This window comes from Pempheris klunzingeri, chromosome 15, assembly GCF_042242105.1.
Source record: "Pempheris klunzingeri isolate RE-2024b chromosome 15, fPemKlu1.hap1, whole genome shotgun sequence".
Classification (NCBI taxonomy): Eukaryota; Metazoa; Chordata; class Actinopteri; order Acropomatiformes; family Pempheridae; genus Pempheris; species Pempheris klunzingeri.
In genome coordinates, this window is record NC_092026.1 from 23,266,656 (window position 1) to 23,338,472 (window position 71,817).

Below are 71,817 nucleotides of genomic sequence, written 5' to 3' on the forward strand. Positions count from 1 at the left end.
GAGAAAATCTGAGCAAACTCAAATAGTTTACTTAGAAATAGGAATGTAAACAGGATATGATGAATAAAATTTAGTTCACATTTAGAAACATATAAAATCACGACTGGGAAATCATGTCTGACAAAGTTTAGATATGTGACAGATGATCCTTTCCCAACCTTACTCAAACTATGACTGACCGGCTGCAAATCCCAGAGGTCCAATTTAGAGCTTTTAAGGTGGCGACTTCAGAAGTTACAGGATGTGCTAAAAAGTTCCAACTTCTGTTCACCACCATAAATTCGACTACGAACAAGTTAGCTGCTAGCAATCAATCTCAAAATGACACAAGGAGACGTACCAATCTGTTGGCCTTCTTAAACATCAAACACTTACACTACAGTCTGTCTTTTAGCATCAAAGTTAAAAACAGCTGAGTAAATTCACCAGTGACTGTTGTCAAGATCGACTCTGTAATTCTTTCACTTCACAGAACTTATTGAAAATTAGCTATATAGCCCAATTAATCATCATATTGCATCATCTGTATATTGTTTTATTTATTATTTAGCCAAGTATTCCTTAGTGTGGACTAGTACAATGAGATTGCCCTTAGCCACATACATTAATAAACCACTTACACATAAAACTGGTGGAATTTTGCTGCTCTATAGTGGCACAATACTTATGGTTTTAGCAAATACGAATTATAAGATACAACACAAAAGTAAAACCTAAATTTAAATTTCTTAGAAATATCCTCTCCATTATTAAACACATGTTGAGCAATGGAGACTGTATAAGACTGTATAAAGGGCCATTTCTACATGACTTTACCTCAGGCACTGTGCACTAAACTCATTATTAAGCTAGTTGAGCTGCAATATTAGTCAACAATTGCTCCCTTCTCTTGATCAGCCAATGTTTCCCATGTCTATTCAGATTTTGAATTGAAATTTGCGAAAACAAGAAATATCTGTTTCAAGAAATCCTTAATATGATGACGTGGCTTGTTCTCTCTACAACTTTACAACACTACAACTATTCACATCAGCTACTGCCTGTTCTCTCCAATCTTCTAAAGCTAAAATTAATCATGACAGCAACAAAACAAAAGTATAGAACATGCTAAACTAGATCACTGGTCACCACAAGAATACACATGGAGACCTTTTCATCAATTGTTAGGTAGAAAAGAAAAAAAAGTCTACACACCCCAACACATTTTAAGAAGTTGAGTAGCAATTAAATAGCATATGTCACATTCAACCATATACTATTGATACTATATATCCGCTTGTTTAACTAAAAGACTCCCCCTAGAATATACAGTAAGTCCTCTTCACTCCACTCCACTACTGCGTATTCCATTAAAAACACATTAGCACATCAGCAGATCTTCATGATCTCGAGCAACATCATCACCACAATCTTCATCATGGCCCTGCGGCTCGAATGCAATAAGAAAAGAGATATCTGACCAGATGAGGCAGATAACAAAAATTATATAGATGTACACAGCTATAAATATCCAACGTGTTCTGTCATTTTGACACTGCACAAGCTGCAGTAATTGTGCTTTCTCAAATTCTACATGATCTCAACATGAGGATCAATGTGTTTCCACGCAAATTTCCATCAAAACACTGACTTCTGATAGTTATTGCAGTCTTACACACACAGTATATGTGACCAGCCCGCAGCCACATGACGTTTCTTTGATGGCACTTGGGCACTAAATTAAACAATGAATGTAAACACTGGGCTAAGAAAATAATAAGTAATGTCCGTTGAATTCTCCAAATGATGTATATTGTCAGGTAATCAGTAAACATTTAAAAAGTATGTCTGCTATGACTTCAACCACACGTGCAAAATACCAAAGCAACTGAGAAATAGGTCTAGAAATAAAGTTGTATTTTTACAAGAATAAAAAGATTTTAAAAAATCATAATCTTTTTCGAGGATGCAATAGTAAAATTATTTTTTGTGTTTTTATATTAAAATTCTGTAGTAGTAAACCAGTGGGACCAGCCTGTCAGTCTACATCTCAAACTGAGAGCTGTTAAGGATCAAAGTTATAGGTTTCAAAAATATATTATCATAGATTTTAGGATGCATCACGTCTTCTGGAAAAATAGCAACAATATGGACAGCAATGGTATGGGCAATGCTAAAACATGCAGACACACAACATAAAGTTTTTTGTTGTTTTTGAAATAAAACAACATTGTAGTATTTCTTGAAATACTGATTCTCATAATAAAATTAAGTAAAATTATATTGCAGTGCATTATGACTCCGTATGAAAGTATTCTGTAACTACGACTTTTTCCTCATAATTATGACTATTTTCAATTTCATTTTTTTGCGATATGGCACTTTATTGTAAAACTATGCTTTATTCTAGTATTATGTCTTTGTCTTCTCAAAATGACTAACTTTCTTTGCATATCATCATGACTTTATTGTAAAATTACATTTTATTATTGTAATATTTAGCATTTTTCTTGTAAAATAGTGACTGTTATACATACTATTACCTTTTTTCGTGTAGAACTACAACTTTATCTCGTAACATTTCAACCTTTTTCTCAAAGTATCACTTTATTCCCAAAGATTTCTTTTTGTCAAACAGTTGCCCTAAAACTCAATAACTCATAATTTTGCCCATGCGGTAATGCTGGGAGATGTGTTAATATAAGTTAACAAAGTTAATAAGTTAAGAAAATTTAACAAACAAAGAAAACAAAATACTTAAATTTAGTCTTTGGACTTTTGTATGGTCAAAGTTTGTTCAGATGATTCACATGCTGTATGTGAACTGGCACATATTACACAGTAAGGATAATTCATATACTGCACATCATTAAAACACAGCATTTAAAAGTAGAGCACTTGTTTTCCTATATTTTAACACAATGTATGCCCCATAATATTGTTCTTATCCAACAATAACACAATGCCGCCATGAACCAAGAGATAGTTATTGCCCAAAAGGGACTCCTTGTGGCTCAGACACAAGACCGTGGGTTTAATTTCCACTATGGCCAACTACAATCATCTGTACAAACATAGCATGGTTATGGGCTCTGAATGCAAGTTTCTATCTAATGTAATATGGTTACATTAAGTTTATATTTCAATATTGTTACCTGTGTTTGACAACAGGATGAAAGCTGAGAATATACTGTACATATAAATGTTGTAACAAGAATGTTATCCCATTTACAGTCAGAGGAAAGAGGAGCAGAGTCATTACGCTGAATCCATCCTTGCTGGGAGTTATGGGACATACGGAGGAGACTGAAGCCTCTCCATCTATGAGTCAAACATTGAGCAGTTTATTTAGACCATTATTCTTGCGCCTATGAAGCAAGTGTACTCAATTTAACATTTACAAAAATCACTTGTGTATTGAACACAAAACCAGGAGAAATGTTGACTCAAACTAACCCCTCATATGTTGGGCCCTGGCTATAGGTTTTTCTTATTGGCCAGTTGGAAATTGTGTTTGTACTCTCTATGGCTTGTGACCCAAAATGGATCGTGAACCTATTGCTAGCAGGTTTTAATAAGCACATAGTACGTCTCCCAGTAGACACACCAATTATCCAATCGGTTACTAAACTGGCTGGGATGCTGGGGGGACACAACTGGCCATTTACATTGCGCATTAATTGGCCACAAAGAGAGGTTGCGGGTGGGACGAACAAGTTTGAGACCATCACCCTAGTTTGTTTGTAGGACATATTTTTATCACACAGGTGTAGCTGGGTGAACTTAACACTGAGCGTGTCATTCTTTATAGGCCAAGCCCAGAGTAGGAGGTGGAGTGTGAGTCAGGATGGGGCGAGGTAAAGTAGGGGGAGGGGTTGGGCCGGGACGACCAAACATCCCCTGCAACTGCCTTTGGGGATGATTGGGGTGGTTTGGGTGGATGGGGTTTTCTTGAAAACTTCGAAGGTTTTCCTGGAAACGATTGCTGCTTTCGTTATCAAAGCGGTTACTGTCATGGTTGTTGTGTAGGTCAGGGGTGGGCCCACGTTCAGGGACATGGACAATGTGGGAACCACTCTTCCTCCTCAAGGTGGACTCGCGGCTAGACGAGGCAACCGACTGGCAGTCTGAGCCGCCATCGCTGCTGGCGGCCGTTCCTTCCACTGGGGTGACCCTGATGGTGGTGATGGCTTGAGGGTGGGGGTGGAACGGAGGAGCAAAAGTGGAAGTGGGGGCGAACGGAATGTTGGAGTTAGTAGAGTTGGGGTTAAAATTAAAGTGAGCGTTATTAAAATTGGGATTACAGGGATTGTTGGGGTTCAAATTGGGGTACTGGAGATTGTTGGGGTTATTGGGATGTAAGGGATGTAAAGGGTGTACAACATGTGGATGGTTTGTATATATCCCTCCTCCTCCTATTCCTGCTCCACTTCCGTCTCCTCCACCTTCGCTTTCTGTCTCGGTTCCTGTCATGCTCCTTCGCCCATCCACTGATCCTCCATCCCTCAGCGAATCACAGCTGTCTGTGTGCCTGTTCAGGTCATTGAGGGTGAAAGCTGATTGTCGGAGTGAAGCTCGTTCTGGTGGTTTCCATCTCCAGGAGCCACTTCCATCAGTGCTCGGAGGTCTTACCACAGGTTTATTTGATCTGGACTCTGGGTGGGCTTCAACACGGACTATACTGCCACTTCTTTCCAAACCTCCGCCTAAAACAACAACACAAACAAGTGGCTCAATTATTATGTTCAACTACTAACAATGGCAACCCTAATCTTCAATGTTTAAATCCATAAATCTCAAAAGCACAATGCTAATACTGCTTTGACTTTGAGGTGTTTTCAACAGTTTTCAACAATGGAGCCCTGTATGTATAATTTATACTGTATGTAGTGTTTCACCAGTCATAATTTTATTGTACAGTTCTCAAACATTCCAAAAAAAGTCCATTATTATTATTATTATCATTATTATGCCACTTTTTTTACTCTTAATTCTTCCATTCTCTAGTTTATTTCCATGCATAAGATACTTGTTACAACTACTGAAATAAAGAGTAAAAACTCTAATAAGTCATATATTTACATTATATAATATTTAATACAATTGCTAAAGTGACCTGAAAATGAGACTGTGGTGGAGATCATTGGTGGCTGAGATTAAGTATCTGAAAACCACTTCTGATCAGACTTCTCTGGACAGCAGATGGTGTACCCGGGTCCCACTTGTTTCTGCTGGTTCTGAGCTGACGACACTGTTGGACATCTTCTGATGTAGAAGGGAAGTGAGCATAATGTGTTTTTCAACTGCTGTTTCCTTAGCCGACCACTGCATCTACGAAGTGTGCTGTGTGTAAGTGTACCTCGCAGAAATTATTATGTTTGGGAGGCAAAGGGAAGTCATAAGTTTGGACACACCTTCTGATTCTATCTGTTTTTTCTTTACTTTTATTATCTTCAACATTGTAGATTAATATTGAAGACATCAGAACTATGAAGGAACACGTGGAATAATGTAGTAAACAAAAAAGTGTTAAACAAACCAGAATATATTTTAGATTTTTGAGTCTTCAAAGTAACCACCTTTTGCTTTGATGACAGCTTTGTACACTTCACGAGGTACTCACGTCGAATGGTCTTGAAAAAGTTCCCAGAGAGTACTTCTTGGCTGCTTTGTTATCACTCCAACTCATCCCAAACCATCTCTGTTGGGTTTAAGTCAGGTAATTGTGGAGGACAGGTAATTTGACGCAGCACTCCATCAATCTACTTCTTGGTCTAATAGCTGTTATATAGCCTGGAGGTGTTTGGGGTCATCGTCTTGTCAAAAACAACTGGCAAAGTGCAAAGCAGATGGTCCCACTAAGCGCAAACCAGATGTTGCTGCAGATACTGTGGTAGCCATGTTTTAGCCAAATGGCAAGTGTTCCTTAGATATTGAATAAATCACCAACAGTGTCACCAGCAAACCACACCTATACCATCACACTTCGTCCACAAGCCACACAGACCAAGTTACAGATTTCCACTGGTCTAACGTCCATTCCTCGTGTTTCTTGGCTCAAGCAATTCTCATCTTTGTTTGATGGCTTTTTTCCAACATCAAAGTTCTTGGAATCTTCCAGATTGACTGACCTTCATGTCTTAAAGTAATGATGATGATTCTTGTCATAATATGGATTAGAGCAGTAGTCGAATATGGCTATTCATGAATTAACTCTTGACAAGGCACACGTTAATCGAAAACCATTCCAGGTGATGACCTCATGAAGCTGATTTAGAGAACGGCAAGAGTGTGCAAAGCCGTCATCAAAGCAAAAGGTGGCTACTTTGAAGAATCTAAAATATAAAACATATTCATAATTCCATATCTGTTCCTTTATAGTTTTGATGTCTTCAATCTCAATCTACAATGTAGAAAATAATAAAGAAAAACCTTTGAATGACAAAGTGTATCCAAATGTTTGACTGGGACTGCACATAAAAGAAATTTGCCTCCACACCGTCCTGACTCAGGGTTGGTGGTGTGTCTTCCTCAATCTCAGGTCCTCTACCAGAGGCCTGGGAGTTTAAGGGTTCTGCGCAGCATCTTAACTGTTCCTATAATTGCACTCTTCTGGACAAAGACCTCAGATGTTGTGCCTGGAATCTGCTGAAGCCACTCTCCCAGTTTGTTGTAAGTCCATCGAGAGGGGCTGCATGCAAAGGTTGTGGGATCGTTAGATACTTCAAAACCCAACATCTCAGCTAACCAAGACACAACTTTTAGTTCAGGGTTCCAACATCTGCAAACGAGGATTGCTATCACAACTAGAGATTTATGAGGTACAACAAACATACTACAGCAAGGGGGAGCCAGGACGACCGGTCAGAGGGGGGATATCATCATCATCCCCACTCTCTGAGACTGCCCCAACAACTTACACGAGACATTGCATCACCACAAAGGCGACTGACCTCAGATGGAAGATCATTAGTAAGCTGAATATCTGGCAACCCCACTTCCAGTTACCAAAACGAAGTAATAAAGTACCCTCTAAAAGTCTGATAGAAGATGTGAATGCAGCGCTACAGACTATCCCTCCTAGGACCATAACTAATAATAATACATTTTATTTATAATGCATCTTACATTTGGAAAACAAATCTCAAAGTGCTACAGATAAAAGAAAACACAAGACGTTTAAAGGTAACAACATTTAAGAACACAGCCTAAAAACTAGCATAAAGCAGAGTACAGTTTCCAGTGAAACAGTTCAATTAGGGGTAAGCCCTCTTAAAGAGATGTGTTTTTAAGTTTCTTTTAAAAGAGTCCACCGTCTGAGGCGTCCTCAGGTGGTCTGGGAGGGCATTCCACAGATGTGGAGTTGCAGACTGGAAGGCCCGGTCACCCAATGTGCAGAGTTTAGTCCTGGCAGCAGACCGGAGGTTTCTGGTGGAAGTTTGGAGTGTAAGGAGTTCCTTGAGATAGTCCGGGGCGTTAAGATGAATGCAGTGGTGAGTGAGAAGGGAGATGTTGGATTCGGTTCTGAGGTGGATGGGAAGCCAGTGAAGTGAGTGAAGGATGGGTGTGATATGGTCATATTTCTGCACCCTAGTCAGGATCCTGGCAGCGCTATTTTGGACATATTGGAGCTTTTGAAGGCTCTTGCCAGGGATCCCGATGAGGAGTGCGTTGCAGTAATCCAGCCTGGAGGAGACAAAGGCATGGACAACAAAGAGCATTACCCCCCATGGAAAAGGAACAGATTTAAAAATCAAGGCGGCACGGAGAGTCAAGTCTCAGAGCTACGGGAAGGTGTGGGGAGGAAAGAGGTGCCTAGGAAGTACATGAAACTGTTCATAACTGAGGCACTGGAGATTACCAAGCAAAGGCTCACAGCCGTGGCTACTGGGCTGAAGAGATACACAGGAGAAGCAGAAGCCAGGAGAAGAAATAGGATGTTAAAGACCAAACCATCCAAACTGTGCTCTCAGTGGGAATGTAACGGCACAAGAACAAATCTACCCAGGTCTGGGACCAAATAGTGTTGGAAGCAACCCTAACCCTGAGCAAGGCCCAGAGAGGAATTGGTAGCAGTACCAGCTACTGGTAGATAGAGCAGTTACCTGAGACTGCAAAACCAGGAAAACCAACCTGTACACCGCCTGGATTGACTACAAGAAAGCCTACAACTCAATGCCACACACATAGATACTGGAATGCTTGGAAATGTGCAACATGAACAAGACCCAATGGGAACCATGAGGAGGCTGCAAGGAAGTCAGCCACAGCCAAATACCCACACAGAGTAAGGCAAGTCCTGAAAAGTCAGCTAAATGAGAAGAACAAGGTCCAAGTCATCAACCAAATACATCAGGAAGATGGCTCCCAGAGATGAGCTGCTCAGAGAATACCTCAGGCAACAGAAACCTGATAATGCAGCAGAGGAGAATGAACCCTCCTGGAGGACACATCATGTGCCACCTACAAATAGAAGAAGTGACTGATATCAAGAAATCCTACCAGTGGCTGGAAAAGACTGGGTTAAAAGACAGCACAGAAGCACTAATCATGGCAGCACAACAACAGGCACTTAATACAGAATCAATAGAGACTGGGGTCAACCACACCAGACAGGAACCCATGGGCGAAAACAGCAGGGTGTAAGATGCAAGCAGGAGCAGTGTACATGGGACGCCATAACCAAGTGGCTGGCATAGTGTACAGGAACATCTGCACTGATCTGCACCCACAGTCAGAATGGAGGACACCTCCCAAAGTGGTTGAGAATGACCAGCATGACCTGACATCGTGCTAACTTACACACAGCTGAAGAAGGCAGTGGTGATAGACAGCTTGAGAAGCTTGAAAGACACCAAGGGCTGAAAGAGGAGCTTGAAAAGATATGAGGAGTATAAGCAACAGTGATGCCAGTGAGCAGAGCACTGGGGGCTGTGACCCGCAAACTGGGAAAGTGGCTCCAGCAGATTCCAGGTACAACATCTGAGGTCTCTGTCCAGAAGAGCGCAATCATAGGAACCCCTATGGAAATGAGACTGTGGCTGAGGACAGACACGCACATATATGTATATATATCAGCGGTACAGACCTCCTCCCACTGCTCCGGTGGTGGAGGCGGGTGGTGATGGGTCCTGGTCCGTCAGAGCTCGGTACCGAATAGATCCAGTGCAGCTGACAGTGCTGCCACCATCCTCTGACCGAGGAGAGTGAAGCAGACCCTGCTGTTTGGATAAGGCTATCACCTGGAATACAACAATGGTAGTAAAATATGAGCTATTCCAACTTTTGCTGCTGGGATGCTCATTATCATCTAATCTGCTCTTCTTGTAGGTGGAGTGCTACTGCTACAACAAGCCTTTTAATAAACATGCTATGACTGCAGCTGTGCCTGTATTGAAATCATATGATTTTAGAGTGACAACAATACATTTCTGATTTTATCACAATAACACATTGTTGAATAAGCTTTGGAGGCACATTTATTGTTCAAGGGTCTCTGTGACATATTTCAACACTTAAAGCTCTTTGTTTTCTTGTACCACTTCCTTTGGGAACAAGAGTCCTTTAGAAAAAAGAACCATTAGCCCCTCTTCCACCGCAGGAACTTTTTTCTATGAAGAACTCTCTAAATGTTTCAAAAGCTCTTCCAGTAAAGCGTATCTATTTTATTTATAATCAATTTATTTATTGTAAAGATTTTTGACCTTTTGTATTCTAACCTTTTAGTGGACAGCTGGTGGGGGGAGAAAGAGAGACATGGCATGTAACAAGGATCACTTGCTAAACTGAGTCAGTTGCAGATGCAGTTATGTGGTATATATATCCTAACTATCCCTGCTACCGAGGCAGGGAAAGAGAAAGAATGACTAACCTGCATAAGACGAGGCTGTCCTCCCGCACTGAGCGGCCTACATGGGATGGTGGTCTTCTCAGTCACTCTCAGCCACTTTTCCCTCACTGACCCGCCCCCATCCATAATGCTGTCCTCTGATTCACTCTCCTGATCCCTGCTGGTGAGGTTTTCTTCCTCTGGAATGTGAACCAGCTGGGAGGATCCAGGCCGGGATTGGATAGACACTCTGGCCCCACCAGCCAATCCGGTGCTGCCATTATGGGCCAGATGATTGTGATTGGCCATAGGGACAGAGCTTGCTGCTAATTTCATGTACTGAGCTGGGATGTGGGCCCCAGCACGCAGCTCTGATTCCTGACCAGGTAGGTGTGTCCCACTGCGGAGCTCTGCCTCCAGGCCCATGGTAGAAGGTTCAGAAGAGCAACGCAGCTCCATGTTTCTCTGAGGAGATGAGGAAGAGGATGGTCTTATTCCATCCATGACCTGCAGGGACAGCTTCCTGTTGTCATTCTTATTCTTCCATTGGCTAAGCAGCTGTTTGGATCGGGTGGAATCCATCGAGGTGTGGATGGAGGCATGACGTCGTGGAATGCGGCCCTCTTCCAATGAGGAGCCACCATGCGACCTGTAGGAAGGTCGAGAGTAACTTAATGAGCAATAAGAAAGACAACTGTGACAAAAGTACTTCTGTATATTACTGAAGAGAGCTCATGTTCTCATTTGACAACATTCTGTGGCCTTTCCTTAAACATACTGCATGTCAAAACGTGAACAATAGTGTTGTCATCACTCCTGTGTATAGACATGTGTGAAGAAATGCTGTAAAGAAAGAATGCTTTCAAATATCTAAAAATTAATTGTTTATTTTCATCAATTAACAAAATGCAAAGTGAGGGAACAGAAAAAACATCTAAATCAATCAATATTTGTTGTGACCACCCTTTGCTTTCATACAGCATACACTCTTCCAGGTACACTTACACAGTTTTTGATGGAACTCAGCAAGTAGGTTGTTCCAAACATCTTGGAGAACTAACCACAGATCTTCTGTAGAAGTCGGCTTTTTGAACCAAACTAAACATAATGTGGTTCCATCTGCTGTTTCCTTGGCCAACCACTGCGTCTTCAGTCCTAAACGATGCCCATTTCTTTGTGCTTTTTCAAAAGACCCTGAACAGCACGTCCTGAAACACCAGTCTGCTTTGAGATCTTTACCTGGGGGAGACCTTGCTGATGCAGTATAACTACCTTGTGTCTTGCTGCTGTGCTCAGTCTTCCCATGGTATATAACCTGTGACATGAATTTGTCTTCCACAACCTCACCTTGGTGGCAGTGTTTGGCTGTTCCTCCCCCAGTTTTCAGCCTCCTACAGCTTTTTCTGCTTCAGTTAATGACTGCATTTCAACCTACATATGAAATCGATGGTCATTAGCACCTATTTGATATAATTTGTTAATCATACACCTGACTATGATCCTACAAAATCCCTGACATGCTGTACCGAAGTGTACCGAAGGCAAAGGATGGTCACACCAAATATTTGATTTAGATTTTTCTTCTATTCGCTCACTTTGCATTTTGGAAATCGATAAAAATAATGAAATTCTATATTTTCTAGGCATTCTGACTTTACAACATTTCTTCACTCCTGCTTAAGACTTTTGACAGACAGGCTGAGCTAACTTGTTTTAACATACTTTGATTTGGCTGATAATGAACGAGCAAAGACGCTGAACCTAGAACAGACTGTTGAGTACTCCACAAGGCTCCCAAAACGGGTTGGATGTAGCTAACTCACTCTATCAACAACAGGTTGTTCAAATGTATCAGTAAGTTAAATTCAAGGCTTTTTAACATTCCATTTATCATGGGTAAGCAAAGTTCTCTATTCCAAATCTGTGCATAAAGAGTCCACTAAAGATATTTACCTTGGCAGTGTGCTGCTGCTGAAGGTCATCATGTTGTCATGGTTGCCCAGGGGACTTGATGGAGTTATCACCTCCACCTCAGCACTGGCTCTCTTTAGATTGGACAGAGACGGCTCTCGGTAGGAGGAACTTCGCGTCAGAATGGGCTCTGGTTGACTGGGGGACAAGGTGTGGGAAGAGGTCCGTGTGATGATGGGCTCTGGTTGGCTGGGGGCCAGGGTGTGGTGACCTGTAAGTGAACAGGTCAGATTGCTAATGTCAAGGGAAAGAAGGAGATGATCTGAAGTTACTGTAATCAGTGGAAGTCATTATCAAAAATATATCAAGTAAATTATAAAATACATAAATTAAAAATGTTAAGACTATTTGGTTTTGAAAACAACAAACTGACCACTTAAGGCTCATCTGCTTGAATTCTGAAAAGGTGGGTTTCCATCCAAGTATTTTAAAGTGTGTCTTATGAGCTTGGGGTGTGGAGTTTTGAATTGCATAGTGGGAAGTGTTGGATAAACTAGTTTTACTTGAGTCATAAGAGGGGCTAACAGGATGTCTTGGCATCTACTGTTTCATTGAGACCCGGGGGTCACTGGCTGTTTTGCCAGGTTGATCAAGCACTGGCTTGTGTCCCAGTAACAGTTATTATACATTCCATTGCTCTCTCAGATTTATTCACAGCCATAGACATCTTCATGTCACCTCAGTGGAGCTCCTGATGGCTTGTTTTAATATCCTTTGTCATTCTCAGGAGACTGAATGCTTTGCTTAGGGGCCTGCCTGTAAAGTCCTTACATCCCACTTCCACAGGACAGCACCAGGCACTTCTCCCCTGGCAATGACACTCCTCCACCAGGTCTTAATACTTGACCCCTCTACTTCTCATTGGTTTCTTCCATCTGGTCTTCCCAGAGAATAGTAAGCTCCAGGTCTGAGGGTGGTATCATTATACATCTGTGGAAAATGGTTTCTGACGGTGGACACTCATTTTCCAGTCTTGAGGGATCCAAAAGGAGAGATCTGTGGCTGAGGGTGCTCTCCTATCCTGATAATTGTGATTGGACTCTTTGCTGGGTGGAGGTCTTTGCTAGTGGTAATAGTTTGGTGAATTGCTCCCTCTACTTCCTTCAGCACCTGGTGATGGTTCCAATGATAAGTACCTTCTCCAAGGGTTTTAGGGCAGCAGCTGAGGATGCACTGTAACATCCCTCTCTATAGTTAATGGGAGTTCATATTTCATCAAAGGCCAGAGGATCTGTGGAAGGATGACATGCTGGTAAATCTGAGCCTTGAACTTGACAGGTAAACTGATTTGTTCACAGATATTATCCAGGAATCCAGACTCCACTTACAGGAGTTGTATCTTTAGCAAGTCCCAAGTTTATGGAAATTAAATACCTTGCTGAGGTACAATTTCAATTAATCAAAATAAATTTTTTTAAAGAAGAATTCATTAAAATTGCTCCCTTGAGGAATTCCACCAATCTTGAACTTTTAACCAATAATTTCCAATGAAACACACGCAGGTGGTCTGTTGTACTGACAATAAGCATGACTAAGTGAGAAAATACTTCGGCAAGCCTGCCCAGTTACAACAGCGATCCCCGATAAGTTCGCCCTCGAACCAGTGGGTAGAAGAGGCAAGTGAGCCTCTTCTACCCACTGGTCTCCACTGGCCCGCCCAGACCCCCTCAGGCACCCCTAATCCACCGAGTGAGGGTGAGCCTCAGGTCCTGCCCGACTCACATCCGTCCCCACACTAAAGGTGTCTGTTCTATGGAAAGTCTCCAAGATCTGGAAATAACCGATTTCATGACAGGAAACACCAGAAGATTCATGGAAGATTCAACTCTTCAACCCTCAGCCGACATACAGCATGATCTGAGTTTCTGAACAGAGAGGGTCTATGGTGGCCTCTTGCCCTTTTCTCATTTTGTCCTCTTGGCTTTGCCCTCTTGAAGTTGTGTTGTGTTGAGATAATTCCCTCTGACATCTGTGTATGAAGATAATGCCTCCATATATTGTCACAGTATATAAATGTTAAATCCATCACTATTTTGAGTAAAAACTGTCCTTTGTTTTTATGGTATTTCACCTTGTTCAGAGTGAGCAAAGCTGAACTACAAGATCCTACGTTGATATCATAATAATAAGGGTTATGTGTAGCATTTCTTTGGTAAATATATTCTAGTAACTGTCATACCATGGTGATATGATCTGTAATGCTGGCAGACATGGTTTTACCTTGGTGGCTGTTGCTAATCGCTGATTGGCTGACATTGGGTAGGGAGGAGAGTGGGGGCTCTCGCAAAGTGGGGGGAGGTGGTCGACTTCTGGACCGATCCTCACTGGGCTGGAAATTCCCTACTGCATACACACCCTGCATTCAAACACATACACACATAGTGAGACACAGAGGAGCATGTGGTCAAGACATGAGCATAAACAGCAACATTTTCAGGTGGCAGCAACGTCTGTTTTTGGTCACTGGAAAAAAAATCCATCATAAACTCAAAGCATATCATAATTCAAGTGGTCTGAGAGAAAACTGGACTTGTGCATCTCCCCCTTGTCTCATCAAGTTCGCTCAGTTTAGTTCATGTGTTTTCTGCTATTTCCTGTGTTGTTGTGGTGTTTTCCCTCTCCTCTCCTTTCAGGTCCCTTGACTTCCTGCTCTTGTGTGTTTCCTGTGATTGCCTGCCCCGCCCTGATAGTTTCCACCTGTGGTCCCTTCCCTCTTGCATATATTGTCTGTGTTTTCCCGTCCTGTGCCAGATCGTATATTACTAACTTGGTATCTTCCCTGCAGCTTTGTGCTTTCTCATCTCTCACTTCCATGTATCACTGGGACTTGGTGTAAATTCTGCCAATTTAACTGATTCAGTCTCATAAAACGCTAAACTATCAATTTGGTGTTATGATTAATAATTAACTTCATAACAAAAACAAAAAGTACCATATCGACAGCTAGTTGAAGCGTGTGTGTGTGTGTGTGTATACACATGTGATTAGACCAAATGGTGACCCCCCACAAAATGGCCACCAGACCCCCAGACAAAGGAAAACTAAGTGCTGTAGCTGTTCGCTTAGCTTGGTCTCTCAGTCGAGGCCTATTGTAACACTGTATGTGTGAGTGTGTAGATAAAGGTTCCAGGTTAGGAGAGGATGGTTAGTCTGTAGACTCTGTGTCTGTGTGATCAACCCAACTTTATGGCTGCACAGTAAACTACAACACACCAGTTAGACACCATATGGGTAAAGCTCTGCACCTCCGATACCTTCTTGATCACTCTTTAAACCTCTCATGAATTAAGTCTTTCCGGGTTGAATTACCAGATAAACAGCAATGGCAGCTCCCAGTAACCATCCACAGTAGACGTCGACAGGATGGTTTCTGAACTGGATGATCCTGGTTAACCCAGCCAGGATGGCCAGCATGACGAAAGAGAAAACCAGGAGAGGCTTCAGCAGCTTGGCTGAGTCTGTCAGCACCGTGTTGAAGTACATCTGAAACACACAATTTCACATGAGCCAATCAGTGTCTCTTAATGTTGATATAAAACAGTGATAGCAAACACCATACTAAATTCACACCTGAAATTAATTTATCATTTATTTTGATAGATGAATTAACTAAAATGGCAGTAAAAATACATACTCAATGTTTTTCTGCTCATATTCATAAAATAAATCATTTGTCTTGACTTTACACACCAAAAACACATTATTACAACTAGTTGAACATGAAACTGCAGCAATATTATGTGCTGTTATCAACTTTCTATCTTCTTGTACACATGAAATAAAAATTGGTGAGAATAACACTCAGTTTTAATGAGTGAACTTTTGATGGTGTCAACACTAATGCTTGTAAGAAATAGGTGAGAACACCCAAATACAATGGGTTTGTTTTGATGATTCACCTAAGTGGGAGTGGGAGTAGTTGTATTGACGAGACAGCGGTTTGTACACTTTACTGAATAGAATTTAGGTTCAAACCACAAATCTGTTTTGTTTTTGTTAAACTGTGTACAAATAAAATATTAAGTATATAAAGACGGAAGTCTGGAATTTGTTTCTACCAAAACAATGTTACTATTAATGTCAATATTACGGTTACTATTACTTTTACTATTAGTTACTATTATTGTTACTGTTTTACTTGAGTAAAAGTAAATTTCTTCTGATTTTACCAGTCTACTACAAGTATCTCAACTTCTCCGGTAAAGAAAGTGTGTACTTTTACCACCTCTGACACTAACATCATGAAATACATTTGTTGAGAGGCAGCTAGTTAAAGTTACTTGTGTTTTCTTTGCCTTTTCAGTGGACATGGAAAACACAGTAAAATCAGTTCATAGAAACAGATCTGACAATTCAGCACTTCTGGACATTCAGTGGAATCAATTGTTGAAGACAAGCAAGGAAAGGAGAAAGGACATATTCCTTTGTTTCTCTCTGGCACATGTAGGTCAAATAATCCTTTCACATGCTGAAATCTAACGTGTTTAGCTAGCTACAAGCATTTTGTTAGCATTTCAATGCTCGGTTACAAAATGTGGTGCCAATTGTTTTCCCCTCTGGGTGTTTTTCAGTATGATGCATTGCTTTCTTTCTCTGTAATCACAGCTCGTTTCATAATGAGAAACTGTTGGCTTCACTATTTTTCACATGTTCAGTCATGTGGATTAACTGAGTTATCTGCAGTCAAAATACATCATCACTTATTTCACCATAATTGGATGAATAGGGACCCATTTGGCTGCTGACTTTAGTGCAGTCCATTCATTTAAAAAAATATTGAGATTGTGGTGTGCATGGTTTAAAGTAAAGGTTTCAGCGCCTTGAGCAGACACGGCAGAAGCATTAGTTGACTGTACACAAAAGAACTTTGGTTTGTCACATCATTGTATTTGTATCGAAAAACCAATATGGATCACTTCTGCAATACGTCATCCAAAGTAGGCTTTCATCACCACCTTGTGGAGGAAAACAACCCCTTGTCTCCCATAGGTAACAGCGTCAATGCCCAAACAAGCCAATTTAAAGTGATTACAATATGCCAAAGAGATTCTGTAGACTTGGTTGTGCACCAGGATTAAAGTCCACATCACTGATCTTTTGATTTGTTCCCCTGCCATGTCCTGAAAAAGATCCTGATAGAAGGGTTATATGGCTCCAAGCTACATGTTAACACTATATGCTCGTGTATTACCCACTGCTGTGTGTGGCAAGTCACCAGCTTAGCTCATTTTAGGGGCGCAAAACCAAACCAATTTTACTATTGCAAATGTAATGTTCCCAGCTGTAGACCAATGATACTAGCACAGGTGTTTTCAGCTTCAGCACATACAGAAGCAGGACAGCGCTCATCCTCTTTGCAGAATCAAGGCAGCTAATAAAATGCATGAAAATTCATAGCCTGTTAAAGAATAGCTTGTAATTGGACTTGTGTTCTTTATAAGCTCTTTTCTGTGTGTCTTGCGCTCGATGTCACACAGAGTGGAAGTATGTTTGCCTGACATGTTGCCTTCAGGTCATTTATAAAGTAGTTTCATTTAGATGGATTTCTAATAGCGTCGTATTGTATCACTATTATGCATTAAAGTCTACCGAGTGTCTTTTTTTTAATGAAGTTATGACACATCATGTTGTTTGTGTGTAATAAAAATAAACTGTCAGTAAGGAAGCTGGAAATTTAAGGTTTAAGATTATATATACCTTGGTAATATGACAGAATTCAACGCTTAAAAAGCACAAATTTTAATGTGTGCCTAACATTTCTGTTAAGGTGACATGTGACAGTTATTTCATGTCAGATGTACTCATAACCTCCATGTCACACGCAGCCCGCCCGTTTCATTTATTTATATATTTAAACATGTGTAAATACAACTAAAACTGAAAACTACTGCCAACAACTCTAGTTTCAGTGTCAATACTTCAGTGATATATGAGTGCATACATAAACCACTTACTGAGATGTAGACAGCAGCAAAGGCGGCCAGAGTTGCATGCTGGGAAGGGAAAGATTTCCTATGAAGAAAAAAGACAGAGTGTTCTTTCTACTAATTATCATGTTCGGACAGCTAAGGACAAAGTGGAATATTCATTCAATTCATATCAATATTCAGGGAAGTGACTTCCAAAGAAACTTGAATGTGTATGTGTGTGTGTGTATTTGGTGGTAACTCTGCCCCAGCAGGTGTTTAATAAGTTTATGCAGTGTATGAAGGCCACAGGGAGGCCAACATTTGGTAAGTAATTGCACCTTAAATGTACCTCAATATTCAGCATTGCTAGAAGTTCATAAAAATGCCATCACTAAAAAGATAGCAAGATTTATATGTAAGGATAAATGGTCCATTGGTATTGTTTCAGAAGAGAGGTTTGGGGATCTTATAATGTCTTAAAAGTCTGAAAAACATCCAACAGCAGTCTGAGTCTGGCCAGTGCTATGTGTTGTAGAGACGGTGGTGCAACATGTGTTGAACAAATAACATACATCATTATTATTCATTATTATTCTGATGCGTTAAAAAGGTTTAACATTCGATTGCTAGAAGAAAGTGATCTTGTAACATGTAAAGTGTAATGTAAAGTTAATAATGGGGCATGGGGCTGTGGGGGTGTGCCATGGCCATGATGCAGCACATGATGCACAGTGTCCTACTATGTACCTTGTATTTTCAGTGTTTCAGTACTTGGCCTGAGAGCAAATTGGTAACCATAACAACAGCAGAGAACTAGTCTAGGACTGAAAGCTACAAGATGATTATAGGATGTGCATGTGTTAGTGTGTATCTGTGTGTAAGTGTGCTGGAACTAAGCATTACAAATGACTCTGGAAACACATACAAACACCCACACACATCCTTTGACACACTCACTAGTCACTCCCACACTCTCCCACACTTACCTCCCAGCATTGATGAGCCCGATGTCTTGTCCGGAACAGATATCATCCAGAATAAAAGCTTCTTCACAGGTGGACATGTTAATGTGGGTTAAGTTGGGTTTACACACATCCAACCAGTAGGGCGTGTGTTGACCAGTGGACAGCTGGAGAATATCAGTTATCAGTGCTGTCACACACAGGCCAAAGATATGGACACCTGTGAAAAACAACATGTTTTACAACAGCAAACACCAGATCAGTGGAATATCATGAATACGTAACTTTGCACTGTAAAATTCATATTCTATTGCGTATTAATTCCATATCCACCAATATTATGACAGTTGTTTCAAAGTTATGTAAATGTTCCTGTGTTTTTTTAATGAGTGAAAACATGCATAGAATCTAGGGGCGCAACAATCTGACTTTTTCAGTCCCAATACCGATTCCAATACGTGGGTTTTGTGTATTGGCTGATACCAAGTACCAATTCGACACCAGTGTTTAAATAATTAGCTGTATGCCTCACTGTATGGAAGAGACTGGGATAATTCTTTTATAGATTAAATTTGCTCACTTTTTAATCTATTATAATAATGTAATAAATAATAAATTTTAGTAATTAATTATCAAAATAATAAGAAATTGCTGGCTGTTGTTTGTCTGTTCAAGTGTCATCAGCATCAGGAGCTGTTCTCCCTGTTTCTACCACGAAGGTATGCTCCTGAAGTAGGAGGGCTGTGTTAGCTGCCATGTGTTTGGGAGCTGTAAGGTTCCCTGATGGCTTTGGTGGCCGAGGAGGGAATTTACCAGTGTCTATATTTAAAAGTGTTAGTTGACATAAAGCCAATCTATCTAACTTGTAAGTATCTACAGAGGGACTGTCACTAGACAAGGTTTCTGTTTGATCAAGCTGTTAAATGTTCTCATATGCACTCATGTCAGATGCACTCATAACCTTCATGTCACTGTTGTGTACCATAGCCTGTATTATCTATTCATTTATTTATATATTTAACCATGTGTAAATACAACTAAAACTGAAAACTACTGCCAACAACTCTAGTTTCAGTGTCAATATTTCGGTGATATTGTCAGCTACAAGTCTTATTCAGGATCAGCATTATTATCGCCGATCCCCAATTCAGCTATTTGAGTCAGTATTGGCCCGATATCCAATACCAGCATTGGTATCGGTGCATTCCTAATGTAATCACTTGTGGGTTTAATGCATATGTTCTCCCACCTATGAAGCGTACAGCCCTGCGGATGTAGGAGTTGAAATTACAGCCTGCAGCGTTGATGTTCGCCTCAGTCTGTGAGGTTGATGACCTCCTGGATAGATAGCAATACAGAATGGCCTCTCCGATCAGAATCTACACACAGACAAAGATAAAGAAAAGACTGTTGGCAATGCAGATCAGCTTAAAACATTAAATACTGAATTAGTACAGAGTTTATGTTAGAGGTTTGTTCATTCATTTTAGGGCTGCTCTCTAATTAGTCAACCAAATGCCAGTCTATAAGAAGAGCCTCAGTTGACTAAGTTTTCATTTTCACATTTCTCGAGAGTCCGGATGAGGAACACTTGCCTATTAATCAACCCTAGACCTGAATCTTATTACAACTCATTTGAAACCTTTTGTTCTTAGTCTTTGACACCCAAGCTGAAAAACTTCCTCCTGACCAATACTCTGAATTGTTAAGTTTTTATCCAATGTAGTCTCTTAGTAGAGATAAATTAATCATATTGGGTGACTTGAATGTTCATATGGGTGTTGATAATGGTGGCCTTAGAACTGAGTTCATCTCTTTATTGGACTCAATTGGCTTCTGTCAGAGTGTAAATAAATCCACTCAATGTTGGACCATTACATAATAACATTTGAATTCCTTCTCCTTGACTACAAGCTATTAGACAAACATGTCTTCTCTAGATGGCTGATATCTGATAGTATTGTACTGAATACAAGGGAGTCATTCCGTCAGCATTTAATTCAATGTCAACAGAGAACCCTTATGCTAACTAAGCTAACTAACTTTTCAAACTGATACTATGTTGATAGTGCTGCAGGCTCACTGCAAATGACTCTCGACCCCTCTGTCCCTTTAAAAAGGTTAATAACAAAACACAAGAAATTAGTTAATTAGTTACAGAGTTTGGTCTTAACCTGCTCTATATGAAAAGTGTCTTGAGATAATGTTTGTTATTAATTGGCTTTCTTTAATCTCTTTGTTAATAAAGATTGATTGACTGATTGAGAATCATAATTGCTTTTCCCTGTGCCATTAACAAATGCAAACAAAGTGCAAATTCATATTTCAAAGGCTCTTTATTACTGCTGTGTATTTTTCTGTGCAATGACTAGTCGATTAATGTTTTGAACTAACGACTACTAATTGACCATGAAACCCTTTGACTGTGAGCAGTCCTGGTTTAGTTTTCACACAATGAATAAACTGTAAAAATGTAACCAAAAAATTGAGAGGTTTCAGTCGCAGATAAAGAAAACCACAATATTTGGATGAGAGCTCTGGAAAAATTTAGTAGTAAGATTTTTTTTAAACAACCTCCTGCTTCCCAAGGTTAAGATAACTTGGCCATGCAGGCGGACACATCTGCCAAAATTACCTTACTGCAGATACTGTATACCAGATATACATGAATGTACACTGATAAGTTCTGCTTTCAACTGTACAGTGTTCTGTGCAGTACAAACTGTATCTCTGTCACATTTCTCTCAAAAATACAATTAAGAGATCTTTTTGAGACTGTGAATATCCTTGTTGCATGGAAACAGCTTAGTGCTTTGACTTGAACTTGTCTTAGTATGGTCAGACTACCACAGCATCATAGTATATACAAGGTGTAGGAGACCATCTCTAGCTTTCCCATTGAAACATCACTTATTTGTCTATTTTAATGTTAACAATCAGCTACCTGCACTTACTATTTTTATTAGCAAGTCAGATGAGGAATATTCAGTCACCTGGTTTATTTATGGTTTATTCATGGTCACAGTGTAACAGTAGTTCATAGAAACAGCTTAAACACCTTTACCTTAGCATGAGTCACTACACGTGTATAATCACAGTCCATTAGACCAATCAGTGAAGCTACATGTAGATATTACTGTAAGGTCAAGAGTGGAGACAGAAGAGGTGGAGCTTTACTTACAGTGGCAGTGGGAGCAGCGAAAGCCAAGCTGAAGAGCAAAGGCAGAGGGCAAACTTCCTGTCTGGGCAGGATGTAGGGCAGGGATAGACTGCGGTCATTACAACTGTACCCAGAATGCACCGGCTGGAAAATATCCGTCAGCTCCAGGAAATAAAGACTGACAACAGAGGAGGCTAGGATAGGAAGCTGCAGTAAGGAAGCAACAACATAAAAGAATTAAGAAAATTGTTTGAAAAATGGTTGGGTATTGTTTCCTAATTTATCAATACCAGTTTCACTACCGATACCAAGACATGACTTTTTGTAGTACCTTATTATTAGAAATGTAAACACGCTTTCTCAAAAATGTAGGTTTTTTTCCATTTGACAACATCTTCAAAATGTATCTAAAGTGATGTTACCTACAACAAGTAGCTAAGCAAAAACTTCTAAAATTCTAAGTCTAAAATTACAGTTCAAAATGAAATATTTCAATTTCATCAAGTGTCAAAAGAACAAAGAACAAGTAAAAACAGTACAAATCTGATCTAATATTCCATGGCAGCTTGACAGTCTTCAATACTTCATGTTATGGACATGTTTTGGACAAGACTCAAAGAGTATTGAGGCCCTACCCAGACTGATGACACTGGCAAAAGCCAGAAATACTTTTTGAATTGGAAAAGTGTGCAACAAAAATAGTAAATACTGAGGTATCTCAGCTAACAAAGCATTAGTTAGAAAGCTTCTTTATTTGACTGTTACCCCATCTGATGGGGAAACAGACTTTGACAAGACACCTGTTAACACCAGTTCACTTCCAGTCTAAGTGGCAACTAAGATAATAGAAAATGTGATTTCATGTTGTATCATACGTTACAAATAGACAGACTGAATCAGTTCAATCTTTTTCCTCGTTTATTGAGGTGGTGCCCCAATTGAGGTTTACTTTACCCTAATCAGTCCCACTAATCAATATACTTATTAATTATCTTTAACAATTTCTAATTATTTCCAATAGCCAAATTGCCCCAGGAATGGTGTAAACCCCAACATTTATTGGTGCCCCAGAGTACTGAGCACGAACACATTCCAACAGATCCATATCCTCATCTCTTGTCCACCTATGCTTTGTAGGTAGCCCATTTCTCATGTTGCCTTGGTCCCACAACACCTAATGCGGACCTTGTTGACCAGGGAGTCGTTCGAGCCGGTATGACTCTTGTATTTGTGGTTTCACTCATCCTTTAGGTAGGCTCATAGCGCCAAGGACCTTACCTAAGGGTCCACACTAGATATAGGTGTATATAGTATTGTAAACAGTAATTATCAACCTGAGTTAACTCTATGGCCAAACACACAAAAAGACACCTTAAGGAATAACCAGCGATATATAGTGGCTTGCTCACTTTTGGGTTTTTTTCCATCTTTTTATACTGGTATGGACTAATGGGTTATGTTACATTTTCATCACTTTTTACTTTATGTAGTGTTTGTGTTGTGAAATGCCCTCAGCAGATACTTGAAGTTTAGAAGATACTGAAATTTAGAAACTTGACATGAAAACATCAGCTTGCTGTGGGTGTCCACGGTTTGCCAAGCAAATGCACTAGTACTCATTTAGATTTGAAGCCGGGAACACCAACAAATGTCAAATATGTCACCTTTGTTATTAGGTAGCTGGTTAAAGTAATCAATCTCTGAAAGATAATTGAGAAAACATTAAAAATGCCGCAGTCAGCCATGTTTTTTTGTTTATTTCACGAGTTGTGCACCTGGAACATCTGGAGGTGGAAAATGGGAGATTTCACCTTTCAGTGAAGCAAAAAGACATACTGTATCCTGCTTTTAAACTTTTCAATTTAAAAATATTTAAATATTCATATATTCTAATTTTCATTGGGGTTCAATGGGAATTTTTAACTTGGTAACTTTGTATGTAGTTGATAGGATATGTCTGAAGGGGATCTTTAAGTTACTGCAAACTGAACATTTCCTACGTCTACTTCTTCACACTGAAGTGGCAAATGGCAACCAACAGCATGGCTTGTCACCACAAATCATGAGGCAGGCAAGCTAAAGCTGTCCAAACAGGCAAACAAACCCAATAAGGGGAAGGCTCAAAATCATACGATAAGGGCCGAAACAGGCAGAGAACAGGTTTCAGATAAACAGAATAAAGAGGCTAGAAAATGAGGGTATGAAGCACATAGTAACATCAGACAGTCTGGCAGAAAACAAGAGAAGCAACGTAGTGGTGAGTGGCTGATGAGGGAATGAGACACAGGTTAGGAAGTGGGCAGGGAAGGCTAGGCAACTGAAGGACATATAGGGAAAGAGGGAGCGTGTGCAAATGTTTGGGGAAGCCAGGTAAAAGGGAGAAAGTCCAAGGGCATCTGGACAGATCAAGAATGGCAAGTCTGGGAGGAGGAGCAAAGGATAAGTGAGCAGGGGCTGGAGAGAGGGGCAGAGAGTAATGCACAGTGCTGGGATTCAGAGTGAGGCTAAAGGACTGAGGCAGACTTTGTGACAACTAATGAGTCAATACAAAACGAGGTCAACACGTCACCAAGATAACGTCATTTACTGTAACATGCTGTTGTGTGGAGAACTACTCGTGCCGTGCACACAGCATGATATCAGGCATTTTGCTATTCAGCTCTTTCTGTCTGGTTTGGATTGTCTGGGTGAAATATTACATATGCATGTTCATGTTTCATCAAAAAACACACTGTTGCCATTTCACATGAATCAATAAATACAGTGGTTGTTTGCTGGATCATTAACTGCTGGCATGTCTGCTTGATTATTAGCAAACTCTGCATTACGACAGTCCTGAATATTATGCTATGATCACTTTATTGGTCTGTACTAGTAAGATGTAACATATGATGAAATATTATAAATTAAATTGTGTATTTTACTTATAAACGTAAATATATATATATATACACTATTAAATCATAAATAAATCATCAACTAAAGAACAGGGCTAATTAAGGTACGGTTATGGAGCTGGAGGAAAACCAATGAACCAACCCAATTCTTTTTTGGTTTTATCAACTGTATTAAAACAGAAAGCGCTTGATGTAAATCAAGGAAAACAGCAAAAATAATAAATTGAACGAGAAAATGTACAAAACATAAAACCTTGCAAGGAATTAAATTACACAATCAATAAGTAAGTAAAAATAAATAAGTTCCAACAGCAAAAAACAATAATGTCCCTTTAAAGTCCTTCTCAATCTCAAGGAGAGGAAAACTTGAAGAAGGGGGAAAAAGAAGTTCTTTGGCACAGTATGCTACCATCACAGCAGTCCTAATACCACCAGGTTTGAGCCAGCACCCAAGCAGGCTTGAGGCCTACTCCAGACCAGGCTGGAGGCCCACACCAAACACCAGGCTTGAAGCTTACTCCAGACCAGGCTGGAGGCCTACACCAAACACCAGGCTTGAAGCTTACTCCAGACCAGGCTGGAGGCCTACACCAAACACCAGGCTTGAAGCTTACTCCAGACCAGGCTTGAGGCCTACACCAAACACCAGGCTTGAAGCTTACTCCAGACCAGGCTGGAGGCCTACACCAAACACCAGGCTTGAAGCCTACTCCAGACCAGGGAGGTTTGTTCAGTGGTTCTTCTCTAGCTCGCCATCATGTCCACCAGGTCCACCAAAAAAGCCTGACCTGTTTAGGTGAACAGGTAAAGACATTAAACTTTGGTTTAATGTGAAATGAATCTGCAGGGTTTGGTTGGTGTATGAGATGACAGGGTTCACTCACCACTTCGGTTGGTATTTGCACATGGATTCCAGTTCAAGGTGCAATTCTTTGCTGAGGATGCTAGTGTGTGTTCTTCCAGGGCTTTCATGTCTGAGTGCATGCATGCTTGGATTCACCTGCTGCACAGGTGTAGGGCGGGGCCAAAGGGGCGCCTCCATTGGCCCATGAATTCAGACTGACAGCCCAACTATCCAATCAAACACAACTAGGCCTCCTTTACAGAGTAGCCTAATTGGTCTGGGTTACAAAGATGACAAGTTGCAAAATGAAGGATGAATGCCTAAACACGGCTGTTTCGGGAGGCTGCATCATGCTTTACTTCCCTGCTGTTCAAATTATCAACTGCTATGATCTGCTTTTCCCCCTGAAGTGCCCACATTTGTTACAGTCAACTTTACTGTGATCTCTAGAAAAACACATTTACCAATTCTTACCTTTTAAAAGCATAGCAACATCAAATAATTAAACAAAATCACAAATTAATGATGTTATGTGTCATAACAAGACCGGAGTCTATAGCTATGCTCAGCCCTATGACACTGTGCTCAGGCACAGTGGTGCTTTGAACTAAATGATAATGTCAGCACGGCAACAAGCTTACAGTGACCACGCTAGCATGCTGACATTTAGCCATTTTAACGTCTTACTTTAGCGAGTAAGCACGATAACATTTGCAAATTAGCACTAAACACAAACTAGCTAGCTGGACCACAGTGAAGGACCCTGCATGTCTGTCACCATTTTTAAACCCAATCTAAACTTTTAATCTAAGTTTCTGAGTTCTTACCACAGCGACCCACGTTCGAATCAGGCCCTGGCCCTCTGCTTCATGTCATCCCCTCTCTCTCCCCTGCCTTTCCTGTCTGCTTTAACCATCGAATGAAATAAAACAGAAAATGTCTATAAAATAATTGTAATCTCACTGTAAAACATTATTTTGCCATTTCGGTGGGCTATTTACTCCCAGTAAGAAATGAAACCAATCATTCAAGTGTATGAGGGTTTACAACACAGAGTGGGTGTCAGTCAATAGTACTAACTTCAATAGTACTTACAGCAGCCTGCTACCTGCCCTACTGAGCTGCTCACCCACCTGCAACAATTTTAGTACTCTGCCTGTAATTTCTTTAAAAAAAAAAATTACAGTTGTACTCAAAATCATTCCTCCCAGTTTCAGCTGTGAACAATCTAAATAGCGCAAAAGCACAACACTTTTAATGACTTAAAATTATTCAACCCCCTGAATAGAATCGATCATAAGAACACTCATTTCCAAATCAGGTGTTGTCTCAAGCACACCTGATGCAGCTAATCAAGGGCCTCATTAGTTGCATCAGGCGTGTTTGAGACAGAACGCATCAAATGCCCAGACTGGCTAGAGGTTTGTTCACAGTGACATTTGGTTGAATGATAGAAATATGAATATGGGTAAGTGAAGGGAATTGTCCATCGTTGCCTTGCACAAACAAGGAAAATGATTCAAAAAGATTGTAAAGCACTGAATGTTCCTAGAGATACTGTTGGATATATAGGAGCTAAAGGAACACTGGCTACACAAAAAGACCTGCAGCAGGACTTGGTGGCAACAGGCACTCAGGTTTCAGATTCTACATTAAGGCGTATACTAAACGCTGAAGGCCTGCATGCCTGACCCACAAGCACAGGACAAAAGTAGGACTTTTCAGGTCCATGGATCAGCGGTATGTCTGGAGGAGAAAGAATGAGGCAGACCCTGAAAAGAACACTCTGCCTACAGTGAAGCATGGCGGTGGCTCAGTGATGCTCTGGGGCTGCTTTGCTTCTTCTGTTACTGGAAGCCTGCAGCGTTTGGAAGGCAACATGGATTCAATCAAGTGTCAGGAAATTCTTAGAGAAAGCATCATGCTGCCTGTGAGGAAGCTGAAGCTTGGACGCCATTGAACCTCCCAGCAGGACAATGATCCCAAACATACCTCAAAGTCCACCAAGGCTTGGCTCCAGAAAAAGCCCTGGAAGATACTAGAGTGGCCGTCACAGTCACCTGACCTGAATCCCATAGAAAATCTCTAATGGGATTTCAAGAAGGCGGATGCAGCATTCAAATCCAATATCAGTGAGCTCGAAACTAGTGACCATGAAGAATGGACAAACATTCCTCAGGAACGCTGTCAGAACCTGGTCTGGCTATGTATCACACTTCCAGCAGGTCACATCAGCAGTCAAGAGGGGGGTGAATAATTTTGAGACTGCAGAAGTCATTAAAAGTGGCATATTGTGGTGACTTTGGAGAGACCACCTGTAATATTAGTTGTGTTGAGCTATTTCAATTGTTCCTGTTTGAGTTGGCCAACTTCAATGGTCAATGGTAACCATGGTAGTTTGGGCACTCTTTAGTTTGTGGATAGGAAATATTAACATTTATCAGCAATGCAAAAGGTAATATGTTGTTCAGGTTTGAAGTGAGGTAGAAGAAGTTGTCCATGTATCAGCTACATTCTGTCTGAACATTATTTCATTTCAGATCATTAAGTTTTCAATTCACCACAATCTTGGTGAGATCCAGCAGCACTCCTGACTAAAAATGCATGGCATTAGAAATGCTGGTCATGACGGACAGGTTACCATAAAGTGGCTAGCTTGGCCACAATACAAACAGAACTTGGAATTAATGTGGCAAACCCTAATTGAGATCAGCCTAGCCAGGGTTACTCAGGGGTGGACGATGAGGCATGGCAAGCGGGAACGAGGAAAAACCGGGTTAGCTAGCCAACAACACTGTTTCCACTGTTGGAGTAATTCTGCCGTGAGCTCAATACTGTGTGATCTAGCATTTCTTGCAATATTTAATAGCAATATTTTGAGAAAATGTACTTCAATTTTAACAAAAGGTTGTTTAGTGCTACTATGGTATGGTTATGTTAAACCATTTCTTCATTGAATTTACAGGAAAATTACTGTATCGTGATAAGACTTGTCCTTATCACCCAGTCCTACTTCCTTCCTCATCGTTGGTAAAAATAAGTGAAAAAGGTTCCCATTTAGTTTAGAATACGGACAGAAAACCTCAGTATCATGCTTCAGAAGCAGAAGCTACCCTGGACAGGGAGGTGCACTGTATTTCAAGAGCTTCTGTTCATTTCATGCCAAACAGATGTGTGCACCAACAAGCCAACAAAGAGCATTGATTATTACAGCAGACGTCCCTGGCTTTATTAAAGTCATTGATGAGATTCATGGCCTTTTGAGTCTCACTGAACGACCATGTTTATGCAGGCTTGAGAACAGGTATGAGAAATTTTACAGGATTTCCTCTTAATATTAACCCTTCAGAGTCTGGGGTAAAACAGGGTTCTTTACTACTTTTCATTTTACCTTTGTGTTTCCCATTCAAACTGCTTCGCTTGCCTTTCTTTGTGTCTTTCTTTTCAGCACAACCTCACCTATGTGATTCTACAAGTATTTATTTATTTTGACATAATATATGGACACACTGTATGTAAAAGTGCAAAAGAAACACAAAATCCGAGCAGGAACTAGTTGGATCTTTGGAGGAGCGGGGGTCTGCGCGGACACCTCCTCTCGTTCGTCTTCACGCGCAGCATCCACTTCATCCTCTGAAAGGAGTCTTCCTCAGAATCAGAACGTTCTTCCCCAGATTCAGCATCTTCTAACTCGTAGAAGAGCTGTAGTGCGCGACTTCGGCTCTTCATAAATTTAGTCTTAATAGGCTGATCGACAAAATTCAAACACTTGTAAAAAGTTTGAAGTGTCCGCTTTCCAACAGTCTTTGAATTGAGCTCCTGCGTGCTTGTGTCACAGCTTTACGTTTTCAAACGTGCGACATGTGACTTTGACGCCGTGTGGCGGTCCTAGACTCCGAAGGGTTAAATAAATGGGGTGGTAATAGTGTTGCATTCAAACAGATAAAACCATTAAGTGTCAGCACATGTGCACTGCACAAAGACTTAAAAGACTAAATAGGAGATATTTTAAGGTAAAAGCCTAAAAGTTTTCAAACATTTTGTAAATACCATGAGGTTGCTTTAGGAATGAATTCTGAAGTGTAGAGGGTATGAAAAAAGTTCTAGAGGTGTTCAATACAGTCACTGAGTCTTTAACACAGAATCCTAAAGCTGAGTTAAGAGTCCTGAATCATCACTGTCACTGTGACTTAAAGTGTCGTCGTATACAGTATGCATACTAAGCCTGCTATATTGGCAAATTATCACAGATATATCAGCATAAGTGACGGCCAAAAAGTAACATGAAAACTGGAACAGAAATACCACTGACAAGGTGGTCTTTAACAGAAATGCTTATGACTGAAATACCAATATTGGCCCATTTATCAATATCGGTAAATCCAGGGAAGTTGTTGTAGCTAAAGCTCCATAAAAGACTGCAAAATACATAAAAGATGACCTTAACCTTACTGACAGTGTTTATATAGGCCTTATTTTGTACAATTCAAAAGTTTCAAGCCAGCAACAGACTGAACTAACGTAAAGCCTCGGTTTGCTTCAAATGAACACCTAAAGGCACCCGTGTGTTTGTCAAGAGCCTGCTGTCATAAAGAGGGGGGCAAAGAGATGAGGCGTCTGTGGTGTTGCTCACACATGTACACACAAAAATGACAGAAGGAGCTGTGTGAAAAATGAATCCCTGTCTTGCTGTCTCCCCTCCATTCACCTCACCTATTGTAGCATGACGTGGTTGTGATTACACTATTGTATTATGTTTTTTCTGAAAGTTTACATTTTTTTGAATAATACCTGATTATAATTATAATACCTGATTCTGGGGCTTTCAATAATCTAACAAGGACTTTGTTTGAACAACACTGAGGCCGTTCTGTTTATAAAATTCATTAAAAACTGAAAGCTATAGGGGACGAACATGGGTATGGAGCAGTGTTAAGCTCTTTACTTCATGATTAACAGATGTGTTAGAGTCCAAAACCCCTGGGAGCAAGACAATAATGTCACAGCATAAAGAACAGTGAGGCAAATGTGTATACATATATCTAGATCTTCCTCCAGGACTATATCATGCATATCTGTACATCTCTAGGTGAATCCATCAATCCATCATGATGATAATTTGACAGACATATTAACCAAAGCCTTCGAAGCCACTGTGCACACAATGAAAACCAGGCTGCAGTAGGGATGTTTTTCTCCTCTCTACGTTTCTAGCCCTGAACACAGATATAAAAATACACCCCATTCAGAGGGCCATGTTGCCTAGCAGCCAGTTAGTGGGTAGGATGGTGTGACAGTGTGTGAGATAGAAAATGTAGGAGACACAGAGCAGCTCTGTCAGGGAAAGAAATAAGAAACAAGCAACACTGATGATAGATTCAGAACGGTGTTTAATCCTAACCACAGATAAAAATCCCTATCACCCACCACTAATGTATACTGATGTGCAATGTTGTGTTTGCTCCAGACCTCATAATATTATGGATTCTCTAAAAAAGAGGCCAGGCTGAAACTATCCTTCATCACGCACTATGTTTACAGTTAACACAGCAAAATTTGAAGAAAAACATCAAACCAGGGACAGCTACATGCCAACAGGTTTTTCCCTCGTTAGTCACGTATCCATAATTTAGTGTGCCAAACACATAACACACAGCAGTGCCTATAGCTTGGTGGGATCATGGCTGGAACATTTAAAGACCGCTTTGGAAACATGCAGAGAGCACAGAAACACTGCTTCGCCCACCAGCACTGTAAAGATGTACTGTGGTGCAATATTTTGTGAAACCAAAACATCAAATGTATCTTCCAGCTGAAAATATCAACTGTCTTGCCCACTAGCTTCACAAGTAGTAGTGGAGTGTAGTGGAACAGGGTCGCTGTGAAAACAATGTTCTCTCTATACTCCATCCCACTGCACAAGGTGCATTCAGATTCAGCTTGATTTGACCACTGGTTCTGGTCTTGGTTTTGCAGTCTGTGATCTCTATAAATTGATGTCTGCACATGAATGCAGTGTCTGTAGGCAAAGGATAGGATTTTAGTATTGGAAGCATTCTGATTTGCATTTCTGGGCTTTGGTTGCGTTCAGGTAAACAGTCCGTGTGGAGAGCACTTGAGGCGGAGCGCGTTGGCTGAAATGCAACACCAGAACCCACTGGCTATCATCTGGCAATGCTTTCGTTTTATGAAGTTTCAGGATTACAAGATTGACTGTAAAGGCTTGTGCACACCTTGTCGTAGACAGGAACATAGGAGGAAATGTCCTGTCCCCGAGTAGAGTTTGACTGATTAATCAGTTTGATCACCATCCATCCATCCATCCATCCATTATCTACACTGCTTATCCATCAGGGTCACAGAGGGGGTGACTGGGTGAGAGGCGGGGTCACTCTGGACTGGTGGCCAGTCAATCCATATGTAACCAGGCTGATTAAAATACACAATGCGGGCACAATGAGCTGAATGAAGAGTATCCCAGTGCATTTTCTGTACTTGCACATGTGCAATGAGTACAGTGGGTTAATAAGGCTGCCATCTTCTCATGTCCCGTTGCCATGTGCGCTCATGGTTATTTAACTGCGTCGGACACACCAAGCAATTTCAAAGATTCTGATAATCGTCAGTCATCTCTTGGCCAAAGATATATCACTATAAGCTAAGCAACTTAGGATTCTGGACTGCTATCTGGTGAGATTCCCCAACAGCATACAGTGATAATCAGTTGTCTAGTCCTTCTCCAATGTATTCAGCCCAGTTGTGTGGGGACAGTTGACTGTAGTGGGCCACCATTCCAACTACCACTGGTATCGATACTACTACCAGGACCAATAGTAACAATGATAATCATTTTAAATGAAGACATGCACATTTTCTAGCCTGCAGGAAGTCTCTTCCACTAAATGCACTGTAGGCTTTAGTCCTGGAGCAAGGAGAGAGTGATCTGACAGGGGCATGCCACATGTGTCAGTCACAGTCGTCTGTAAACACTGAGGCTTTCTTTATTCTTTTCCCATCAAGGTGCTTTGATTGATTACACATGAATGATGAGGCTCTTGAAATATAACGGACAACAAGCTGTATAAGTCTCACAAAATCGTCATATCCACGAGGAATGATAACACGATGCGCTGTGGAGACTGCAGTGTCACTGGCTTCAAAAAGAAGAACAGGACTGGATGAACGATAAACACAGCTTGTCAGGATCACTGCCATCACACTGCATGGCCTTCATGATACAAGGATTACAGCACGTCTAGCTATTGTTACGTGGCAGTTCAACAGCATGCAGTAGGTGGGTACGGTCACGTATCCAGACTTGATGTGTCGACTTGGTGTGTATTTGCATCCTCAGCTTAAGCTCACTGTGTTATTTGGTGTGGTCGCCTGCTTCCTTACACTGTAGGCCTCAAGGAGTTAACAACTAAGAAAGAGCTGCCACATCCACCACCATTGTCTGTCAGCAGAACCAACCGGACCCCCCCCACCGTGCTGCCCTGAGCCGGAACCAGAGGCACCAGCATCACACCAGGATCCAGAATGAGAGCACTGATTCACGGCTCTGACACAGGTAGTCAGGTAGTCAGGTAGTCAGTGACTAGTAACCAGTTAGTCAACCAACCACATCAGACAGCAGCCTGTCAACTAGTCACGTCCATTTACCATTCATCACAGACAGACAGACAGATGGACAGACAGACAGACAGATAGATATATAGACAGACAGACAGACAGACAGATGTTTCACCTCTACAAAATAAAAGCAGGGCAGCAGAGTGACGCTGTCCTTGGTCCCTTTCAGCCGCTCCTTGGCACGAGACATGACGAGTGGTCGGTGGCCCCCCCCGCTGGCGGGAGACAGGGAGCTGTACTTGATTCCCGTCGTAATTTTGGCGAAATGTCGACCAATGTGGTTCCCCCCAGCTGTTAACGGAGGACCTGCATGGCCGTGTGCGCTGCGCTGGGGGTGTCACTGTAGAGTCTCCGTGCTCGCTCCTCCTCGGATGCGGGTGTTTCACTCCAGAACATGGTGCCCCCCTCCAGCCTGTCTGCTCACACCGAGCACCCTCACATCACACAGCATGTTCACAGGACAGATTTCTCCAGTCGCCCCTGGGCAGCCTGCAGCAGCTCATCCACTCACTCTGCTCCAGCTCGGCTCTGCTGCAGCAGGTGACCGCCGCTAAGCTGGACATATTGGGCCGACAGTATTTCCTGTCGGCGCTTTCAAAATAAAAGCGTATGACTATTTCTCATTAAGTACAAATTCCAGTGGATATTGTTAACAACATTTGTGCATACTTCAGTTGTAGTGGGGGGTTTTTCCAGAAGAGTTTTGCTTTTATTTTGATGGTAGAGTTAGTTATACAACAAATGTATTATCCATATCTGATTTATTAGCTACGGCTGATTTTCGCTAACTTGACGCCTCTCAGCCAATAATGATGCCAGGCAGTGGGGGAGGAAATTTAGAGGTAAACTTGATGACGTCTCTCTCTCTCTCTCTCTCACACACACACACACACACACACACACACACACATATAATAATAATGATCCATTATATATTATTGTTATTATATTTCAGTTTTATCCACAGACCGTTTTCGTTTTGTTTCCTTATCAGTGCTGAAAGTCACTATAGCCATTGTTCTGAGTTGAGAGCAGTCCCTTTAATCAACCCTTTAAATCACCCATCCCCTCCAGCCCCCATGTGTAGAGTGAGAACCACTGACATCTGGTACGGACCAGTTTTATTTGGAGTATTTCTTCAGTAGAAGGTTGTTCCATAATGATGTTTTTGGAATATACAGTCCTTTCTTCAAATATAATTCCGATTAATTGTAAGTCCATTCACATGACCGTCCATGCCAGATATGACTAGCAGTCTTTTTTCCTTTCATTTGGATAAACTGTTGTTTTAACGCTTGTCTTTTCACCCCAGATTTTAGGACCTGGGTTTCACATACAGAGTGATTCATCTTCTAATAGACAACCTTAGGAGGAAAACCAAAACTGAATGAAGGATGTGACAGCAGAAGTGTGCTAAAAACCTATTTTCCGCACGGATAGTGCGCATGAGTGTGTGTGAACACCCCCATCTAGCAGAACAGAGCCGTACTCGTGATAGTATGTGGGGCACACAGCCCTCAGGACACACAGGCATAAAATACTATGCCATGTTATGGCCTTGGGCCACTGCCTGCAATATGCTGTCAGTATGGTGACAGACTGCTACCACCTGATCGTGATAGTGATCAGGCCAGTCAGTTATCCTCACCTTTCAGTGTCATGACGGAGGTGGGATAGCATGAAAGCCAGCAGGATATGTTGTGGAAGAAGGGTAAGTACTGCACACGGAGAGTGATTTCAGCAGGTACTTACACTAAGTTACATTCTGAAGTTACATAATGTGATCAATCACTGTGGTTTTATGTCTAATCTATGAAACAGCATTGTTGAGTTGATACATTTGACAGTAATCTAATTGTATCAGTGGTACTCAATCCAAAATAAATCCTTCAGCACAAGAAATGAGAGCTTACAAATGATAAGATCCACTTTTAAAATAAAAAAACTTTCATTTTAAAGACTTCCAAAATATTACCTTAAAGACATTTTTGCACTGACTATTTTGACTAATCACAACAGGAAAAGCATGGGTGTAAATTACAAAATGAATGGTGTCACACTGTGACGTGTCAAAATGTCTGAGAAAATAGACAGCAAGTGTTAATTTAACTGAGCTGGTTAAAATCAATTCCAAAATAGCACACCTGCTTCTCTGCCTATTACCTGTTTTATTTGACCAGATAGATAGATAGATAGATAGATAGATAGATAGATAGATAGATAGATAGATAGATAGATAGATAGATAGATAGATAGATAGATAGATAGATGGATCAGCCCCTTAGGGGAAATTCAGGTATCCAATAGTCAATTAACAAATAATAAAATTGAGAAATAATAAAAGTGAAGTCAGTCAGTGAGCTGAAGTATAGTATGAATAGGCATTAATGCACATTGTCCTGGAGACAGAGACAGACAGAGAGAGTGGTGGGTCGTGAGCCACTGCCCTGAACTGAGGTGCTGTACAGTCTGACGGCTGTGGGGACAAAGGATCCTCTGTGCCGCTCCGTCCTCAGCTGCAGCGAGAGAAGCCGTCCACTGCAGCCGCTCCTCTGTCCTGCCAGGGTGGAGCGATCAGGCTGAAAGTGTCCATGATGGCCTGCAGCTTGCTCTTCACCACCATCCCCGGTGAATCCAGGCTCCTACCCAGCACTGAGCCAGTCTTATTAACCAGCTCATCCAGCTGCCTGCTGTTCTCAGCTGTCATGTTACCTCCCCAGCAGACTGCAGCACTAAACAGGACACTGGCCCCCGCTGACTGCTGGAACATGTGCAACATTTCACTGCTAAATAGCCGATTCTGTCCCTGTCTGCAGAGAGCATCTGTATCCAGGGACCAGTCCAGTTTGTTGTCCAGCTGCACACCTAGGTATTTGTTGGACTGCACCACCTCGATGTCCTTTTGTCGATTGCTGACTTGGCGAAGTGGGGGCTCAGACCTATGAAAGTCCATGACCATCTCTTTGGTCTTGGAGGTTTTCAGTTGGAGGCCATTCTTCTCACCCCAGCGACTAAAGGCTCTGACCAGGTCCCTGTACTCCCCTTCCTGTCCCTTCGTCAGGTACACCACAATAGCCATGTCATCAGATATATGTACAGTACAGGCCAAAAGTTTGGACACACCTTCTCATTCAATGCGTTTTCTTTATTTTCATGACTATTGACATCGTAGATTCTCACTGAAGGCATCAAAACTATGAATGAACACATGTGGAATTATGTACTTAACAAAAAAGTGTGAAATAACTGAAAACATGTCTTATTATATTCTAGTCTCTTCAAAGTAGCCACCCTTTGCTCTGATTACTGCTTTGCACACTCTTGGCATTCTCTTGATGAGCTTCAAGATGTAGTCGCCTGAAATGGTTTTCCAACAGTCTTGAAGGAGTTCCCAGAGATGCTTAGCACTTGTTGGCCCTTTTGCCTTCACTCTGCGGTCCAGCTCACCCCAAACCATCTCGATCGGGTTCAGGTCCGGTGACTGTGGAGGCCAGATCATCTGGCGCAGCACTCCATCACTCTCCTTCTTGGTCAAATAGCCCTTACACAGCCTGGAGGTGTGTCTGGGGTCATTGTCCTGTTGAAAAATAAATGATGGTCCAACTAAATGCAAACCCGATGGGATGGCATGTCGCTGCAGGATGCTGTGGTAGCCCTGCTGGTTCAGTATGCCTTCAATTTAAGCAATATTAGCATACTAGTTGTAATGATACTGGTAATAGTAAAATGGTATTGCAGTTACCTAATGCTTTTTAATATATGATGGAATAGCAACTCTTGTGTAGGTATAAAATTGTACAGAATGTAGTACAAATGTGTTGCTGATTCTTGACAAATGTGACAGTGTGTGTGGGGAAGGGGGAGGAACACTTCTAATTACATTCAATTATTCATCTGATATGAATAAATCCCTTCTAGCAAAGAAGTGACAGGCTCCACCAGCCGGAAGATACAGACTATGTTGGCAGTGTTTAGCAAAATAGATGCAACTAGACCGACTTTCCTTTTGTTTTGTTTCTCCTTTTCCACGTCGATCAAACAGGTGGTTTATGTTAGACACCAGCGGTGCTGACTATAACAATAATTGCACAAGCTTTACTTAAAGCTCTATGATTCAACGTTTAAAACATAGGATTATAGTTTTAGCTCTAGGTTTCCATGTCTTGCATCCATACTTGTAGAAGCAACATGCATGGTAAATCTATAATGATGCTTATCCATAATTATTACACAGCCACAGTTTTCTCTCAGATCTGATAGTTATGGTGGACTTTTATTTTCGCCCAGACCTGTTTTCATATAATTTTATGCAGTTTGATTCCTTTTTTAATCTGACCGACTGACACTACTTCATGCTAGGCTCTTGGCAGATAGCACTGTTGAAATTCTATATTCTTCTGAAGAATAGAGCCCAGTGAATTGATCCTACTAATCAGTATTGTGTTTGTGTATTCAAAGCCTGATTTGTGCTCTTCCTCTGTGCCACAGAGCTCCTGTGTTGTCCAGGAACTATTACAACACATCAGTGAGCCACACTGTTGCACTGGGTGAGATGGTCCTTCATTACCATGCACACATTACAAATTCTAGGCCAGCAAAGTCATGTCAGTCCAATAGGGGATAATACTTTCTCTCTCTGTCGCTCACTCTCTCTCCTCCTCCTCATCCTTGGGAATCACTACCCAGAGAAATCATCACATCGACCCTGTTAATCAAGACTAATTGGCAAGCAGGTGCCATGATGAAATCTACTGAACCTACATCTGCTTTGCTTAAAAGTAAAGGTCTGTACATACTCCGCAATAACAGAGAAATTTGTGAGTTTTCTCCAGGTGATCGCAGACCTCTAAGGGTTAACTACGCCCACTTCAAATTTCTGACCAACCACACAATAGTTCTCGGTCACAAGTTCTGCCCAGATGATGTTTCGAGAACAAGCTGCGAGAACTCCCAAACCAGGGCTGCAAGAAAAGAAAGAATGACGTCATTTTTTTCTCGCAGCCCTGAGAGAGAGAACACATTTTCTCTGTTTCTGCAGAGTATGTACAGGCCTTAAGTGGTTGGTGGACTATCTTGATCTGTAAACATGGAGGTAGCCGCTGGGTTTCTCAAAGATGGGTTGGTGGTGGATGTCAGCGGGAGGAAAACTCCCCCATAAAACTACTCACATGTGGATATGGAAGCTGTGGAGTACACCTGGACAGCAAGCTGGACTGGACAGACACACAGAGGACCAGGCAGACTCCACTTTCTGCAGGAGCCATTTAAAACTCTTCACCATAGGAGATGAACAGCAGAGGCATGGGGTGCTGCAGCTCTGTTCTGCTCTGCTGGTTAACATCTGTCTCTTTCTCTCTGGATTACTGTCTCTCAGTGGATTACACTCATTATGGGGCAGGCTGAAGTCCTACATGGTCTGTCTGAGGTGACAGAGGCGCTGATGGGCAGTCCTCGGTGATGCAGACATGAGGTAACTGCTACCTCCTCCTACCTATGGGCTAACCATGGGTGGAGACCATAGACAGGTTTATCCTGGGGGGATGTTAGCTCCTCTCCTAATCTGTGAATGGAGCACTGCTTTATCAGCAGCTAAAATGCTACATAAATGTTATAGAGTGATACAACCACTGAAGGCTGAACAGTGGTTTACAATGACACCTCACACAGTTCTTCTAAATAGAGTGAGGCAGCAGGTGCTGGTGTCTCTGTCTCTGGCTCCTTTCTCTATTTTACTGCAGCAGCAGAAGCAACTCTGAACCCTGTGGCTGTGACTGGGCAGGTTAGGAGGATAAGATCATGAATGGAGTCACTTTTGGTGGACGCTGTAAAACGTTTACAATCCAGTAGGGGGCGATATGCAGCAGCGTGTGAAGGTGGTGACCGCCAGAAACCTCAGAAGAAGAAGAGGAGGAGGAGGAGGAAGAAGAAGAAGAAGAAGAAGCGGAAGCGGAAGAGGAAGAGCCCTGTTGTGGTGGCGCCTAGCTGACATTTTGAAAGTAACGTACGAGCAAAGAAGAAAGATGCTTTTCGAAGTTTCCCCTGAGTGTGACTGAGCTTTTTAACTGCGCTGCTCCGCCTGCGGACACACGGACGGACTGACGGACACACTGACGGACTAACAGACCGACTGTTGAAGGACAGACTGACTGACACACTGACTGACAGACAGACACACTGACGGACTAACTGACAGACACACTGACGGACCAACAGACTGACTGTTGAAGGACAGACTGACGGAGGACAGACTGATGGACAGACTGGCGGAGGACAGACTGATGGACAGTCTGCTGAAGGACAGTCTGATGGAGGACAGACTGACGGAGGACAGACTGATGGACAGTCTGATGGACAGACTGATGGAGGACAGTCTGATGGAGGACAGACTGACGGAGGACAGACTGCTGAAGGACAGACTGGCGGAGGACAGGCTGATGGAGGACAGACTGCTGAAGGACAGACTGACGGAGGACAGACTGACGGAGGACAGCTCCCGGCGGTGGAGGCAGCAGAAGCAGCAGCGCCTGTCCCGGCTGGACCACAGTAAGAAGGGCAGCGTGGATGGAGACATTGAACACGTGGTGTCTCTGCTGAACAGCTGTGAGCAGTTCTTCACCACCAGCTCCTGCTCAGGCAGAATCATCCTCATCGACGGGGTGAGAGGCTTAACTTTAGAAAGGAACAATGAAGAGAGGCAGAGGAGAGACAGGAAGCTGAGGTCAGGTCTGAACAACTTTGTCAGCTGGAGGCCTGATATATAAAGGGAAGCATCTTTTTTTAGTGGATAGAACAAAATGAGTTGCCTCCAGAGATGAATGTACTCAGGACAGAAACAGGTAATAATTAGAATACTAATGAAATGAACAAAGTCATAGTTAAATTGAAATCTAAATCTATTTCTAGAATGAATGGTAGTAAGTAGTGTTGAATGAAATAAGGACAAAGAAATAAAGGTTAGCATCCACAGCGACCACCATAACAACGATTTGTAATGTTAAGAGTCTTTGTAATATCTAAAAAAAGAAAGCTGGTAGATCCATCTGTCTTCTGTGTCTACATTATGCTCCAGTAATAGTTCCACACTGTCAAACAACAGACCTGAGCAGCATCACATGTTATATAAGGCAACAGTGGCAGGAAGAACTCCCCTTTAACGGGAAGAAACCTGGAACAGAACCAGGCTCGGAGGGGGGAGGGGCTTTCTGTCAGGGTCCGTGTTGGGTGGAGGCGAGAGAGAGACAGAACAGCAGCCAACACACTAACAGCAGCTCTAGCACTGACTACAGGAGTGTGACTGATGAATCCCATGTGAGTTGCAGGCCTTGTCTCTTCCTCTGTAGGCTCCAGGCAGCAGTGAGGTCCACAAACAGAACTGTGTTTGGCTGTTTGTCTCACACCAGAAATGTGAATCTGATGACCTGGTGAGATATGACGGCCTTTCGGGTGGATTTGTGATGCTTCATCTAATAATGTAGCTTTCTTATGAACAAGAGTACTTTGCATGTGTTCTTCAGGTGTCTGGTCTGGCCCGGTCCAGGGGAGATGCAGTGTTGAAGTTTGAGCCCTTCGTGCTCCATGTTCAGTGTCGGCAGCTGGAGGACGCTCAGGGCATGGTGAGAATGACAGGAAACACAACATCGCTCCTCACTGCTGGTGGACAACTGGAATTACTAAAAACTTCAGTTTGTCTAAGGATTAAATCACCATACCAGTGATTTGTGCACGTTTTGGTCAACTATTACACTCAATTTACATGCAGTGTTAGTAAGCCTGTCATATCTAGCCTTATATCGGTTGGGGTTGATGTCTGCCACCTGAGCACGAGTGACGTGGTGTTTAAATGTGGCATGTACCTGTGGAAAAGCAGCCACACACCAACAGTGAAGCTGGCAGACCACTGAGAATAAAACAAATGGAATATAATCAATCTCATTGTTGCTGACTGAAAGTGGGGACCATGGTGCTGCATCTATACGGCCAACCAGAAAGATAGTACTAAAAGATAATAAGATAATATAAATCAGATCATTTCTTTCAGTTCCATATGGTCTGAACATATACATGCTGCTACATGTTCTATACATGACACTTAAACCAGTGCTTTGGTCTTTCAAAATAATGAATTTGTTTAGTTGTGAAAGAAGTTGTCTAAGAGTTTAACATTGGGCTGTTTTAGTAGTCACTGACCACTCAGTCATTAAAATATATTTTTTCTCTCTTCCAGCACTCGGTGGCCGTCAACTCAGGCTTCAGGAACTCTGGTCTCACTGTCAGCAAGACAGGGAAAATCATCATGGTGGGCCATGCGACATGAAGGACATTTCCGGGACTGTGAAAATAATCTGGCTGTAATCTGTGCCATCAATGTCAGTTCATACAGGAGAAATATGCTGTATGAAAGGTGTAAAGGCCTCCTGTGTTTTGTCACTGCAGGCGGTCCGTAGCACCCATGGCCTGGAGGTTCCTCTCAGCCAAGAAGGAAAGCTCCTGGTTGAACAAGAGTATATCCATTTCCTAACTCAGATAGCCAATCAGAAGATGGAGGAGAATCTTAGACGGATCCACAGGTCAGTTTGCTAATAGGCTCTCTCCCATTTAGTGATTGGTAAAACTAACAACGTTGTAGGTTAAACATGTTGTAGCTCCAGCTGCCACACAGGGAAAACTCCTTTTCCTGGTCGAGTGTGGAGGATGAATTAGGAGTCTTAAAACCTGAAGAATGAAGCCGCTTAATAGTATGGTGGCACTAATGTATCGCTTACCAGGCAGCAGCTGGATGAACAGGCTGTTGTGGGGGTGACTCCTGTCCTGTAACATCCTTTGGGCTCACTGACCGATGTCAGGATTGGCACCAGTGATGGACAGCTTCAGCTTTAGTCACCCGCTGCAGAGCCCACTGTTCTGTTCAGCCAAGTCAGGATGCTTTCCATGCTCCTGAGCCACCTAAAGGTGCTTTATTAAATTTACTTTAGAAATACAGCAGAGTTTTCTTTACGGAGGGGGGGGGGGGCTGATCCCTAGAAGCCTGAAACTGTTCACCTGAGAGCATCCTCTGGATCTGTTGGTTCTGAATGCAAATTGGTCTTGCTGTAGTTTCTGATGTGCTGGAGAACAGGTTTCTCAAGCGATCATCATCATCATAGGGGTGGGTGCCACAGGGCCAGACTGTGCAGACATAAGAAGCATGGGGAGGGTGCTGGAGAAGATTGGAACACTCCTGGTTATCATGTTATCAGGCCCAGCAGCTTTGCTCAGGAGGTGGAGTGGACTTGTCTAATAAAGAGTCCAGCAGTCAACTCCTCTACTAGCATGGCCTCAAACGTGATGGGGGGGGCGCTCCTGCTATTGTAGCTGGTGTTGGTCTGGATTGGCCACATCAACAGGTCTCTCTCCAGTCTCTCCTGATGTCTCCTTGATCTTAGCTTCCAGTGTTTTGGGATTCTGGGGGGTCCTCTCTAATTCCCCCAGGCTGAGTAATGATGAGCGAATGGCTGTTAACCGCAACATGAATAATGTTTTCAATAAATCTCGACATCAGAATGCAGTTGGAACAAGTGTAAGCCCAGCGCAAGGAGCTCTGATGTGATCTGTATTCTGTTGGTCATCTCCAGGTTCTACCAGAGTCTGCAGTCATTCTTGTCTATGAAGAAACTCCCAGGTTCCCCTATCTCACAGGAGACAGAAAAGGGGGTAGAAGAAGACAAGGAGGGGAAGAACACAACAACAAGTGTCTATAAACGGAGGCGGAAGAGAGAACAACATCGCCAAACTGACTGCTGCCATGGTGACGGGTCCAGCAGCGTGCCAGAGCTGGAGGACTGTCAGGATCTGTTCTTATGAAGCAGTGGCTATGCTAACCTGCTCCTTCCATCACTGACTGGAAAATAGTGTTTCTCTTTGGGAATGTTTTGGTGCTAATTAGTAGTTTTATTTCAGAGAGCTGGGGCCTGTATCACATGGTGGATACTTGTAATAAAGACATTCTTATACATCAGGAGAATCCCTTTGCTCATGTGTGCATGTGTGTTCACGGGGCAGCTGGACTGACCATCCTGGAGGAGAGAGCTCTTTCCAGTTGGTTGGCCCTCACTAGGCGGTAGACACAAAAAACAGTGCTGTAACTCTCACCCATATTTTGTTTAAGTGCCATAAACTAGGGTGCACATGTGCTACTGTGTGGCAGTGGTTTCATATTATTCACATGTGTTACCACTGGAGGGCAGCAGCACTCATTAAGTCCAACTGTAAGCTGTTTGGTTTGTCAGTGTATTTATTATGTATTTAGTGCCATTGACTGGGATTGAACTGACCTCGACTAGAGATGTAGAATAATTGAAATTATATATATTATAATTCAAAAAATATTGCAATGCTGAACGAATGAAAGTGCCACTCACACTGTCTGCTCCAATTTCTTCCTGCAAAGCACTGATGCTAGTTCAGTAGACTGCAAGTGGCTCTTTAGAGACTGTTCAGTGAAATAGAATAAATTCCCTGGTCACTGCAGTCAGATGATTCAGGAAATTCAAAGGAGCGGAAGGACAAGGTTTTCCTCCCACAGAATCAGAAAAAAAGGAACAGACGAGCGACTATCTCCATCTTCATCATCTTTAGTGTACTTTGCATATTTGCACCGCAGTGTTCTTCAGGAATTGCTCAGCTGGGTTATACATCATAATTATTACAAAACTGGATTATACAGCAGTTTGATGGGTGACGTTAACCAGGACGAAGTAAAACTGGATTATTCACCATGGTGACACGGAGCAGGAATCAGTGATTGGAAGTTAGAAGTTTGAGTCTTCATCACTGTGAACAGCATCCAGGACTTCTTCAGATCAGATTGCTGGGAGCTGAACCCACCATGCTGTACTTCCAGGTGGTGATTCTGGCAGCTACGGTTATGCTGGCTTATTACTGTGAGTTCACTGACACTTTCAGTCCAGCACAGCAGGGGTTCATCTGCAGAGACCCAACTTTAACGAAACCAGATCCTGGACCTGAACAGGACAGCCGCATCCAGCCTGTGATACTGTACTCTGTGGTGGGTGGATTGCCTGTTGTGCTGGTGAGTCCTACGGATTTTAACACTATCAAGAGAGGCTGTGGCTTTCCTGTGCTACCTTCAAGAGAGCTGGAGAGGGATGTAGAGAGGCCTTCAGTCATGCATGTTAAAGGGGAATTAAGTATTTTTATATTGTACATGTCTAATTCACTTTCCAGCTGGTTCTGAAGGATGAATTGAAAGACATTTCTACTATTTTACAAATTTTAGTGAACTTCAGACCCATTTTAAATTTCCATTTGTAACAAAACCGCTGGAGAAAGCTGTGATGATATAGCTCGGAGATCATTTTAGTATTCAAGATCCGATGCGTCATTCTCAGCATAGCTGTCTGTGTTACTGAAAGTCATGAAATCATTAGGAGGCCTCCAACAGCTGACTGTAGTATCTGAAGTCTTCTAGATATTGCACGTGTCTCTACTTCTTACTGGAGCTGAAATGACCACATTCCTGCAAGTTCAGTTCACATCTGAATGGCAAACAAACAGTGAAACCTGAAGATCTGCTTTGCATAGGTTTTCAGGGGAAGGTTAGTATTTTCCATCATGATATGAATGCTGGTGATTAGTTACACTGGTTAGATATTCTGGAGGACAAACTGAATAAGTGGAATAGGTGGGGTATGTCAATGAGCATGTGTTAACATCATTACTGGTAACTTTATTCCAAGAATTCAACATTCCAGGTATTCAGCCTTCTCCAAAAGTGACCTTTTCTCATTTTGTTTTGCAGATTTCAGGTGTAGAGCTTGTTATCTTCCTCCTTCACTACAACTCAAACAACCTCTACGACCAAGAGAAGGTTGTTGTCATGGGTGACTGTTGCTATGTCAACCCCATGGTGCGCAGGACATTCCGTTTCCTTGGTAAACTGGGAACAAATATTGCATTAAAATAAATAAAGGTCTCATATTATGCAAGGTTTTTAGTTAATACTTGTTTTTGGAGGTCCTACTAGATCAGGTTTATATGGTTTCATGTTCAAAAAACACATGATTTTTCTCCTACAGACATGGCTGCTGCAGCTGTTGCCAGCCTCGGTCTGCACGTTCTGTTTTAGCAAAACAGAACAGAACAGTCTGCATGTTCCGTTTTAGCAAAACAGAACAGTCTGCATGTTCCGTTTCAGCAGAACAGCACAGTCTGCATGTTCCATTTTAGCAGAACAGAACAGTCTATACGCTCCGTTTTAGCAGAAAAGAACAGTCTATCCGCTCCGTTTTAGCAGAACAGAACAGTCTATCCGCTCTGTTTTAACATCAACATCTTTGTGGTACCCAGACCTGGTAACACAGCTGTTGCTGATGCTGGTAGCACAAACGATGGCAGACAGTTAGATTCAGGAAGTTTTCAGTGGGCAAGGACAGTCAGTCTGCTGGAGGAGGTCACATGAACAACAGATCCCTTTATGACATCATAATAAGAGCTAAATCTAAACGGCATGTTTTCACGCACATTTACTGAGAGATGGAGCAGGAGAAACAGAGAGGGTGGTCTTTTCCCAGTGTTTGTCTGTAGGCACGCCACGGACACGTTTAAGAATATGTTTTGCACAATATGGGACCTTAAAATCTTTAATGCTGTTTAGCTTTTAGCTTGATATATTTTGTGGTTTAGTCAGAAGTGCTTGATTGATCATCAATAAGTGTCATTCAGTGAGGATCATAGTCATCTAGGAGGCAGTTCAGTTCAGTTCAGTGAGTCTCTGTCCTCTTTGCATCACACGCTCTGATGTACCGAATTAAAACCTCCTTTTTGATTGTGACTTGACCAGCTCATTCAAATATTCAAAGTGTCGGGTAAATGATAATTCTAACAAGCTGATGGTCTTGATGAACTTGTTCTCCTTAGAACAAAATACTCATTACAAGACCCTTTTAGTAATGAGAAGGTGCAGAAAATGTTGATTTGACCTGGTGTGCTTCCATACTTTTACTTTCAATGCAGAACGACTACTTGTATTAGTACATGTCAGTACTGCCACTGATCTGAATACTTCCTTCCACTACTGTGTTGATGTGAAAGATTTATGTCAATTTCATTTCCATCTAAATCTTCAATCTGGCATCTTCCAACATGTGAAAGCAGTCTGATGGAGCAAAATGCTGATTTGAAATGTTTGATTTGTGTACAAATGTAAACAATCAAATCTGTGTGTGTTTCCCTGTAGGTGTGTACGTCTTTGGTCTGTTTACAACAGACATCTTTGTCAACGTAGGTCAGCTTATGACAGGAAGTCTGGCTCCTCACTTCCTGTCTGTTTGCCAACCTAATTACACTGCCCTCGGCTGCCAGGACACCACGCACTTTGTCACTCAATCAGATGCTTGTACTGGTGACCCTGATGACATTATGAGAGCCAGAAAGACTTGCCCCTCCAAAGAGGCTGCGTTGAGTCTGTATACAGCTGTTTACCTGGCGGTGAGTTTTAATGTCATCGCTGCGGGAAGCATGCAGCATGAATGATCAACAAGCATATGACAGTGGCTTTGAATGATGTCACAGAAAGAAAATAATGTGCTTTTTCAGATGTACATCATGTCCTGTCTGGGTTCCAGTGGAGGTCACCTGACTGGCCCCCTCCTCAGCCTCTCATTGGTCAGTCTGGCTGTGCTAACAGGCATCAACAGAGTGTCTGAGTACAGGAACCACTGGAGTGATGTCATTGCAGGACAAGCCATTGGGGGAGCCATTGCTGTCTTTCTGGTTAGTTATTGTTCATCTCATGGGTTGTAGGAGCACAAATGCTAATGACCATAACAAGAGACTTTTTCTGTGGTGCAGTGTTTACTCAGGGCTTCTTATTTTTAGATTTCCCTCACTGATGTTCACTTTCACAGTTCATGTGTTTGCTCCTCTCATTCTGTTTTACTAAGGTCATACTTTAGTGTTATACATCTCTATGTAATGACAAGCCTCTCAAATAAAATGATGCTGAATTTCAGTCCCCAGAGAAGCTTATTGGTATTGCTGTGGAGCTGCTTAATGTCTCTTACAATGTGCAGTCTACAGACCATAATACCACACTGGTAATGCTAACAAACAATCTTAGGTCTTATATTGTTTGGCCTACACACCAAAGACAATGTCTGATTAGATCTACAGACTGTGGCTCACTGAAAGCTCTGTTACTCTCCTGTGTTATCATCATTAGTACATATGGCTTTGTGTTTCCCAACATCGCTCAGTCCAACTTCAGCCCGACTGAACTTATTAGCCAGAGTAATTGAACACACCTGCGTACGTGTGCAAGGTCTTTTCACACTTCCTGGCTGGTAGTTTTACTCGCCTGACAGTCCACACTAGAAGATCACAAACATAAATGCTGAGCACATTTGATAATGACTGGTTCAGAAAGTTGGGTCAGAGAGCAGCTAAAAGAGGATGGTGACCTCCTTACAGCAGGGGATCATGTGCTTGACTACCTCATTAGGCAGAGCAGCTCCTCCGCCTACAAACCTTGTGGGATTCCTAACAGCAACATGACCATAAAAGTCCGATCATTATCCATGTTTCTGGAGGTATCAGATTATTCCAGTGATCATGTAAACGTATGCTGAGTGGGCCCCAGATGACCAAACCAGACTGAGGGATCTCTCAGACTCAGCCTGTTAGGATCAGCTCTACTTCATCAGACCCACGTCTAATTCAAAGCTGTGTTTTGTCAGGCTTGGCTTAAAGTATCTGTAGTTCTCCTATAAAGCTGCCCATTCACATGTTTGCATTGATGTACAATCTCTTGATATATTAGAAATCTGACATTTACAAAATCAATACATCAAAAGTAAAATAAGTAAATGAAATAAGTGAAAAGTAAATATTAGTATTTAACATTTCTGGAGTCCTTGTATTTGCCAGTAGACAAAAGGCAGATCGCTCGGTCCTCAAATGGACTCACTTCTTTGAGGTAGTGATTTAAATGAAAGACTTTCCCTAAAATATGTCACATTTTAAGGCACTAACCAGAGAATCGTAGCCTCTTTCCAGAGAGTCAGACCACCACTCTGCCAGTATAGAAAACTGGTCTGATGGACTAACTTGCTGCAGGACACACATACACACAGCACACTAGTTGTTGCTTGAATGAACTTGAATTCCTCTTTTGTGTAACAAGTCATGCATGACGGTCTTGGCTGGAACAAAAAGCTGGGTCACAAAAACAATCTAAACAAACATGATGAAGCTCTGTCTCCCTCAAGTCACACTAAAAATACCTCAGTAGTAGAAGTTCCCCAGCTCAGGTCCTCGTGTCGGGCTTGTTCTGTTGCTGCATGACTGTGTTTGTCTATGTATTTTTCTTGTGATATACAAATCACCTCATTTGGCAGTGCCAGCATCATTTGAAATGATTCCAATGTCTGTACATGACTGTAACCAGTGTGTCTTCATCTTTCTGTCTTCCTAGGTCGTGTTTGTGGTTCAGTATTTTAAAAAGAGACCTGTGATTTCTCTTAGTCCCTCAGATGGAGGCACAGCCAACACTGATGAGGCTTCGTCCCAAATGAATCACACCATGGAAACCAGTAACAAATTTGTTACACAGGTAAAACATACATGTTACAATATTTCACCAGTCACAGTTTTTCTGATATGACATAAACTGAAAGTGTACATACCTTAAGGAAAACGCTTCGGTAAAGAGAGAGGCACATACACAAGTTTTCATACTACTTAAAGCACGATGGAAACGTTCAACAGTCCATTGTTTGTTTGACATTCATTGTCTGACAACTAAACAATAAAAATATCAATATTCTGCTCAATGTATAAATTCTATTGTGGGACAATACATCTCTGTTTCTGTTCCTATAGATCCAAGGATCATTCACAGAAGTCACTTGACTATGACCCCCCCACGACCACAACTACGTGACCATGGGGAAATGAGGGTCACCTATTTTACATTACACCTGGACCTTCATATTTTGAGATTGTACCTCACCTTCTTTTTGAGCAAGAAGTATAATTGCAATAAGCGGCCAATAGATGCACATTCTTTTACAGTTTTGCTTGACATCTGCTTCACCTGCTGCTTTTTAAAAAGCAGGTAGAGGGTGCTGTTCTCCCATTATGAAATCTCTCAGGTGCATTTAAAAAATATTTTGGCAACACCATTGGTGTCAGATCAGAGGTACAGTATTTCAGTCTCATTGGTTTACTTTAATTACCAAGGTACATGACATATTGGTGCAATACTACAAATGATGGTACATGTAGGACCTTTAGGGTATTCAGAGGCAACAAAATACAGATATTTCAAACAACATCTTAATGTCTTATTTGTCATGACATGAATTCACAGTGTGTCATAAAGTATAGTAGTAGTCCATGAGTTCTTTAGGGGTCTTTAAGAGGAATACTGTGAAATATTATAGCTAATCATATGGTTACATCTGTAGTTAGTGGTCACAGTTTAAGTCAGGTCATCTGAGCATGTCCAGATCCTACACTGATGTCCTCAGTGTCCTTTCAACATGGTAGTATGGTAGCACAACTTACAAATGAGTTGTTTTGGTACCATATAACTTTGTTCTGTCATTTATTTGCATGTCTTTTTAGTTTTGTTAATAGTGAAAAGACTGAAAAACACCCTCAGAGATACTAGACGTCCTTGTGGTCCCTTCAAACATTGTTTGATGTGTTCTCTCTTCCACGTTAAATCTGTTTCTGTTGAACGTGTGTCATGTTTGGAAGTACAGTGTTGCATTACTTAAAGCTCCCAAGGCAATTATTTTTGTATACACCTGCTGTGTTTTACCTCACACTGTCATCTATTCTACTCACTCTACTATTCTTATTCCACCGTGTGACCAATCATTTTATCTCAGACATTAGTAATCAACGTTGTGATGAAACTTGGATCTATCAGGCTGAATGATGTGTTTTGTGAGTGTTTGTCTCAAGGATTGTACAGTAGCAGTGGTCCCCTTACTAATGCTGACAATAAATGCATGTCATTTACATTTAATTACATTTCGCTGTGCTGTTATTCTACTTTGCAAATGCATTCATCACATTATGGTTTCTGATATGGCCGCTATCCATAATAAACAGCCCTTTGAATAATAATGATGACAGTAACCTACAACAATAATCAATAATAATTAGAACCCTACTTTGACGTCACCTAGAAGAACACTTGTGGGTATTTTTTCTGGTCTCTTTAGGACTGTAAACCAGACCATTCAAAATGTTCCACCACAGTCAGTCAGTTTATTCATTAAATGACACAAGACTCTGACATTTATATTTAACCTTGTCTAAAAATGACCATTTTTAAGGGTAATGCAGGATTTAATATGTTTTACAAGATATAAGGGCAGAGCTGCTGTCTGCAGGGGAGCGTTTAGTGCAGGCGGTTATGGACCCGTCAGAGACTCAGTCAACCAAAATGTTCTCCGTGCTCCAGAAGTCTGGTTTTCTAACTTTTACTAAGTAGACACGTCAGGTCTGACTCAAGTGCTGTAGGAATTCTCACTGTCCACTGTGAAGAATCAGCTGTCAGTTCTGAGGCTCGGTTATAGCTGCCAAGGAGCTTGAGCGGTGTCGCCCTGTATGATGACAGGAACAAGCTGAGCCTGTCCATCAGCAGCCTTGGTGAGGAGTTCATGGTAACCCCTGCGGTCACTGTGCAAAGCCTGCAATCTCCTGGGCATCACTGGGGCACGCAGAAGACAAGCCATCAGCAGAAAAGGCTTCAAGGTGGATCACAAGGGACAAACTGTGGTCTAATGCTTCTTGGACACAGGCTGGGAACTGATCACTCCTAGCAGGGTCATCTGGGTGAGGAGGTCTGCAGTTCAGAGACCCAAAAACCCCCTATGACCCCAGGTACTGTCACTGATGATGTGTCCATGTGCGTCACCAGATCTATGTTAACAGTTAATACCAAGGTTAGAAATGTCAAGTACATTACAGCTAGAGTTAGAGAACAGGTTAGCAGCATTCTCAACATAGAGAAATGAAGTTATTCTTCTGAAGTTTTGAACCACTGTCTCATTGTCCACTGAAAACACTTTTGATCGGACTGTTTTTATTAATCATATAAATTGATTGAATCTTTTCAGTAAGTCCTACCTGTGGGATTACAGGTGTCTCAGAGACAGCAGACTGTGGCTGTCTGTTAAACACACCCTGACAGTGGTCATGATGCTGTGGGCATCGTGACTAATTCATGTGTTACACTTTTCGGTCTTCCATCAAAAAGGAACAACGATGAAAGGACAACAGCACTCACCTGTCACTCAACGTGGCCACGCCCATAATTATGCATAACTTCAAGCCCTAATCTAATCTAATATTTAATATTATACACACACACACACCCAGTGGGGATTTGCTCCCTTTTGGCACGAGAGAGGAAAGCTGTCAGAGCATCATCACTATTAGCTGACGTGACAGCCAGCCGTCAATCAGCTGTGACATAAACACACACTGACCAATCCGCACGCATAGCCCCGCCCACTGGCCGCCGCAGGTGGTCTCGCACTTCCCGCGGTCAGAGGAACAAGCGCCCAGCACGAGGGGGGAGTGAGCCACCGACAGGTAGGACACCTGAGCACCGCTGCCTGCCTTTTCTCTGTGAATGGTGTGAAATAGGAACAGTTCTGTAGATTTGAATGTTACATTTACTGTGTTTCACACTTCTGAGTGACTTCCTCTCCAGTGTCAGAGGACTTTGGTTGACAGGCTGTCCAGGACTAAAGGACTACACTTCTATAGGAGTGACATAGACAGCTAGCTGCTGAGGCTGACAGAGCCACTGTGGTGAAATGTGGTTTAGCCCATAAGACAGAGAGCGGGACGCAGAAAGACAAACAGAGAGGTGGAGATAATTCCCTAATTCTGTTTAAGCTTCAGTTTCTCCTTGCTGTGTCCCAGTTGGAGTCTGAGCCTTGTGTGCACTGCTAGCTCCAACAAGGTGGTGCACTCTCTTTGTATGTGCACACATTTAGCACAGAACAGGTTTATTCACAGTCATTACTGTATTACACATGTTCAGGTACAGCTGTGCTGCAGCAGTCTTTCAGATGAGGCTTCTATAGTTGTGCATTAATGCCCAAACTGCACACTATTACTCAATGAAGTACTTATACTTTTACTTTACTTTGTCGTCGTTGCACCCATATGATAGTGTGCCTGCACTGCTGTTGAGTGAACAACCACATTTGAGATGCGTTAATGGTTTCTTTGAAAAAAAAAAAAGTCATTTTCATCTGTGCCCATACAATTTTTTTCCTTCAAATAAATGTGAGGGCTATAAAATGATAACATGACGTGAGGATTTGCAGATAGTTAGTTATGGAGCATGTGCTAGTCATACTGATCTGTCCACATGGTTGTTCTGACTGTCTATAGCTGACAAGCAGATGGTTTCCACCGATTAACAGCCTCATGAGCAGATTAGCTCAGTGCACCCACTGCTTTACTGACTGGTTATCTGACTGACTGACTGACTGACTGACTGACTAACCGGCTCTAATCAGCTTTTATCTTCTAAATGAGAAAAAAAGTCAGTCATTCCTAATCGATTACCCACATGTTGGTATCAGCTGTGTTTTTCCTTCCTTTAGGAGATGATATGACGACTGATAGGATAAACAGAACTGTGGGACTGACAGTCAGTGTGACTGAAGCCGGGTCAGATTATAATCTGTGCCTCAGGCTAACAGGCAGATGCCTTGTTTGAGGGAGTTAGGGCAGAATGAATGTAGTGCCTCTCCTTCAGTGTGGATGTACTGCTTTGTTAAGATGACTTAGACCAAAATGAACCCATGACACTTTTCTCCTGACTGACCTGAGGCAGTGGGTCAGTAACATGAGGGTAGTGGTTACTTAGCCATGGGGTATTCTGCTGATGCAAGAGGCTTAAAGAGTATTGGTAAAATACTTTGATGTAAAATCTGATCAAATAAACCGTAATAGAGTGTATAGAGTATATGTGTGTGCCTTACACCACAGTTTGGCAAATGGTGACGTGGAAATAGAAGCAGGAAATGTGTTTGTTTCTTTCTAAGATTACCCTCCACCCCTTGTACATGTGAACTCGCTTGAACCCTTGCTATGAACTCTCCTTACCCACATCTATATTATACATTTAGCCTTAGCCTGATGCCATAAGGAGGTCGTTTGTAACCTTCACCAGTGCTGTCTCTGTCCTCAAATAGACTATTAGAATTTAGAAAATTACACAGCTGATTGGCTGTAACTTTCTCCAGGATCTTGGAGAGAAAGGGAAGGTTGGATAAAGGTCTATAGTTAGCTAATATACCTGAATCAAGAGTAGGCTTTTTCAGGAGAGGTTTAATTACTGCTACTTTGAAGGACTGTGTCTCTATGGGATGTTGGGGGGGTGACTGTTCTAATGCAGGAGCAGAGAAGTGTGAAGGACTGCAGCTCTGCTTCCTGGTCTCAGCTCTGGATTGTCAAGTTGTAGGACTTATAAACTTCGCCATATTTCTAGATAAGAGAGGTCTTCACGAGAAAGACTGCCAGTTATCTATGAAGCCCTCGCTGTTTGTTTGGCACCACCTCGACAGCCAGCGGTACATGCCATCACTGGTCAGGTTGGGCAGGGGACCAGAGAAAACCACAGAGTTCCACATTGTGTCAGTATAATTACACACCAACTCCACATTCATTCTAGTCACCTCTGATTGACGAAATTGGGTGTCATTTCTGCCGACTTGAATCAGAGTCTTAACAAACCTACGTTCAGCCTTAGCCAGCAGTTTTAAATTGGATTCAATGTCTCCCACTCTGGCCCCAGGAATACATTTGACTGTGGTCGCTAGTGACGCTAGCTTCACGTTTCTGACTATGGAGTCGGTGTGTCGCTGAGTGGGGAGAGTTGGTTAGAGATGTGAACTGGGTGGTGCTGCACCATGGGCTTCTCCTTAGGGCTGAGCTTCCTCCGGACAGTCACCCAGCCCCCCTGGCTTCCTGGCTGCTGGGGAACTGCATAAACTACATTTATTACACGTACCACTTTGGCTAAAGGAGGCAGAGGAAGAACTAAACATGGACACGCTGAGAAACACAGAGCGAGAGGGAGAAAGAGGCAGGGTGTTTTAAAGTTGAACAAATAGTGTAATAGTGTACAGCAGTATTTGCTCAGATGTTGTGGACAAGCCAGCAAGTTGAAAAGTCAGTCATGCTAAATCTGCTGGATGAACAATGGGATGAGGACACTGTCCCTAAGTGACTTTAAGGGGGTCACTATATTATGAATGTATTCTCAGTTTTAGAGTGTTTTGTTTTTTTGTGTCATGCAGACAGATAAGAGGGAACTGGCAATAGATACAATGCAAAACAGAACAACTCTTAGTCACTTAGTCACTTTGAAGCATGTGTGTAGGAAGCAGTGAATATGTTGGTGGGACTGTCCAACGGGGGTGTGGGCGTCCTCAACCAGAAGATTTTTCATCTTTCCATTGTCTGTACCGCTTATCCTTCAAGGTTGCGGGGGGGCTGGAGCAATTTAGAGTGATCAATTAACCCGAACTGCATGTCCCAGTCATGATTGGAACGACTGAAGCTGCAATATCTGAATGTGTTGCAGTGGTTGGTTAGGTTGTGTAGACCATATCATCAAAGCAAGGGATGAGTGGATATGTTCAGCTGCAGCTTATTCCAGTCTAATTGAAGTTTCTGTATCTAAGGCTAGCTAGTGTTAGAATGGCAGTATAACATGTCAAAGGGCTTTCCAAGTCCTCATGCTTGTTAAGAAAAGAGGATAGCTATACACTATACACTATAATGTGGGGGTTACAGTCACAGTCGCCATGATTGAGAGCGCTCATATGCCTGTGCTCATCTGATGGGGGGCTTTGGACACAGTGGGGATAGAGTCCAAATTCGTTCTTTTGTTGTTGCTTCTTTCCAGATGTCTACCTCCTGCAGCGTTAAAGTCTGACTTCTTAATTTGCTCCTGTCATGATTATTGTGGCGGCCAGATGGTGCCGTCACTGGATGTCAACATGTTGTGTGTTGTTTTGCCCAAATGTCTAAACACTGCTCCGTTTGCACTCAGTGAAAACAGGCTCAACTTTAAAAAGAAAGCGTAGAACATTTATTGTTTTCAAGCATAATGCACATTGGATTATACGCACCAATATCAGCCCAGTAACATTTACTGAATGTCAATTTATATGTGAACAAATACGTAGCATGGGCCAGTGCTGCACACCACAACATTTACAGCCAAAGATAGTTTAGTACATGATGCATTCCTTTCTGACTCCTCAAACATCACCTGTTCACCACAGCCTCCAACCTCTCCTGACTCTGCTCCTGCTTTTTTATTTGCTGTAGTAGTAGTAGTAGTAGTAGTAGTAGTAGTATTTCTGTTTTTGCAGCTCTTCTCCAGTCTGCTTGATTTGACTTATATAGCCCAGTATCACAAGTCACAACTTTACAATCTGCACATCCTTTGACACACTCTACCCAAAGACCCTCAGGTCACATTAAGAGAAAACGTCCCTAAGAAAACCCTTCAATGGGGTAAAGACCTGACCTGATCACATTAACTGGTGATTCTCCTGCTATCAAATCTATCAAATTGTAGGGCTGCAACCAACAATTATTTTCCCTATAATTTATCGTCTATTATTGATTTGGTCTATAAAATGTCTGTTTCCCAGAGTCCAAAGTGACCTCCCCCAAATATCTTGTTTTGTTTTGTTTTGTCCAAAACCCAAAGATATTCAATTTGCATTGATATAAAACAGAGAAATGAAGCAGCAAATCCTCACATTTGAGGAGCTGAGTAGCTTGATTTTCAAAATATTTGTGAAATGAATTCATTTACTAAGTGTTTCAGCTGTAATGGATTTTGCAGTTCAGTGCATACATTCACCTTTATTTCAATGTTTCTCTCTCTGTCTCTTTCTCTCTCTCTCCCTCATCATCTGTCTTGAAGCACGATGGAGGAGTCGGACCTGCTGAAAGAGAGGCTACAGGCCATCACTGTAATGCTTTACTATGTTTAATATCTCCTCAGTCATGTGTAGCATCTCCTACAGTAATACCTTGAATGCATATATCTGCATCACTGCTGACTATCTACTGCGACTTTAAACTCACTTATTCAGATGTTTCTGTTTTTAATCTAACAGGAAAAGCATCATATTCAGAGAGACATTAGACAGAGGAAACTGGAATTGGACCAAGAGAAACTCAAACTACAGCATCTAAAGGTCCACTACACTCATTTATACATAAACATTGTCTGAATAAATCTATAAATGGTCTGCAATAACACCATATGAGGCATGTGTTAAAGTGTGTGGATGGGTGGGTATTATCTCTTATTAGTGTGAATAATCACTGTCCATCTGTTTGTCTACAAATGCTCGTGTTATTATACTCGTCATGACCTCCTCAGGCACACTGGCCACCAGGAACTGTTATATGCACTCATTTAGAGAACAACGATCAGAGGAAGTAACACCTGTTGACAGCTGTAGGTGAAGTTTTTAATGGTATCCACTTATCCAGTCATTGACCACTGTGTCCTATCCTTTGAAATAATCAGAAAAAAGCTCTTAAAGAGAAGTGGCTGCTACAGGACTCAGTTTCCCACAATGCAACAGATTCCCCACATCAACAGAGCCTTCAATCTGACCAGCAGGAGACCAGAGCACTGCAGCTCAACATCCAGAGGTACTAAACATAGACAGACACACACCACAGAAACAGGGACACACACATGGTGGTATGACCTGGACCTGATGCTGACCTGCACTGTGTCTCTGGCCCTTTAGGATAGAAATGGAGGTGGAGTCTCTGGAGAGAGAGGAGTCTGTGATTTCTGCCAACGAGAGCTTCATCCTCGACAGACTAAAGGCTGTGGAGAAAAGTCCAGAGGAGATTATCAAGGCACACACACAAACACACACACACACACACTCACTGTGTCCCACAGTTGTGTTTTTTGTGCCCTTACTAATTTGTGTGTGTCTTCCAGGAGGCCCAGGATAGCTTTATCCCTGGTAAGTCATGACTAATTGTGTTGGATGTTTAAACCAACACCAGGGTGGGATGTTAACAGTTCTGTTTTGTTCTGTTGTCACACAGAGCCTTTACAGGTCACCACGGTGATCCCTGATGTCCCAGAATCCCTCTCTCCAGCAGTTAACAAAAACTCTGAACCAAACATACCAAGGAAGAGTGAGCTCCTTTTTACTCATTCCTGTTAAGTCATTCATTTGCAGATTATGGTATTCTGACATGGATTCACAAATTTAGAGTTCACTCATAGTCCCGTAGTTTGATGACAAAGAACCTTGACATAATACTCCACTGAAAGCCTGCGCTTTATTATCACACACTCACTTGAAATATGTGTGAGAAGCTTGTACATGGCTCCCCTGCAGAGGGTAGCAGCTGTAGTCAGCTTAGATTAGTCACAATGGATTCTAGTGGTGACCTCAGTGCCGATCTGACACTCTTCACCAGTCAAAGCCAAATTCTTTGTTAAGGGGAGACCCAGTGATTAAATAATTCAAAATGAAGGATTCAAGAATCCCCTAATGAGCAAGCACTAGGTGACTGTGGCAAGGAAAAACTCCCCCTTTGCATTGGGTTTGAATGAGGGAGAGAGTGGGAGTTGGGGGCAATAGGGTCTAGTGTCTGCAGCACTATCAACAAGATGATCAATTTGGGAGCGACTGAAGTTTGCATAGGAGTTCTTTGCTGATTTGAGACATGGCTTTGAATGAAATGCTGATTTAACACTGACTATGTCTGTCCTCTCTCTGTGTCTCAGCAGTGGTTACCACAGAGATCAATGTAACTAAAAACCTGTTGAAGGGGGAAAGCACAATACTTTCTACTGCAACAGTTCCTCCTGAGGAGTTAAACCAGCACACCGGACTCAGAGTTTATGACGACAGCTGGGAGGAGGTATTACTATTAATAACAATATGATAATGACCATAATAGTAAAGATTTCTCAATTTGTGAAGCACATTACAATATTGTTATAGTGCTCCTAACAAGCACACAAACAAATGATTGGTCCAATACAGAATGTCTCCTGTTAATAAATAGGCACAAAAGCTCATTACTCACTAAAAGTAATTAGTAAATCTGTAGAATCCATTCCCAGCACTAATGGAAGCCAGTGCAAAGAGGCTACACTGGGGTTTATGTGGTTTTGTTGGCCACAGTTTGGCCGTGGCACTTTGAATAAGTTGAGGACATGAGTGGGCTTTGGCAGTCAGGCAGGTGAAGAGAGAGTTCATCAGTTCTGGAGAAGATGAAAGCATGAAGGGGTTTTTCAAGTCAGACAATAACAGAAATGATGTAACGTTGGAAAGATTACAAAGTTGATATAAGATGATATAAGTTGATATAAAAACGTTACATTAGGAGGACAAAAAACCGATAATCCTAGATTACCTGGCGATTTCTACATTTCACATAGACTTAGTGACACTAACAGGAGTTTTCTTCATTGAAGGAAGTTATTTCACATCCAATGCTTGACGTCAGTAAAACACTTCTCTGAAGGATGTCGAACTGCTGGTGGAGCTGAACACATAGAGTTTGGACAAATGAAGTTGCTTGTCATTGGGATAGGAATAAACAACGTAGATTATGTAAATGAAAAGCTTCATTGTAAACTGTGTAGATAAATACCTACCTTTCCTATTGCTTGTTTTCCACTTCCAGTAGTGACCCCTCTCTGTTCTGTCTTCCCTGGAACATGAGCTTTTGCTGCTTTTACCAGTAACCTTTCATTGTGTTCTCCTAATACTAATCCGTATTCTTTTCTCACATGACCAGAGCTGTGTGTCAGAGCTGTCCGCTAACGAGGTGGGACAATTGCTGAGAAGTGCCACAGTCCACCGCCAAGTAAACCAAAACCACCAAAACCACAGCAGAAGGCAGGAGCATTGGTTTTACAACCACCAAGATGAGAAAGTAGAGGGAGATGACCTCAGAAACAATATAGTGGAGAAAGACCTTGGCTGCAGGGAAAACTGGCAAAGAAAACCATTAGCAGAGCAGTGCTATAGTCTCCAGGAAAGCCACCCCAAAAGACAGGAAGAGACAAAGAGCCAAAGCAACCTGAGGGAAGGTCATCGCTTTAGAAACCACAAAGGGCTGGGACATCACCATGGCAACCAGAATGATTGGCATTACAGTTCATACCAGGTGAGAAGCTGTTACAATATTCAGGAAGGTGTGCCTGCTAGCCACCCCACCAACACCATCAGCAGAAGCAACAGTAGGGTAAATGGAGGCAAAGCCAATGGCTGCCTTCCCCCCAGATCACATGACCAGGAAGTGGTGTCTGCCTCCCAACAGCAGCTCTGCTACACTCCAGCCAGTTATATTCCTCTGTGTGATTACATCAGCGTGGACGAAGATGAACTTTATCACTACAGCCACAATGGGAACCCAGCCTCTGCTTTGTACGGTGGCTCCATGCACTCTGACCGAGCGCCCTCCCCCCTCTATGGAGATGACGCCCTCTACACCATCCTCAACGCCATGGATACCACTGAGCCAGTCACAGCTATCTTCATGGGCTTCCAGACGACGCAGGATGACAGTGGGCAGGGGGTGCAGTTTGAGGGCTCCCTGAAAGCAGAGCTGGTCGTCATTGAGGACGATGATGACATCAGCATGAAGGACAAGAAGACCCACGGCAAGCTAAGGGACAATAGTAATCCAACAGGAAGTTTAGTGAATGGAAACATGGGAACTGGAGACGCATGGAAGGAGAAGCGGGTGGACCGAGGTACCAGGAAGACACAGAAAAAACACAAACCCTGCTGTACGGTCTGTTAGCTGGACTTACTAATGCATGCCTGAGTGTTCAGATCAGTAACCAGCTGTGTCAGTCACATATACTGAAGAACTTGTTTAAAATAGTGTCTGAAGTGACTGAACGCTGGACCGAGAGATAATGAAAACCCTGAACTTCAGCTAAAACTAAGTAGAGTCTGTATGATGAGATGGACAGTGCTGCAGGTCTTTTGTAGTCGTTATAGTGCTGTACAGCGGTTTGCAACGTAGGTTTTAGAGACACCTAGTGGTACTCAGATAAATGACAGCTAAGTCACTACTTCCAACTAGATTCTAGATATTCACTCAGTAAGAGAGTAACTGTGACAGTTCTCATGACTGGTCTGACTTTGCTACACAGCATCAAATTGTCTGTAAATGTGTCTGATGTATGTATAATATATCAGATGATGACACTAATAAACCTTTGTTACGTATTGATGTGGGTAATGATAACAGCTCGTTCTGTGTGTGTGCTGGCCTAAGCCTGTTGGTGTGTGTATGTGTGTAGGTGTGTGTATGATGTGAGTCAGCTCAGATGTCCTCCACAGATCACCCTGGATATCAGCTCAGTTTATACTGACACTGATGTCAATATTTACCTTCATTTGATCTAAAGATTTGCTGAAATACTAGACCAAGAAAGTTTATATTGACAAAACCATGCTGTTACAGAGAGAATCACTCTATCAGACCAAATGAAAATTTTAGATTTGCATGGCCACTGCTGGAAAACCTATTTCCTGTTTTCACTGCAAGCTGAAATTATAATTGCTTACTTTTTGTAACATGTCCCCACTGATAGACATCATGTTTGTGTCTGACCTTCAAAATAATGTGACACATAAACAGGTTGTGAACACACACAGTTGGTTTCAATAGTCACACGCTTTATTGAAGATGTCATCAGCATAACTTTCATATGGCAATAATAAATGACTGAAATCCATGGCAAATAAACTAAGAAATAAACAGAAGCAGAATAAATGACACTAGTGATGAAAAACTGTAATAGTCAGGACAGCTAAAACAAGTTCATACAGAATATTCTGGCAAGAAGCATGTGATGCCACGCAGTGTTATTGAAGTTGGATAAACACTACCACAACTGACCAGAAAATCAGAACTTTAAATAGAAAGTATGACTAAATGCACACTTTTCAAAACTAAAAGTAGTGTTTGGGAGTAATTAAGGATCTTAAATAGTTAAGTTGATGCAAAAAAAATGCTCTTAAACTAAAACAGGAGCCAAACCAGGTATGAATGTGGAACAACCCAACTGCAATAAAATCGCAGGGCAAACACTGAGTAGTGTGTCATTTGTGCAATCATGCAGCATATCCAACATAGCAACATAAGGACTTTTGTCATAGCAGTTAATATTATTGTGCATTCATTTCATCTCAGGTTCTCATATGACACCCCAGCTCCAACATTTTTCTTCTTAGATGATATGTTCAGACTTTTTCAAGTCTGCCTTTCTGACGTGCTATATGTACAATTAGATTGTTACTGTTCGCTGTAATAGCTTGTTCTTTCCATACGGGGATCTCTTCATAGCATGACTACAAAAGGAGAGATGGGGGGGCAAAGGCATTTTTTTTTACAAAATAAAGACTATTTTGTGCTCATACAGTGTAATTACAGACAGAAAAAAAGAGGAAAATTGACCAACTCTCAATGTACATATGCAACAAAACTGTATTAAGATTGACTTGCAAAAAAATCAAACATAGCCTCTCAACATTTAGGGCAGAAAATACAGACGCAAGCTCCATCAGTTGTGTAGACACAGCTTCAGGTTGCACAATAGTTTGATCCTTTGTAGTAAATCTTATACTATAACACAGAAGTGCAAGCATATCACAGATTATAGCATAATCCATTTATCGTTCCTCTCAGCAGGTATTATTTCTCCTTGGCAGTTACGTACCTTCATTCCACAACTGAGTCAAGTTGACTTTATTGGGGAAACCAGTGAATGAGCTTGATCTGGAGCTATAAAAGCCAAACTAAGGTAAGTTTCCACTCGCTGATGTACGGAGGATAGATTACTATAAAACACACACTCATACACATGCACACACCAGACACAATAGTCATCTCTTAAAAGACATGGGAGACGTCCAATTTCAAATAGTCATTCTGATACAATGTGTTATAAACCGTTTACAATTAAAAGCTTTAAGACTTTATAAGCAGCTCTGTTCATAAATATACTCAGCAAAATACAATACAATAAATCTCTTAAGGAATCAAGACAGGACATAAAAATATGTAAAAATCTTTAGCAGATTTAGGATCAGAGTTTTTCACAAGTTATTTTGCTAAGACAGTAGAGCCACAGGTAGAGTTTGGCCATCCAAGACACTTGGACAGGACTTGACTATATGCATCATGCAGATACTTTAAAACTAGAACATTTTTGCTGCAAATATGTGGCGGTGACATCCATAAAACCACCATGGTGATGGTGTTAAAAGTGGACTCAAGCTGAATGTGAACAACGGCCTCAAGTAATTCACGTAAACACCTGGAGTTCCTCTTTTACAGTCTGTTTATTTGCCCCAAGTAGCTAATGTAACCACTATAACATGGACTGTATGTAAAGATGCGTCTCAGCTTCCCCTCACTGATTCAGGCGCTGCCATCTTGGCCTGGTCGTGTCATTTGGAGCCAGAGTCAGCACAGTAGGGATCGGGGCTGGAACTGAGTTGTCGGAGTTTGGCACACTTACTTAATTGCAGGTTAAGATTAGCTGTCAATCATGATGTCACATCCCCTTTTTATATAATCAAATAACTAATTCAAACCAAACTTGTCAGAAAAATGAATATCAGCATGTTAAGAACTACTTAATTTATTTGACATGCACTTAGGTTTTGCAGGGAGAGGCTTTCCGGATTCAGGCTTCTGTTTCTGGGCACTTGACAATCGTGTGATGGCCTTAACCAAAACTAAAGTTATATCAGTTAGCTAGCTGTTAAAAGTTACATCGTGGAGCACACCAACAGCGTTTGTGAAACATGCCAATGCCCTCATTACATTCCATGCTGACAAAGGAGCAGAAAAACAGCATGGTGTTTTGAGACTACAATATGGTTCAAAATAGTGTGTAGGTGCTTTTTCCATCTTGTTTATACAAAGTCCATAGAACTGCATCCTGATCTGAAGATCTATCTGGGTTAAAACCAACCTTCTCCAAGGAAGAGACAAAAGCTAGTATGTGCAACTGTGACCCAATTGTATCAGTGGTATTCAGTTAGCAGCTAGCACAGTTTAGCCAACATGGCTGACACAGAAACCTGGGACATCCAAACTCTTGGTAAATGGCTCATTATAACATTCCATTGAGGCAGTGATTTTCAAAGTCTGGGTTGGCACATTCAAAATACATGAATGGAAAACAACGTGCGTCATTAGTTTTGCATAATACCTTCTCAAATCTCTGCTATGCATAGCTAAATATTTCAATAAATGCTGTATGCTATTAGTCACTTTAACATATGTATACGCTTATATCAGAAATAAAATGTGACTGCCCAGAAAGTTTGAAAATCAGTGCATTACAGTCAGTCGTACTCATAAAAAGTCAATAAATATCAATAAACTTAGAATATTAAAGGAGAAAGATTTTGAAATGTGCTTCTGAAGCTTCCATAAAATATAGGCCACATATAAAAAATAGTGGTATTATTAGAATTGCAATTTTCTACCCACTTGTTGTGATACACTTCCTGGAAATAACCCTGGAAAACCCCACCAAAGTTATTAAATATGAGGAAAATGTCTACGCTGTGACAAGTGGTCCTGTTGTCTCATTCTGCCAAACTGTTTCCGACATTGTGCAAAAGATCAGTTTGAATTTGGAAGCATGACTTCTCATCTTTTCCTGCCATTAAAACATTATGAAATCAGAAACTAGGAACACGTTTTGAAACCAATCTCGTTAAAAGAAGCAGTCCTCTCTGTCGGGGACATGGCTGCTGACGGAGAAGGACTGTGATGGTGTTCTGTACCAAAGGAGGAAAAAAATAAAGAGGCCCAAAATGTCATTTTGGCTTTTAAACAGCTGACGGTTGAGCGCTGTCATTGCTTAGTCCTTCTTCTGATTGGCTAATAGGGAGGCCTCCCATCGCTGCGCCATGGTGTTCTGTCGCCGTGGTACTAAAGAGAGGATAGGGGGGAACTGGGGGGAGGGGCAGACGGGATTCAGCTAAAACACTGGAACCGAGATAGATGGATAGTTTGGTGGTTGGATGGATGATTGATGAGGGAAAAGCGAAATGAACACAGGATGAAACAGAGAATGAAAGAATTATTGAACAGATGAATGATGGGTGACAAAATAAACCAAGTAATGAATAGATTTGCTAAATTGTGAACTAATGGATTAAATCCAACTGATTAACAAATCAGACAGTTCACAATTAATACCGGTAACAAATGAATGAATGAGTAAAGGAAAAAAATCAATTACCCAGCATGGAAGTTGCAAAAGAAAATTTGAATATTATTACCCTGATCATGCATAAAGTGATCCAACACAGTGAAATAAAAATCAGCTGCAGTGATCTGCTGCACAGAAGCTGCATGCTTTCATCATTAAATGTGAAAAATAATGTCAGATACTGTAGCTTTAGAGTGTGTGTGTGTGTGTGTGTGTGTGTGTGTGTGTGTGTGTGTCAGCCAACCTTGTGGTCACATGACAAAGTGGAGCGTTCCATTTTTCGGGTCCTGGAGGGGGAGGACGGGGAGGAGACACATCTGTCTGGAACCTCTGGCACTGGGATAAAAAAACCAAAGAGAACAAAAAGACCTTTTAAGATATTCCGCAGACAGAAACCTGATTTTTGAGAATGGATTTCTCAGTGCAAACACTGTGTATCTAATACTGAGTCGTGTTCTGTTCAACAGTGGTGCAACAAGCCTTTAAATGATCTCTGACAATGTTCTGAATCCCCATCTATAAATTCATTAGAATTAAAGCAGTGCCACAAAAAACTGAAGGTGTGGAGGGAAGTAGTTACATCAAACAGGGTTAGGGTTACTGTAACTGGTACCTAACTCAGTCATCTCTTTTGTTTTTGAAGTCAAATGTTTGTAGGATGTTCAGTTGTTCCAATCCCCCACAAATGTTTCTGGTCCTTGGAGGGCAAGACTCTACGTACCATTATAACTGATGCTGTCGTTCAGGCCTGGAGACACCAGCACAGTATCATACCTCTCTCTCCCCCTCCTCCAGTCCTCCTCCCTCCTCCTCCTCCATATCTCCTCCCTCTGTCTCCTCCATTCCTCCTCCCTCTGCCTCACCATGCGGATCTCTTGCTCCACCAGTGACTGGCTGCTGAGGGAGCGTAGCTTAAAGAAGGGATTGGATGAGAACGTGCTCTCTTGTGTTTCCATAGACACAGGGGCAGAGCTTAGACAGAACTCGGAAGCGCTGCGAATGATCAGATTGGAGGTTTCAACGACAATAACATTTGCAGAGGGCACTGTATCCAGGCTTGTCGGCCAATCGGAGAGGCCCCCAATTGCAGAGGAGAGTAGGCGAGTCCTGGAGGTGGAGCTGGAGCAGTCAGGCTCCAAGATAATAACATTATTGGCTGTCATTTCATGGTAGACAGATCGGGGAAGGGAAGAGGAGCAGGAAGGGGATGGGGAGATGGACATGTTAGGTGTGCGGCAAGCTGGAGGTCTAGGTGGAGATCGGCCTGTTTGCAAGTTGGATGGTCTGAACACAGAACAAAAGACAAAAGACAATCAACAAGTGTGAAGCAAGTTTCATTTTGAAGTTTGAATTCTGATGCTGGACATATGTTTGGATATTTTGTGCAATATTCCATTTCTATATATTCATTTTCTACATTAACCTTGAACCATCATGCAGATCTCATGGAGCTGAACGACAAAGCAACAAATGTTTCTAGGATGCTCCGTGTAATGTGAATGGTGGGCGTTTAGCCTATTATAGCTCATTATTTTGGTTTTCCAGCCAACACACACGACTCGCAATCTCAGTTACAGGCACAGAAGGCTGCTGTTCCCAGCAAGACTGCTCTGATGAACCCACTCAACAGTGTTTGAGCCGCACCACAAAGACAAAAGACTGCTGAACACAGTGGAGCTTACGCAGCTTGTTTGCCATCAAGTGGCCAAACAAACCAACAGACAACTAAATAAAGACGAAAAGCATCGATGCAACTTCAAATTTCACAATTTTCATTTATAACGTTCCCCCAAAGGTGTAGAACTAATGGCAAATTTAACGGACAACACTGAGTGGACTGGATATGTTTTTGGTTACATACCTGATAACACTGGCACAATATCTAACTCACTGTAACAATAAAGGTTTTTCTGTATTGTCTTTGCATTGGTTAAAATGTACAGTTGGCATTATTGGTCACAACCATGAGGACCGTCCTTGATGGGGTGAAAACCGCTCCACCCCATTCTACCTCTGAACCTGCTCCAACTTACTGCTGTGCAGAGTTGTGGCACAAGCCTGAAGAACCAGTCTGTTACTAAACAGAGTGCACTGACTTGAAATGTAAAAAACCTCTTTCACCCTGTTTACTGGTTACCTGGATATAGTCAACCCCTGTGCAATCATCCCCCTCTCCCTGCGGTGTCTCTCCTCTCTCTCCAAAGTCAGTCGGATCTCTCTCTCCACTGCCGTCTCTGTTTCCTCCAGGGGGTGACGATATGACGAGTCATCCAGGCCTGAGTCTTCTGAACTGGGGGACAGGGTGGAGGACAGGGGGGGCTCCCTGGGAGCTGGTGGATGAATCTCTCTTCAAAAGGACAAAAAGAAACCTAGTTTGCGATTAACTAAAACTAAAAGCCAACATGATGAGACGAGAGTGTTTCCATAAGTTTTCACGAAAATTCTGGAAATTTCTAGCCTCCTCACTCAAATGTTAAATGACCTTAAAACAGGTGGATGGAACAGTACTAACTCACATGCAATAGCTGCTTTGTACATTTAGGGAAAATTAGGGTTGCAACTAACAGTTATTTCCTCAATTAATTATATATTATAACTTCCCGAAGTCCAACAAGGCATCCACACATATTTTCTCGTTTAATCAGACCAGTGGTCTGAAATCCAAACATATTTCAAGAAAATCATGTAAGAGGCATCAACTAATCATGTCAGCTTAGTAGCATACTCTCTCCTAATGCTACGATGCTTACAAAATAAGGATGGTCCTCTGATTTACTAAGTCATACATAAATAAATGTAAGTAAGAGTCCTGGCAAACAGAGGAACTAACCTCACTTGATTCCAATCAACTATTTCTAGTTAAGTTACAAAAATATTGAATTGCAAGAGGAAAGTAAGAAAGCGAAAAACTGCCAGTACCTCCAGGACGTCGTACCTGTGTTTGAGTCGGGGGCTGCGAGTGGGTGGGTACAGTGAAGTATGGGTGCCTTGGAAGCTCCCCTGAGCTCTAAGCCCTGGTTTTGGGATTGGCTGTCCTTTGACCTCCTCCTCCATCTTCCTCCACTGCTGTCGGGCCAACGAAAAGTCTACATGCTCAGTGGATACGTTTTCACTGTGGGCCTCTTGGCGGATACAGAAATCCACAGGAACCTGATTAGAAGAATGTGGTTACTAGACATGGTGATTGAAATGTTTTCAGTCTTAAAACACATTTAAAGCAACAGGTGGTAGGAGTGAGAAGAAAGTTTACTCAGATGTATTGCTTTACTGAGAGGAAGCATCGAGGACAGTTATCGAGGTGAATTAAGGAACCAAATTACATTACATTCATTTACTTAATTTCAGATTGGGAGATGCAGAAGAAAAGACAGCATATACTGAGCTAGAGTCGAGATGTGGTCGGCCTAATTTAGTAGAAAAACAGCTACTTCAGCACCTCTAAAGTTCACTGAAAACACATTACATGCTGTAATGAAAATAGCTTATTGATCCATCCAGCACTTCCGTGCAGCATCTCCGGCTAAGGTGCAGGCTGGCATGTACATTTGGTAAGTCAAGTCAATGGTGCCACAGCTGACGTCAAGACTCAGAGGAAGTCACAGCATCTAGTTCAATAAGAAATATTGAACCCAAACTATTTCAGCTGTTCAATAAGAAAAGACAAGTGGTATAAAGTGTATATCTTACAGCTAAACATCAAATTTAAGCTTTAAGCTTAGTGTTAGATAAAAAGAGGGGAAAGTCTTACCCTCTTGTCGGGGTCGGTGGAGCTGGCCGTGGAGCTCATAGATGGAGACCGCAAGAAAAGATCTCTCCTGGACCTCATCTGCTCCTCATCATCATCCCTGCCTCCCCTCCCCCCCTTCTGTTCTGTCTCATCTTCTTCCTCTCTCTCCTCACTGTCTTCTCCTCTCTCCTCATCCTTGCTCTCACCATCACAAGTGCTCTCGTGACTCCCTCCACCTGCCTCCTCCTGGTTGGTGTCACTACATGGAACAAAGGCTGCCCACTGGTCCTCCCCAGCGTCACTGTCTGAATACACAATAGCCAGCTCAGCTTGGAGGCAGTCGCTAAGGTGTCCATCACTCAGGTCATCTCTGTTGACGAGGTCATGGCCCCAGGCCTCGTGCAGCATGTCTACTGCAGGCTGCTGTGAAGGTTCTAATGTAACACTTGGGGCCTCTGATGATGAAGGACACACTGAGCTGCCGGAGATGAAGAGGAGCTCTGGAAGAGCATCGTGTATTATCTCTCCCACTGTCTCTCCTATCCATCTGTCCTCTTCTTTTGTGTCTCCTCCTCCTCCTCCATCTCCCCCTTCTGTTTCTCCAATCCCTTCATCCTCTCCTCCTGTTTTTGCTATCCCTTCATCTTCACCTTCTTCTATGTCTCTTCTCACACAATCATCATGCTCTGTGTCTCCTTTATTTTCATCTTCCCTCTCTTCTTTTACTCTTCCTTCATTGCCGATCTCTATTTCCCCTCTCCCCTCTTCCTCTCCTGTTTCTCCTCTACCTTCGTCTTCTCCCTCCCCTCCTCCCCTCTCTATCTCTGGTCCTCCTTCACTGTAACCTCCCTTCTTGTCTCCTATCTCAAAAACAAGATATTCACATTCATCCCCATCTTTTTTTCCACCCTCTCCCTTTGCAGAGTCTTCTTCCTCTTGCTTAACCGTGACGGGCTGCTGAACGCAATGGACCTCTGGGTAATGGAGTTCCTCTACTTCCTGGCTGCGCCAGCTAAGCAAGTTTTCTCTTTCCAGGTCTGTTTGCGGTGGTGATGAGCTGATCTCCATGGTAACTGGATTCGTTGACTGTGTTGAGGTGGGAGAGGCGTCGATCGGGTTATTGTTGCTGGAGCTTCTGTTGTCGTAGTTACTGTCTGTTAGCTCAGCTGTTGTCCTCCTTAGTCCAGCTGTAGCTCTCTGTGGACACAAACATTTAATTATAACCAAGTTACTTGATTACAGTCTACTGAGCATGGAAGTTCTTTCTTCTGCCTGAAAAAATAAAGAAAATTACATACACAATTTTGACTGTTCTATCAAAGTTGTGTCAAAGAGATAAGAAGTCAAACTTGAGGAATGTTAAGTCAAAATTCAAAGTCAAAATTTTGTGATTCATTTTTCATTAAAATGAATAAATTGTGATTTTCTGAGTCAAAAAGGTGAGATTTACCAAAGTCAAACTTTTACTACTACTGGATTCAGTATTTATTTCTATCTTTGATAACTTCTCTACTTGTGTCTTCCATAAATCATTTTATAAATTGCAAATTGGCTGTCTTTATTCTGCAACATGCACACCGCCCAAACAAGCCATATCGTGCAATATTAAAGACAATTTCTGCACATCGACAGATAGTGGAGACAGCTCCACAATAGCTTTAGATCAGGGGTGTCCAAACTATGGCCCGCGGGCCAACTGCGGCAGGAAATTCTAAAACAGTATTGTAATACGGCCCACACATGGAACCTGCGCTGGACTGTGTTGTACTTCTTAGTCTCACCACTAGGTGGAGTAACTGTCCTGAACGAGGCAGCTTCTCTATAAAATGAGTAATAGAAGAAGAAATGTGCTACAGGTGACCCAAGATGGCAGAATCAAGGAAACGTGAGAGAACAGGTGAGTGTAGAAAGTTTCAGACGCGGTGTTTGATGAGAGCGCAGCTGATAACTAATGAAGATCACTTTTGCATTACGGAGGAGCTGCTGGATGTTAGCAGTCTAAAGAGCACCAGGACAGGTGAGGATGTGTCTGAAGCTGTGCCAGGTGCAGTTGGCATGATCGAAGTTAAATGGGACGAGCTGTGTGGAGGTACGACGGATGGAGCTCCAGCTGGGACAGGTGAGCGCAAAGGAATCTATGGTGTCCGCTGAGGGGCAGTAAAGTGGAGGTAAGGCTGTTGATTCGAGCGATTGATTTTCCAACTTTAATCCACTAGAGGTGAGGCGATGTACATCACCTCTAGTGGATTAAAGTTAGCAGCATAGCTCACTTCTAGTGAGTGGCCCAGCCCTTTGGATGTTTTACTGTATGTGGCCCTCAGTGAAAAAAGTTTGGACACCCCTGCTTTAGATGAATCCTGAACTTCTTGATGGGCAGACCCTTGGTCGTGTGGATCAGCACCACCACATCCTCCAGCCTGACTCTCCTGTGTTCCCTGTTAATGCAAAACTGCATAGGCACCCATAGCTCCTATACTGTCATCAAGGTTGCTAATGACATGACCAACTACAATGAGAGAGGAGACCAGAGTCCTGACATCTTGGTGCCAGGAAAACAACATCCATCCCAATGTCAATAAACCAAAGTGTGGACTACAGAGAGCGACAGGGAAGCAAACTGTACTTGTGCTCTTCACTTGAGCATATTTTTGCCTGCTCTAAATGTAGGGATTAATTCTGGGGTCCTGGGTTCCTGGCTGTGACCCAGTTGTGTTCAATCCTCCGCACCACTTAATAGCCAAACAAGTGCATTTCAGAAGCAGTGTGTTTTGTCTGATACTTGCCCAGATTTGAATGATTTGGTCATTTCCCCTTGATTTTTGTGCTTCTACTCATCTGCTCTGCACAGCTTTTCAGCAGCTGTACAGCAGCTTCATTACAAAAACAGACTGGGCATATTTTTACTGACAAAGTTTTCTTAAGTTCAAAATCCCAAAACATGTATCCTCTGGCCAATATGTGAAAAATGACCAACAGGGATGTGCATTGCAAGCAAAAATAGTCATTACGAATTATTCGAAGATCATTTAAGTTATTTATCGCAATGGGCATACTACCAGACACCAGTAAAAACAAGGAAAAATATATTTTTAAAACATGACTATTCAAATATTTGAAAATCATGATCCATCTCTAGTGACCAAGTGAGAATAAATGTTGGCACTGCGTCAGGGGACAAAAATGTCCCCTAACTCTTCAGACTACTTTTTTAAAGTTTGCCTATAAAAAGACCTTCTTGCAACAATGGACTGTGTGTTCTTTCAGTGGAAGATTTTTATTTTCTTGCTCACTGGAGTGCTTAGTCTGTTCTTTTTGCTACATCACCAGCTTTGGCTGCCTGATTGTCTGCAGCTGCAACACCGTGTCCTTCATATGCCTGAAGTCACCCGGCCTATGCAGCACCACTCGCTGAGTGTATACATCTCCTTTCAGCTAACTGGGTTGACTGAATTGGCCGCTTTTATGATCAACGATGTTGAATGCTTCTGAGAGGTCAATGAAGAGGGCAGCAGAAGATTGCTTATTATCCAGGGAGGAGATAATGTTATCAATGACTGAAGCTGCGGCTGTTATTGTGCTGTGACCCAGGCGGAAA

General features: G+C 42.1%; 4 protein-coding genes across 4 annotated transcripts; 3 read left to right on the plus strand and 1 right to left on the minus strand.

Annotated features, from left to right (window-relative positions):
- Positions 1-3,777: 3,777 nt before the first annotated feature.
- LOC139214614 (phospholipid phosphatase-related protein type 4-like) lies at positions 3,778-33,373 on the minus strand. The gene is made up of 11 exons (XM_070845506.1): positions 33,299-33,373; positions 21,832-22,017; positions 19,900-20,029; positions 18,675-18,870; positions 17,734-17,791; positions 15,089-15,262; positions 14,000-14,135; positions 11,762-11,990; positions 9,851-10,457; positions 9,068-9,221; positions 3,778-4,685 (listed from the first exon to the last, which is right to left on the minus strand). The coding sequence occupies exons 1-11, from the start codon at positions 33,371-33,373 to the stop codon at positions 3,778-3,780; spliced, it is 2,853 nt and encodes a 950-aa protein (XP_070701607.1).
- A 5,752-nt stretch (positions 33,374-39,125) lies between these two features.
- On the plus strand, positions 39,126-43,164 carry tyw3 (tRNA-yW synthesizing protein 3 homolog (S. cerevisiae)). Its single transcript, XM_070845192.1, has 6 exons — positions 39,126-39,839; positions 40,524-40,604; positions 40,698-40,796; positions 41,408-41,479; positions 41,617-41,750; positions 42,795-43,164. Exons 1-6 carry the CDS (start codon positions 39,435-39,437, stop codon positions 43,021-43,023), a joined length of 1,020 nt encoding a protein of 339 aa, XP_070701293.1. The 5' UTR covers positions 39,126-39,434; the 3' UTR covers positions 43,024-43,164.
- An 883-nt stretch (positions 43,165-44,047) lies between these two features.
- Positions 44,048-49,168, plus strand: LOC139214553 (phospholipid phosphatase-related protein type 5-like). The gene is made up of 6 exons (XM_070845432.1): positions 44,048-44,251; positions 44,981-45,113; positions 46,418-46,668; positions 46,777-46,953; positions 48,653-48,790; positions 49,060-49,168. Exons 1-6 carry the CDS (start codon positions 44,048-44,050, stop codon positions 49,087-49,089), a joined length of 933 nt encoding a protein of 310 aa, XP_070701533.1. The 3' UTR covers positions 49,090-49,168.
- Positions 49,169-51,740: 2,572 nt separating this feature from the next.
- On the plus strand, positions 51,741-60,312 carry LOC139214217 (palmdelphin-like). Its single transcript, XM_070844985.1, has 8 exons — positions 51,741-51,792; positions 56,168-56,216; positions 56,364-56,444; positions 56,783-56,910; positions 57,012-57,126; positions 57,215-57,239; positions 58,016-58,152; positions 59,038-60,312. The coding sequence occupies exons 2-8, from the start codon at positions 56,172-56,174 to the stop codon at positions 60,046-60,048; spliced, it is 1,542 nt and encodes a 513-aa protein (XP_070701086.1). The 5' UTR covers positions 51,741-51,792; positions 56,168-56,171; the 3' UTR covers positions 60,049-60,312.
- Positions 60,313-71,817: the final 11,505 nt, after the last annotated feature.

Excerpts from the sequence above, each read along its gene's own strand:
- LOC139214614 (XM_070845506.1), bottom strand. The coding sequence starts at position 33,373 with ATGTCTCGTGCCAAGGAGCGGCTGAAAGGGACCAAGGACAGCGTCACT. Across the intron at positions 20,030-21,831 it reads TCGCTGCTCCCACTGCCACT|ATTCTGATCGGAGAGGCCAT; the intron begins GTAAGTAAAGCT and ends GTCTGTGTGTAG. Across the intron at positions 4,686-9,067 it reads CACCGGAGCAGTGGGAGGAG|GCGGAGGTTTGGAAAGAAGT; the intron begins GTCTGTACCGCT and ends TTGTTGTTTTAG.
- tyw3 (XM_070845192.1), top strand. The coding sequence starts at position 39,435 with ATGGACAGACTGGCGGAGGACAGACTGATGGACAGTCTGCTGAAGGAC. Across the intron at positions 39,840-40,523 it reads GAATCATCCTCATCGACGGG|GCTCCAGGCAGCAGTGAGGT; the intron begins GTGAGAGGCTTA and ends CTTCCTCTGTAG. Across the intron at positions 41,751-42,794 it reads AATCTTAGACGGATCCACAG|GTTCTACCAGAGTCTGCAGT; the intron begins GTCAGTTTGCTA and ends GGTCATCTCCAG.
- LOC139214553 (XM_070845432.1), top strand. The coding sequence starts at position 44,048 with ATGCTGTACTTCCAGGTGGTGATTCTGGCAGCTACGGTTATGCTGGCT. Across the intron at positions 44,252-44,980 it reads GTGGATTGCCTGTTGTGCTG|ATTTCAGGTGTAGAGCTTGT; the intron begins GTGAGTCCTACG and ends TTTGTTTTGCAG. Across the intron at positions 48,791-49,059 it reads GTAACAAATTTGTTACACAG|ATCCAAGGATCATTCACAGA; the intron begins GTAAAACATACA and ends CTGTTCCTATAG.
- LOC139214217 (XM_070844985.1), top strand. The coding sequence starts at position 56,172 with ATGGAGGAGTCGGACCTGCTGAAAGAGAGGCTACAGGCCATCACT. Across the intron at positions 56,911-57,011 it reads CTGCAGCTCAACATCCAGAG|GATAGAAATGGAGGTGGAGT; the intron begins GTACTAAACATA and ends CTGGCCCTTTAG. Across the intron at positions 57,240-58,015 it reads CCAGGATAGCTTTATCCCTG|CAGTGGTTACCACAGAGATC; the intron begins GTAAGTCATGAC and ends TCTGTGTCTCAG.